The sequence below is a fragment of the Anoplopoma fimbria genome, chromosome 13, assembly GCF_027596085.1.
Source record: "Anoplopoma fimbria isolate UVic2021 breed Golden Eagle Sablefish chromosome 13, Afim_UVic_2022, whole genome shotgun sequence".
Classification (NCBI taxonomy): domain Eukaryota; kingdom Metazoa; phylum Chordata; class Actinopteri; order Perciformes; family Anoplopomatidae; genus Anoplopoma; species Anoplopoma fimbria.
This window is the reverse complement of record NC_072461.1, coordinates 20,295,264-20,366,377: the sequence shown is the minus strand read 5'-3', so window position 1 is coordinate 20,366,377 and position 71,114 is coordinate 20,295,264. Positions and strand designations below refer to the sequence as shown.

Genomic DNA, 71,114 nt, shown 5'->3' with positions numbered 1-71,114 from the left:
AGGTGGTACAGGAATTTTAATTAAAGACCCTCACAATCCAATTAAAATACTTATCAATCCTTTAAAGATGCATGGGAAATGCACTCCCACTAGGGTTGTAAAAGTATGTGATTTCCATGGTTATATCACAGTTTAACAGTGTTATTATCATTAGTGGTAGTAGAAGTAGTAGTAGTATTATCTCCACCAGGAAGATCATTCTGCTGCAGAACGCAAGATTAGATTAGATTAGTTTGCTGTGTGTTTGGCTAACAGAACTGCAGTACACACTGCTACGTCACTCTCAGACGCTGCCCTGTGGCTCACTTTTATCGTTTTTGGAAGGTGTGCTTGGATAACTTCCTGGTGGAGATCTGCACTCTACCGAGTGTACCTTTCTAGGTATTTTTATTATTAGTTAAGATGAACCTTAAAGGAATGATGACAGAATTGTAGTAATAACCAGAATCATAAACCTTATTAAAAAGTAACATTTAACTATAATATGTTATACAACTGAAACATTTTGGTTAACCAGCTAGCAGCACTATAGTATATTAAATTAACTACAAAATGAGAACTAACATGAACTTCGGGCTTTAGAAATAATGCCCTATGATAATTAACAAAGCAAATGCACATTGTATGATAACCCTTAATGTTTAATACAGAAGAATACTGTGAGACCGTTACAACCTCAACACCCACACGTTTGTTCTGATGTGACACAACCTTGGCATATGTTGTTGGAAGGAATTATTCTGGACATGATGTTACCACACTCAGAATAATTAAAGGTGTTAGATGCCCCAACTAAACAGTATTAATATATCATATGTCAATCAAGCCTGCTCTGTACACGCCCACACAGTTTAATGTGAAAGGATCTGTTTCTGTTGTTTGCAGGGAGAGCGAGAAGACAAAACTGCTGATCTCCCAACAGACACAGAAGGTTGTGGAGAAGGAGGCAGAAACAGAAAGGATCAAAGCTGTGATAGGTGAGAAGGAAAGGGGGAAAAAAAGCAATCAGGAAGAAGTTAATTTCAAACACACAAGTTAATTTAAAACACACAAGTTAATTTAAAACACAAGTTCATTTAAAACACGAGTTAATTTAAAACACAAGTTCATTTAAAACACAAGTTCATTTAAAACACACGGGTTAACAATTGAAATAAGCCTCTTATTTATTTTTTATAGAGGCTGAGAAAGTGGCACAGGTGTCAGAGATCAAGTTTGGACAGAAAGTCATGGAGAAGGAAACAGAAAAAAGGATCTCTGAAATCGAAGGTTTGTATCCAGCTATGGAAGAAATACTCAAATCCTTTGCTGATGTACAAGTACCAGTACAACAATGTCAAAATACTCTCATAACAAGAGAAAGTGCTGAATTCAAATTTTACATTAAGATTGTAGTTCTGGTTGATTATGCGACACCGTATTTTCTGGTGGTAACAGAACATTAGGTTTAATACTACAGGTCGCAGAATGCTGGGAGCGGCAAAACAAACAGGCAATAATTGGCCTTTTTCCATCTGTTCTGATTTCCATGCTGCACACGGCAGGAGTCTGCACACAGCCAAAGTCATTTGTTACCTTGCTGAGAAGTTGAAGGTGTGCAGCTTGTTGCCTGCAGCTCTTCATCTGTAGCTCACTGTGGCTGCTCCTGCTTGTTCCTATACTCCCTCTAATATTCCAAACTGATCCACTCTATAATTAGGACTAAAATTACAGTTGTTTGTTTTGTAGACGAATTTTTGATAAACGATAGTTGGCAGTGTCATGCTCACTGACAAACACATTGCACTTCCTGTGACTGTGGGACTTATAAAGTATTATCTTATCTTGTAAAAGTAAATCCATGTTTGGCCTGTTAAATGTTTTTAATGTGAAGCCACAGCAGTAGGAAATGTTTGGTTTTCATTAGCATTGACTTAATACTAGGGTTGACCCCTCTTGATTTGTTTTTTTTTATGCTTTTATCAAGGCCGAATTACTCATTTCCTAGAAACGTATCAGCCGATCTCTGGGAAACACAATATTTAAGGTGGTGCTTTTGTGTGATTCTTTGTGGAGAAACTCAGTATGACAGATCTGTCGAATACATAAAAGTATCCAGTAGTTTACAAAGTGGTTTGAGTGTGAGTCAACTATTTGGCCATGTGCCGTGTCACACTATTGCAAATTTCCCCGCTGCGGGACTAATAAAGGATTATCTTATCTTATCTTATTGTGTTACCTCTGTGGCGATAGATAGTGACTTAACATATATTAATTAAAATGAAAATCTTTAAGAATATTTTCTTAAAATACTCCTTTACTTTTTCTTTTATCAAATGAAAATGCCCCCTTTAATTTAAATATTATTATACATCACATTATTAGTTTCTTAAAACTGATGGCAACTAAGGAGAGAGGGTGTACAGAATAATGTAAACATAACTTGATACAGTGGGTACAGAAAGTATTCAGACCCCTTTAAATTTTTCACTCTTTGTTTCATTGCAGCCATTTGCTAAAATCGAAAAAGTTCATTTTTTTCCGCATTAATGTACACTCAGCAACCCATCTTGACAGAAAAAAACAGAAATGTAGAAATTTTTGCAAATTTATTAAAAAAGAAAAACTGAAATATCACATGGTCATAAGTATTCAGACCCTTTGCTCAGTATTGAGTAGAAGCACCCTTTTGAGCTAGTACAGCCATGAGTCTTCTTGGGAATGATGCAACAAGTTTCTCACACCTGGATTTGGGGATCCTCTGCCATTCTTCCTTGCAGATCCTCTCCAGTTCTGTCAGGTTGGATGGTGAACGTTGGTGGACAGCCATTTTCAGGTCTCTCCAGAGATGCTCAATTGGGTTTAGGTCAGGGCTCTGGCTGGGCCAGTCAAGAATGGTCACAGACTTGTTCCGAAGCCACTCCTTTGTTATTTTAGCTGTGTGCTTCGGGTCATTGTCTTGTTGGAAGGTGAACCTTCGGCCCAGTCTGAGGTCCTGAGCACTCTGGAGGAGGTTTTCTTCCAGGATATCTCTGTACTTGGCGCATTCATCTTTCCTTCAATTGCAACCAGTCGTCCTGTCCCTGCAGCTGAAAAACACCCCCATAGCATGATGCTGCCACCACCATGTTTCACTGTTGGGATTGTATTGGGCAGGTGATGAGCAGTGCCTGGTTTTCTCCACACATACCGCTTAGAATTAATGCCAAAAAGTTCAATCTTGGTCTCATCAGACCAGAGAATCTTATTTCTCATAGTTTGGGAGTCCTCCATGTGTTTTTTGGCAAACTCTATGCGGGCTTTCATATGTCTTGCACTGAGGAGAGGCTTCCGTCGGGCCACTCTGCCATAAAGCCCCGACTGGTGGAGGGCTGCAGTGATAGTTGACTTTGTGGAACTTTCTCCCATCTCCCTACTGCATCTCTGGAGCTCAGCCACAGTGATCTTTGGGTTCTTCTTTACCTCTCTCACCAAGGCTCTTCTCCCACGAAAGGGTCTGAATACTTATGACCATGTGATATTTCAGTTTTTCTTTTTTAATAAATTTGCAAAAATTTCTACATTTCTGTTTTTTTCTGTCAAGATGGGTTGCTGAGTGTACATTAATGCGAAAAAAAATGAACTTTTTCGATTTTAGCAAATGGCTGCAATGAAACAAAGAGTGAAAAATTTAAAGGGGTCTGAATACTTTCCGTACCCACTGTATAGGGGTTAATTTGAAGTCAGTCAGTGCCCCAACAAGACACTGTTTTTTTTATTTTCGGGGTCACAAACCAACAAGGTTTGGAACCAATGGTTTAATGTTAACAATACATTGTGTTGTATAAACTTTTATGTAAAATCTTAATTTGAAAAGTAACTAGTATGATTAGAGCGCTGCAAGGATGACTTATTTTTGTATAAGTGTTAAGCGTCATAAATTGGAAAACAGTACCTCAATATTCTGCGGTACTTACAAAAAGTACTTGTGTGAGTAGATGTGTGTAATCTCTTCCCACCACTGTTTATATCCTACACAGGCTCTGACTAAACATGTAATAACATGAATTATTGCAGCATGGTGTGCTAATTCTGCAGCCCTCTAGTTGTGTCTGTTGAGGTCACAGCATTCTGAAACGGCTTTTATAACTGATTATGTGTGCTTTTCCTGGGAAAGTCTAAATGTTTGATTCCTTGTTCGAAAGAAGCTATAACAAAGCGGAGATCTGAAGAAGTGCTTTAGAATGATAATGAGTAGATCACTATTTGGTCTCAGCAGCTGTGCCGTGTGCAATCAGAACTGCTTATTTCTGAACATGTTTGTTTTGAGTACTGGTGTGCTTGTTTTTCAGTCATGGAACCAGTGGTTTATACATACTCATGTTTGTGGATCACAGTATTTACGCCAGCTTCCTACTTTCTGAGCAGTAAAGCAGCTTTGACTTGTTATCAAACCGACTGGCTGACTTGTTTACTCTGGCTGTTTCTGATTCACAGACAGCGGTTTCCTGGCTCGACAGAAAGCCCAGGCAGATGCAGAGTTTTATACATCACAGAGAACTGCCGAGGCCAATAAGGTAAAGAGATGACACACACACAGTTCCTGCTTAAACCAGGACAAATACAGACTGGAAAGTCCAGACTGCTCGTTTGTATTTTTAATGCTTTTGTCCCTCTTGCAGCTGAAGTTAACACCAGAGTACCTGCAGCTAATGAAGTACAAGGCCATCGCAGCCAACAGCAAGATCTACTTTGGGAATGAGATACCCCAGATGTTTATTGACTCTGGCTCTTCGATCAAGGCCTCTGCGGCCATGGACATCGTTGCTGAGCAGGTCCTGGACCTGGATTAGTAAGGGACCACCCAGACTGAATGGAAGGACTGCCTGCTGGAGGACAGGCCCCCGGCCCACAGGCTGGCTGGCAACTTCTCCCTCTGACTCGGAGAAGCTCCGCTGAGGGGTCTGTATTTCTCAAGCACCTCAGAATAACTGGTAGAAATTCCACTGTAAGTATGACTAGGATGTATTATTTTCCAACCTCAGACCAGACGACTCGAGTTAGTTAATTTCAGAGGCTCCCTATGCGTCTACTCTGTTCTGATATAGAGTTAGTCTGTCTAGACAGACAACTAGACAACACAGAACACTAAATACAATAGCATTACCCGTGGGTGTATAATTATATATAATTCTTTAAAACTGTCATTTAGCCTGATCATCTCCGTGTTTCAAGTGTGCCCAGTCCATTTGGCCACAACATCAAGTATCACAAATCTATTACTACTTATGTGTGAATACTATGTAAGCCTGTGTTCTCATTGAGCATTTGAAGCAGTGATATTTGTCATAATTAAGCTTTTAGGTGCAATGAAGTTATTGTTACATTAATTGTTAAATCGGCCGTTTGCTAACCCCAGTCCGCTAGTAATTGTTGCTTTTTTAAACAATGATAACAATGGCATAATGAAAATCAATACTTTCTGAATGATGGGAAGTCCATCTTACTTTTAAATGTTTCCAGCTTACTCATGTTAAAACAAGAATATTGTAGGAGGGGTCTTAAATATTCACTTAATGGCTAAATATCGTGCTAAAAGTCTGAGGCTAATCCCCCTTATCAGTTTATGATTCATTTAGAAGACATAAAGTTTGTCGGGAACAGGCTTCTTTTTTTTCCTGTAACCTCACAAAGTAATGTAGTTGTTCTGTGCTATGCTAATTATTTGCCTCGCCAGTTATACTACTGTAGTAAACAAGTTAGCTGGATATGCTAACAATTGCAGCTTAAGTTAATACAGATAAACACAAAGATAAATCCATTTCTTGTGTTTTTGGTTTTGAAAAGGGGATGCAAAAATTTTATCAACCTTTTTAAAACAAGCACATCACTCTTTCTGCAACCCAAAGCCATTACTAAAGGACAATGGCTGTTTTATGGCTGGATTTTGCAAACGGTCAATTGCAACAACGTTTTGTGAATGAAGCTGTTGCATCCCATGTGTCTTGGGCGGGACATTTCTGCAGCTCCGCTAAAAGATCAAGGAGTGACTTGAAGAGATCAAGAAAGGTATTTAAATACTGCTGAAAAATAAGGACCAAATATGTGTCGCTCTGAGGACGTTAGACTGTGATTTCTTATTCTGAGTGCTTGAAAAATACCGGCCCCGACTGTAGACAAAACACAGGGATGATGAATGTACTGTGTGGTAACTGCTGCCTGTCGGATTTAATAAATTTGTTTGTTTTATGTTTCTGTAAAAAAAAATCAAAAAAAAATCTTATGAGCACAGGAGACCTGTTGAATGGTAATTGAATTTTCTGCAGCTGTTGTTGAAGTTGTACCACATGTGCTGTACATGTATGTTGCATTTATTTTTTTCACTGTACATTCAGTTGAGAGGCTATATTTGTGCAACTGTTCATTTGACTCTTAATGTCTTTAGTGCAGTAGGAGTGTTATTCCAAACAGGGCCCACTTTGAAAGGTTTATGTTGGGTTATGACACCAAAAACTTTTTTAATACAGTATACAGCAATTTTCAGCTATTTTTGATGATTTAATATAACCACTTCATGGATGGTAACAGAATATGTACAGTAGTGAATTTAATTTGAGCCTTTGACAGCATGACCCATTGCCCTGAATGAGTAAGTAAGATAAGAGATGAGATAATCCTTTATTAGTCCCGCAGTGGGGAAATTTAAGTAGTCATAAGAACTGAAATATGCAGATTGACACTGAGAGACTCGCTATAGAAATACTACCAACCTTATGTCACCTTTGTCAAAGCATTTTTTATCCTGACTTAAACAGGACCACAAACCAAACTTGACGTAACGTTTGATCTCCTGTGTTCTCTGTCTGAGACGACTAAAGAAATTCTTTGTCTAAATGCTAACGTTGTTTCCCATGCATTTTTTGTGGGATTGTTTCAACAGAGAGATGAGTATGAGTTAAATGATGTGTTTTCCACCAAAATTGACTCATTTCATTATGTGGCTGTGGGGTAAGGGGACTGTTGAGGTGTGCAGACTTGGAACTTGGCATGTTTTTCTTTCTTATTTGACGAGCAGGTGCTGATGCAGTGAGAAAATATTTCTGAAGATAAATGACTTGTCCTGAACTCACTGTTACCCAATACAACTTTTCATTCATCCTTTCTTGTGCAAACAGTGACTATATGATGCGTTATTGTTGTTTAAAGTTGGTCCAGTTTGTCCTAAAAATGACTTCCAGTTGTCATTTTATTACAACTTTCTCTGATTGATCGAGACTTACACTGACTTGAAAGGCAAATGTTTTTGCACTGACTTCAATATGAATATGCAATGAAGATTTTGTCATTTGACAATAAAGTACTGTGGGTTGTTATTTGAGTAATCAATCGCATTAATACGTTTTTATTTACATTGCATAGTCCAATGTGATGTATAGAGGATGTCTATAGTTAATAAAAGTGGTTTAAACACAAACATTTAGTATCTTAACAACTGTTGCATATCAGATTATTTAAAAGTTATATAAAAGTACTTTTGAGTAATGATTATACAGGAATGAAAGCTTCTTTACTGTTTGTATTTTCCATCACAAATTAATTAACAAATTAGATTTTTTGCCATAAATATAATTCATTCCTTTATACAGATTGTAAAGGGGAGCTCGACACTGTGAAGTAATTTAATCACACGTATTACATACATTTAAAAAAAATGACACCTTGATATCATGAGGGCGTAACATGATGGGGTGACACAGAGGGCACAGACTCAGCTAATGCTTTATTCTACAGGTCCGTACAGCTTTCTTGGAATCCTGGATCAATGGGTTTACATTCTCTTTGCACTGCACATGTTACTCAGAAATAATGATGGAATACTGGGGAAGAGACTGAAACTACAATTTAAATGAATCCTGAAATGTTTCGATTTCATCTTCTTGACTCTTTCTTTATGAGTCACCTCTGACATTCTCCATACCAGCTGCTGAACCCCTTATTCTTGAGCAAACTGGGAAGTTCCTTTTAAACCCCCATTACTTCATCATCTCACCATTACTTCCACTTTTGTTCCAGTTTTACCCTAGTCTGTGTTCTTAAATGTTGAACCGCATGCTTTCCTAAAGACTTTTATCCATAGATGTTTGGGTAACTGTTACCTGTAATTATGGTCAAATGGGGATATTCCAGGAAACTTTCAGGATGTCAAAAAGAAATAAAAGAATTAGTACAATACAGCATTGACCGCTATGAGAGAGATAAGAGTGACCCACAAATTTAACAATAAGCTGAAACTCACTTTAAAGCTCCATGAAGCTTAGAGGAGCTGCAGATTTAAATAATATTTGTCTGTAGGTTCATGACTACGAGCAACCCCTTTCATATTTTCTCATTGTTTTCTCATTGTCAGTTGATACATTATTGATTATAGAAGCTTTAAGTCTTAAACCACATTTTGACACATGATCCCTCTACAGGAGAGAGGGGATTAGGGAATCATGAAGGATCAGCTTTGGTTGACATTGTACTTTGTGGTACAGATTCAGGCTGCACGGTGGTGTAGTGGTTAGCACTGTCGCCTCACAGCAAGAGGGGCCTGGGTTCAATTCCCGGGCCAGTTTGCATGTTCTCCCCGTGTCAGCGTGGGTTCTCTCCGGGTTCTCCGGCTTCCTCCTACAGTCCAAAGACATGCAGCTTAGGTTAATTGATGACTCTGAAGGTGTGAATGTGAGTGTGAGTGGTTGTCTGTCTCTATATGTCTGCCCTGTGATAGGCTGGCGACCTGTCCAGGGTGAACCCTGCCTTCGCCCATTGGCAGCTGGGATCGGCTCCAGCACCCCCGCGACCCTTAACTGGATAAGCAGGTTACGGAAGATGGATGGATGGATGGTACAGATTCAATCCCACACAAAGGCACAACTAATTATGTACAGACAAATGACTCAGAGGGAATGTTTGGCTTTGGGGTTCTGGGGCATACGCCTACGACCGTCTGTTAATGCAGCCCTGATTGAAATGATGACTGGAGATAATTTCCTGTGTAATATGAATAATTTAGCTTGGAATATACTGTCATTGATTTGGATGGCTCAGTAATTCAGTAAGGAATCGCAGACATTTTAAATGATTCATTTGATTTCACAGCTGCATAGTCGGTTTCCGTAAGCATAAAAAGAAAATCAATGACACGTAATGTTTGGTTTTCCTCCTTTTTAATCTTTTATTTTGTTCATAATGTGCCAGTTTGAAAACTGATCTGTTCTGGCTGAGGATGTCGTCTTTTACTGGAAAATATCCAACGGAGCAAAACATTCTTTAAATCTAAGTGAGCACATTACTGGTGTAATCAGTATCTGTGTCGAATTATCGTACCTAGTTCAGTGAAAAAAACATCTTTCTAATGTTACGCTACTCTCTAAGAAACCCCCTGCATTCCCACGGTCTGCTTTATGCGGCCAGGTCTGCTGCGTAAAACTGAAAGTTGGTTAAGATCCAGTTACCACTTACGTAAACAAAGAGGAATTATTCGATCCTAGGCTCCTCTTCCTCCTCCTCCTCCTCCTCCTCCTCCTCCTCCTCCTCCTCCTCCTCCTCCTCCTCTACTATGTGGAGAGAAAACTTATCCAGCAGCATGAAGCTATGACTCGCAACCAGTGAGAAGTGAGGCAACAGCCTGGCTCCATCCTGCTGGCAGCTCTTTGTGGAAGGATGTTTGCTCCTTTTTGACACGTTCTTCTTCATATGGCACGTCACCATGCACAAGTGATCATTGATGATGAATTGCCCTTTGATTGTCTATCTTTTTACCATGGTGTAGGCTCAGACCAGTAGGCTATTTATCATTGCTCTGGGTTTCCTTGGAGAGTTTAAGTTCCCCCATGAAGTTTTTTCCTTCTTGCCAAGAATATAAAACATTAAAGAGCCTTTATACTTGAGCAACATATCAGCTGTTGGCAGCTTCAGTCCAAAAACATTTATTGCCCCCATCTGTATATCATATTGTGATCAGTGGTCACAAGTAAGTATATTTTTACTCTAATACTGCACTTAAAGCCAGAGTAGGTAATCTGGATAAACTAGCAAAAGGATGCTATATTAAAAAAAAAAAGATCCAACCAAATGCCCAGTTTGTCATGATAAAAGTCCTGGAGCATGTCATAGTAATGTATGTCATAAAAAATGTCTTAAAAAATGACAGTATAATTTGTCGTAGAAAATGTACTAAATTTGTTGTAGTATAGTATGTCACATTAAAAGTTATAAAAACAATGTCATAGTTTGGTATTTCATGAAAAAAAGTTCTTGAGAATGTCATTGTATAGTTTGATGTAGAAAATTTCCTAAAAAATGTCATAGTATATTATGTCAAGGTAATATCATAAAACAATGTCAGTTTAATGGAAGATATTTCCCATGAATATATAATAATACAATTTGTCACGATAACAGTCCTTAAAACAGGTCATAGTTTAGTATATTATAATATAAGTCATTATAAAATGTCAAAGATTAGCAAATCATGAAAACAGTCATAAAAGATGTAATAGTATAGTATATCAGGAAAAAGTGATTAAAAATATCATAATAGAGTTTGTCATGAAAAATGGTATAGATAATTTCATAGTATAGTATGTCTCAATAAAGTATAGTATAGTACTGTGACTTGTGATTTTTTTCATAACATGCTATACTATGACATTTACTAGGACTTTTTCACAACATATTGTAGTAGTGTATTTTTTTTAGGATTTTTATCATGATAACTATTCCATGACATGTTTTAGGACTTTTTTCATGACATACTATATTAGGATATTTTTTCAAGATTCCTATCATGAGGGGAGATTTTCATGACATAGTGTACTAAGACGTTTTAGGACATTTTTATCAGGACATACTATATTATGACATGTTTTAGGACATTTGTCATGACATTTTTTTATGACTTTCTTCATGACACGCTATACTATGACATGTTCTAGGACTTTTTTATAACATACTGTAGTATTACATTTTTTAAGGTTCTATATCGTGAAATACTATGCTATGACATTTTTAATGCTTTTTTTTGTAACATACTATTTAATGGTATTTCTTTCTGTCTTTTTCATGGCACACTATACCATGACTTTTTCATGACCCTTGTATGACAAACTATACATACTATGACAATTGTTATACATTTTTATAAGACAAACTATACCAGACATGTTTATGGTATTTCTATACTATAATATGACATGTTTCAGGAAATTTATCGTGATAAATAATATTATTACATCTTCATAGGACTTTTGTCATGACATACCACACTATGACATTTTTATAACTTTTTACGTGAAATACTATACTATGACATTTTCTAGGTCTTGTTTAATTACAACGCCTACAATTTCCCCACTGCGGGACTAATAAAGGATTATCTTATCTAAAAGGTCTTGGTGACCTTTGATTATCAGCTAATATATAGAGTGTGATTATGAGTTACTCATTAACTTATGATTCATTATATCCTCTTCTCATTTGTTCCCTGATAAATACAGTGGGTACGGAAAGTATTCAGACCCCTTTAAATTTTTCACCCTTTGTTTCATTGCAGCCATTTGCTAAAATCGAAAAAGTTCATTTTTTTTCGCATTAATGTACACTCAGCAACCCATCTTGACAGAAAAAAACAGAAATGTAGAAATTTTTGCAAATTTATTAAAAAAGAAAAACTGAAATATCACATGGTCATAAGTATTCAGACCCTTTGCTCAGTATTGAGTAGAAGCACCCTTTTGAGCTAGTACAGCCATGAGTCTTCTTGGGAATGATGCAACAAGTTTCTCACACCTGGATTTGGGGATCCTCTGCCATTCTTCCTTGCAGATCCTCTCCAGTTCTGTCAGGTTGGATGGTGAACGTTGGTGGACAGCCATTTTCAGGTCTCTCCAGAGATGCTCAATTGGGTTTAGGTCAGGGCTCTGGCTGGGCCAGTCAAGAATGGTCACAGACTTGTTCCGAAGCCACTCCTTTGTTATTTTAGCTGTGTGCTTCGGGTCATTGTCTTGTTGGAAGGTGAACCTTCGGCCCAGTCTGAGGTCCTGAGCACTCTGGAGGAGGTTTTCTTCCAGGATATCTCTGTACTTGGCCGCATTCATCTTTCCTTCAATTGCAACCAGTCGTCCTGTCCCTGCAGCTGAAAAACACCCCCATAGCATGATGCTGCCACCACCATGTTTCACTGTTGGGATTGTATTGGGCAGGTGATGAGCAGTGCCTGGTTTTCTCCACACATACCGCTTAGAATTAACGCCAAAAGTTCAATCTTGGTCTCATCAGACCAGAGAATCTTATTTCTCATAGTTTGGGAGTCCTCCATGTGTTTTTTGGCAAACTCTATGCGGGCTTTCATACGTCTTGCACTGAGGAGAGGCTTCCGTCGGGCCACTCTGCCATAAAGCCCCGACTGGTGGAGGGCTGCAGTGATAGTTGACTTTGTGGAACTGTCTCCCATCTCCCTACTGCATCTCTGGAGCTCAGCCACAGTGATCTTTGGGTTCTTCTTTACCTCTCTCACCAAGGCTCTTCTCCCACAATTGCTCAGTTTGGCTGGACGGCCAGGTCTAGGAAGAGTTCTGGTCATCCCATACAATAATAATTAAGCCTTTATTAGTCCCACAATCGGGAAATTATTTCTCTGCATTTAACCCATCCCGGAGGAGTAGTGGGCTGCTGCAATGAAGCGCCCGGGGAGCAACTTGGGGTTAGGTGTCTTGCTCAAGGACACCTCGGCATGTTGCCGGTAGAGGGGTTTGAACCACCAACCTTGTGGTTACGGGACAAGCGCTCTACCTCATGTGCCACAGCCGCCCCAATACTTCTTCCATTTAAGGATTATGGAGGCCACTGTGCTCTTAGGAACCTTGAGTGCTGCAGAAATTCTTTTGTAACCTTGGCCAGATCTGTGCCTTGCCACAATTCTGTCTCTGAGCTCCTTGGGCAGTTCCTTCGACCTCATGATTCTCATTTGTTCTGACATGCACTGTGAGCTGTAAGGTCTTATATAGACAGGTGTGTGCCTTTCCTAATCAAGTCCAATCAGTTTAATTAAACACAGCTGGACTCCAATGAAGGAGTAGAACCATCTCAAGGAGGATCAGAAGAAATGGACAGCATGTGAGTTAAATGAGTGTCACAGCGAAGGGTCTGAATACTTATGACCATGTGATATTTCAGTTTTTCTTTTTCTGTCAAGATGGGTTGCTGAGTGTACATTAATGCGAAAAAAAAATGAACTTTTTCGATTTTAGCAAATGACTGCAATGACACAAAGAGTGAAAAATTTAAAAGGGTCTGAATACTTTCCGTACCCACTGTACTTAATATGTTGCGTCACTTATTGCTAAGTGCACCGAGAGTTTCATTGCAAGTCCCATGTGATGTTTAGGATGTCTGTCATTAATAGAAGTGTTTAAAATTCAAACATTTTATCTAAACAATTCTTGCATATCAGATTAAGTAAAAGTTAAAAAAAAGTACTTTTAAGTACAGAATTAAAGCATCCTCACTGTTTGCATTTCCCATTAAACATGAATTACCAAACTTAATTTAGGCCTTTAATATGATTAGTTCTTTCATCCAGGTTGTAAAAGTGACTTACAAGAAGTGTAGCGACTTACAAGAAGTAATGTATCCATGCATCATGGTTGCATAACATTTTTGTGGCACAGACTTTGATAATGTTTTATTTTGCAGGTCTGTAAAGCTTTCCTGGGACATGAATCAGTGACCTTACATGCACAGGTTAATCAGAAAAAGCAATAGTCAGTTCCTGGTGAAGAGAAAAAACAATATTGATGAATCATTGTAGTGAATACACGCAAAATGAATTTGATGCAACAATGATTCACACTCCTTGGCAATGACTCAATAATGACTCCTTAAAAAAACCATAAAAGAAATAGGGGATCTTGGGCTCCTCCTCCTCCTCCAATACTTTATGGAGAGAAAACTTCTACAGCAGCATGAGACACGTCCAGGAAGGAATTTACACACACATATATATATACACATACATGCAAGAGAGTTTATCTAGGACTTTTCCTTCTGCAGTGATTCAAAGTGGATACATGTAATATATATGAGGATAGCTTTAAAAGGATAAAACATTTTTTTTTTTTAGCTGCAAGCTACTCTTTTGGAGAATTTCTCCCTGAAATAAGATGCAGGGGATGGATGCCGGGATGAATGTGCTCCCCATAGAGCACGGGGAGGCATGTGCGCCTCTCCTTCAGGGACTGTGGGAGTCAGTGAGGTCGGAGCAGCAGGAGATCCTGCTCTCCCCTTACCTGCCTGCGTCCTTCGCCTTCCTCACACATGTCCTGCTCTGCGCACCTTTCCTGGTGCTGGACGCGCTGGGGAGCGTCTGTCAGCGGGTCCATTCGTGGAGGATCTCTGCGGGCTCGGGTCATCCGCCGTCCCTCCGATGCTGGTTGAACTGTTTTTGGAGGGTGTTGTACGGATACCTGACCTGCATCCTCCCGGCCACCGCGCTGTTTCACTGGCTGAGGAGCCCCGCGTTGCCGCAGATGGCTCCATCCTGCTGGCAGCTCTTCGTGGAAGTCTTCGCATGTTTGCTGCTGTTTGACACGCTGTTCTTCATATTGCACGTCACCATGCACTGGTGAGCAGTCTGCACACATGTCGTGTTAGTTGTGTGCTTTTGTCAAGCACAATAGGGTGAAATAAGATGCAGAAGTTTACCAAATAACTATCTTAGAACAAATACATAGAAAATAGAAGAAAATAGCAGACACCGCCACCTACAGGAGGCTATGACTCCAGTGTTCATGTTCTTTAAAGTCGGGGAAATAGCTGCATTGGTTTCCAAGATAGTCAACCAAAATCAGTTAATTATTTAGTTTATACATATATTTATTTATTTATTTATTTATTTATACTAATATTATAAAACGACTCTGTGTAAATTAAACAGTGTTCTTAATAAATGTGTTTTTGTAGGTCGATAAAAAGTTAATGAGGAAGCCTAAATTAAATAAGTCCCATTAAGGGGGATATCTAAAAGTCCAATTTAAAAGAGGGGGGGGTCCCTCTGGGCACCATCGCCATCTTGTTCCCCGGGGATTGGCTCATCAGAATGCCTTACACATGTGGGTGAAGGTGATTAAGGGTGCATGTTGAAAGTGCATGAGTCAGAGGACAGAGTGAGCCCTACTACGTGGGCTTCACCTAGTTTGCAAATTGTAAAACAAGTTCAAACACAATCAAAATCATTCAAAAAAAAAAAAAAAAAAAAAAAAAACCAGTCAAACCGGTAATGTGCACCTTTATGACATCAGATGTGTTCAATTCCAATGTTGACAGTGCTTTATTATTCTACTGCTGTGCTTGAAATGTGGAAACATTAAAGCACCTGCATACTAAAAATCAGCAGCTTCAGTCCAAAAGTGTTAATATTCTCTTCAACTTTAAATTACCAGGTGACCACAGGTGCCCTGACAGTTACAATAAAACATTATTAGTAATAGATACTATTGTGCAGCGGTAGTTGTTGGACTGTTGGAAAAGTGCTGCCAGTAGAAGTAGCAGTCAACCAAAGACACACTAACATTATGCCATTCTGGGAAAGTTGTTGTGATTATCCATAATAGTAAAAGTCTAAGCAGAGACAACTGTTTTGTGTGTTTCTCATCAGGGTGCCCTGGCTCTATCGTAACACCCACCAGCTGCACCACCAGCACCACACACCTTTCGCTCTGGCGGCTCAGGACAGCGGCTCTCTGGAGCTTCTGTCTCTGCTGCTGCTGGCTCTGAGCAGCGCCTGGGTGGTGGGCTGCCACCCTCTGAGCGAAGCCTTCTTCCACCTCATCAACAGCTGGCTGGCGGTGGAGGACCACTGTGGCTACGATCTGCCCTGGGCTCTGCACAGACTGCTGCCCTGTCTGGGAGGAGCCCCCCACCACCAGGCCCACCATACTCTCTACAGTGTCAACTACGCCCCCTACTTCATCCACTGGGATGTCCTTTTCGGCACATACCGTGCACCAGTGCAGAAATCACGTCCAAAGTGACAAAACTGTTGCAGGTATCAAACTGAGGATTGCAAATCTGCCAAGATGCAATGAAGGATATATTTTTGCATATTTTGATGATTAAAATCTGTATAATTAGCTAAGAAGACAAAATTCTCAATGTTTATTTGTCAATGATCTCAGAACTTCATGGACAAACATCCTGTTCAAGTGGAGTATTTACAATGTGAAGACCTCATATCTACAGCTGTTCTGTATCAGGCAGCACGAGATGGGGAGAGAGCGGAGAAGACACAATAAAGAAAGACAATGGAACAATGAACAAATGTATAGCTGATGTTGCCTCGTGAGTGGGTGTTTTTGGATGGATGCATGCTTTCATTTTGTAAAGTAGATATAAAGCAAATAATGCATGAAAGATCATATGTAAATGTGTAAAGAGAAAATCACAAATCTGAGTAAATGTTTGCTGTTGGTCAGTCATGCACGGTCACTTTACAAACTGATAAAAGGAGAAAGAAGTTGGGTGCCACTCTTAAGTTGGTACAGTACAATTGGAAGTAACAACCAGCAGCCAGTCAGCTTAGCTTAGCACTAAGACTGTGAATGATAAAACAGCTAGCCGGCCTCAGCGGGAGGTCAAGAAATTGTCCGGCACGTAACAAACCGTAACAGCAGACAGATTAAACAATCAAGGTGAGGTTAAGGTCCTGGTACATTGATCTTTTCCCCCTAGTTTCCAGGCTTTATGCTAAGCTATAAGCAAAACTGGCTGCTGATTAACATTTACCATTCATACATCTTCTAACCTGGCAGGAAAGCAAATATATTGTATTTCCCAAAATGTATTTTAATACCAATAGATAATTTGATATCTTAGCCCAAAGGTGTTGTATAATTTGTAAAATATTTCTTGATGAGTATGTATTGTAAAGATTCTGTTCACCAACGGTTGACTAATCATATAAAAGCAGGACACATGTTTTGGGTTTTGTTGGTCACTTCATGTTGAGGTTTCTGTTGTGCTGCTGCGGTTGGTGCTTTTTTATGCTCTGGGCCTCTGAGCTGTCTACTCTCTGTAAACGGACACCATGTGGATTTTATTGAGTGATCGAAACCACATGTTTTTAGAGATGAGAATACTTTTTAGTCACTTTTTGCAGTTGTTACCTTTGTAATTTGTTTCACAAGAGAGGCATCATCAATAACTTTAAAATCCAACAATGCCCTGAGGACAGGGTTTATTTTTTAACAGAATGCAGCTGGAGTCAGGCAGATGACTTGTTGCTACCTCTCCTTTGGCACTCATGCCGTGTTCACATGAAAGAAGGAAAAGCAAAGAGGTGCAGCTTCTTAAACCTAATTACATTAAGATATGAGGGTTTAACACTTAATGAATCCACAGGGAGCCAACGTTTTTGTAGACAGATAACAAGTTTATATATGAATTCTTTACTTCAGCAATGATGTCTTTTCTCACTAACAACCTGTAATATATTTTTGAGGGTCTCTGGTGAGTGACAGTCCTCACTGTTAATGAAGAAGTACAGTTGATTTCAAGGAAAACAATGAAAGCAGTCTAGTCATATATACCACACTGAACATCTGTTTTTTATTTTGGTCTCTTCCAATGGTTTTTTTTTGCAATTTCGCAACATCAGCGTCAAATGCAAATTGTTAAAAGATGTTTGAACATTTGGAGGTACTTTTGCATCATCAAGTAATCAAGTAAGTCGGGAAAAGTGCTCTTTTCATGGGAACAAAAAGAGATGAGAGGGCAGAGGGAGAGATGAGTGCTGGGTGGTGGTATTGCCAAGAGATAGAATGATAAGCATATGACCCAAAAACGGAAACAATCAGGCCCCATTACAGACCCCACGTCAGAGTCTGGGCGAGTCATGCAGCTTTGGATGACACACACCAAAACACACGTTCACAGCGAGACATACGTGGACGTCGATGACAGAAACTGGGGCATTAGGGGATTTTGAAGCACTTTGACCCGTCTGTACATTTTGAAACGTTCAGTTTGTTTACTTGTTGATAGGTGTGCTCCTAAATTAATCATGTAGACCGAATACTTCACAAACTCCAGAAGAGAGATTATTTAGTTATTTAGACAGAAGGAGTCTTGTCAAAACAAGAGAGAGGAAAAAGCCCAGAGCGTTCCTCACCAGTCCTTATCAACGGAGCAAACACTAAAGACTTCCCATTTCATCATATTTCCTGAAAGTTTACCATTCAGTGACAAAGGCCAGATTCATATTTCTTCCACCATTCTGTAAATATTCAATTAGTGAGCTTCACATAGCTTAGACCCGCTGTCGTCACAGTAACTGGTCGAGGTTCTTGCCCTCTGGTCTGTAACCATTTTTAGACGACCTCAGCTCTCATCTTACACGAGAGGTCAGTCAGTGACTTGTTTGTTTTCTGAAACATCTCAGTGCACTTGTCAGTAGTGGGCTGTTGCCAAAGGCTTATTTTGATGGGGCTTTAAACAGACAGCATCCCTGTAACATGTTTCTAGGACTACAACTCCTGTTACGACACACACAGTTAGATGGGAGATCAGTGTATGTACATTGAATGCAGTAGCATACTAGAATTTCACTGCATGGTGATCCACAAAACAAGACACTAGGAGGTAGCAGAAGCATTGCGTAATCATTACATTGTAATAATGTAGCGATGGTGTTATGATTGCATAGGTGAGATTTACCCCAATCATGCCTCTAACCTGCTCTTTAGTTAACTGTTACTAAATAAGTAACTATAATGACTGCATTAGAATTGGTAATGTTGCAGTAATCTCTTAGAGGAAGTCTGCGTATTTGCTTTCTTGACGAGAATTAGATGAAAATATTAATGCCAAACTCATATTTGTTTGTTAAGTATGAAGCTACAGCTGGGAAATAGTTAGCTTAGCTTTGCATAAAGGGTGGAAATGGGGTAAACAGTTAGCCTAGCTCTGTCCAATGGTTAAATAGTCCAACTATTTAGCTCAATAATTCTCCGCCAACTGCATGACAACCTCACAGTGACCACAAGAATCTAGAAAGTCACTGCAACCTAAAACAGTCCAGCAAATAATCCCCCATAAAAGCCTAAATTGTTGTTTTTTCATTTCGTTTTTCATGCCGATTAATCAAACAATATTTTAATTTTCTTTCAGCAATGCTAGTTAAGCTGTTTCCTCATGCTTCTAGTATTTACTTTAAGCTAAGCTAACTTTCTACAAACTGTAGCTTCATAACTAGCATACAGACATGAGATTGACATACATTTTCTCATCTAACACTTCACCGTCTGTATCTTTGTCTTTGATTTTCATCCTTGACCTCGATTCTGCTACAGCTGTGGATTTCACAGACATCTCACCTTTCAATAGTGTGATACACATACTTAACTACAAAAAAATAGTAGAAACTTTTCCTAGCTTAATGAGATGCTCTTGCAATGTAGTTTAACATTCATAGAAAATTAGTGAGAACAGAAAGAGATACTGGAGTCCAGATCTTTTTTTGTTCACATTTTCTCTTCACAAACAGGTTTTCCATCACAGCTGTCTGCATCTGCTAGCTGTCAGTGTGAGCAGCAGGCCATCCATTTTGTTCATTAGCGGGCCTTCCTCTCAGTTTCCCATGGTTCTATGTTTGTGTGTCATGTATGAACTATGACCTGGGAGCTGATACTGTCGGACTAAATTATCTGAAAGTCTGAAATGCATTGTATCATTGGTACTAACAGCTTCTTCCTGAAATAATGGAAAGGAAAGTTGACGGACGAGATCCTTTGATTGATAATTGTAATGTGGGAAATAGATCATGTACACATCAGCTTGGCATTTCGGCTCCAAATATTTACATTCATCTTGATTTGAGATAAGCCTAAAGACATTTTGATGAGCCGTAAACTTTCTGAAAGAGAAAGGGATCAGTTCAGGAGACTTTTCATGTAGGATTTGCAGAGTAATTTATTGTTTTAGAAATAACCATTTCTCTTCCCAACAGAATTCATTTTGTGCTGCAAATGCATTGTCACGGATACAAAACCTACTCTACACTGAGCAACTTACCAATATACATATAGACACTTATCTACTCTGTTGTAAAAATTAATAAATTAGAACAATAAATAGTATTTTATTTGACATAAGCAGCAGAGGTATCATAAGGCTTTTAAACAAAGAAACTGTATTTCTGTAGCTGTGTTTTCTTTGGGTCGTATCCATAAAAGGAATGTGACAAAGTGCCCCCTTTTCAACTCTAGAGTTTGGCCGTCAGTTGATAACTGTCCAAAAAGGCAGTTTTTATCCTAAAAGTGATAGATGGCTCAACTGAGGAGTTGTAGATATGTCAGTGACACATGGTGCAAGGTCAGTAAGTTGAGCCAGTTAGGATTGTTTGTTGCCTCGGAATGTGGACAACCCCGGCCCCCTTGTCCGGTCCCACTCCCCCATCACACCACATCAAAATATTGCCCAGAATGCCGTCCATTTCTCCGAGCCTGAGTGGTGGCATACATGTTTCTCAGCCCCCCACACCTTGCTATCGCTGTAGCTTGAGGGAGTGGAAGAGAGGCATGTGAAGTGGGAAACAGGATTGGGATAGATAACCCTGCTCTCATAGGACCCCTGTACAGCGCCTATACGTATCAGGAGGCTGCAGGAGGCAGGAGGTGGGCCTGGAGAGTTCATGTCTTGTCAGGTTGCCTCTTGGGGGTCATTTCACTGCGCCAGGACACATGAAGTGCTGATTAGTGTTTGCATCGAGCGGGGAGGCCAGAGATAAGTGGAGAGGAAGACAGATGTCAGATGGGAAGGAGAGGGAGGGGGATAACTGGCCCACTGGTTCCCACCAGGCCGCACACACTGTAGGATGAGCTCCGTTGGGAAGTCTTGTGCCGTTTCCTTCTTGTGGGGTTTGAGGACACACCTTGGCATCACTGTTTTTGAATGTAAATCTGCAGCACACTGTCTTCCCACTGTCTGAATGTTAATCATTTGGAGCGCACATAGTTTCATGAATAGTGAACATGCACTTCCAATCTCACTGAGTAACTTTAACAGAGATTCCAACCTCCTTTTTGCAGCTTACTGTTAGTTATGTGTCTTTCCTCTTATCTTAAGACTTTACGAAGAGTTAAACTCTCTCAAAACATGGACTATCTGCAGCCACACTCTGCCACCACCATGCCTTCAAACTTGTACTTGTAGGTGACCACGCCTGTGTCATCCAAGTACAGCAGGGAGATGGGGTCCAGCTTGGTGGGCACGCAACAAGCTCGTGCCGCCTTCTGAGGACTGTTGATATTGATCAATGTCTGGACAATGGCATGCTTGGTGGGTGTGACATGCTTTGTCAGTGGAAAGGAACAGATACCAGTGCACTCAAAGGCGTCGTAACCGTTGGGCGCCAGGATCCAACTGTCCCATCCAATGTCCTTGAACTCTACGTACAGAGATTGTTTCTTGCAGTGGTTCCCCTTGGCATTGCGACGGATGCGGGACGCTGTGTCGTAGATCAGATTGGAGCGCATTTGGATGAGGTCCTCTTCATCTGGCTCTGCTTCTTCGTCCGACTCATCCCTGTCTCTCCCCAGCTCCCCCCACAGCCCATTCAGGCCCATCCCCAAGTCGTTCTGGAGGACCATGTTGGAGGTTTCGTGGTCGATCATCTCGTTCAGCTCATGCTTGTCATCACGGTGATCGCTACTTTGGTCGTCAGAGAAAACAATCAGCAGAGGTTTGTGTTTCTCCTCAGGGCTGGTGTCAATCTTCATGTCTCCTTCAGGGGGGTTCCTGTCTTTGTTGTCCTCTGTCATACCTTGAAAATTGTCTTCATTAGCCATGCTGGCAATGTGCACTTCCAACCGGTGCGTGGTGCCGTGGTCCGATTTGCGCCAGCGTTGAACAGCAGCAGAGAGGTCAAAGGCCTCCCAGCCGTTATCGGTGTCGTAGACCTGGCGTGAAGCCAACTCCACAAGCTCTAACCGCTCTCCTCCTCCTCTGAATCCATCGCCTCTCACGGTGTTCTCATCAGTCATGTTGTCATCTCCGACATACGATTCCAGTTCGTAGATAGTGACCTTGCGGTCGACCCCAGCATAGAGGTGGCGGTCAATCTGGACAAGTGTGTAGAGGCGAAGCTCAGCCGCTGTGATGCGTTCATGATTGGGGACTGACACGTTGAAGAGGAGTGGGTAAAGCCTTACTCCTCCAACACCCACAACACGGGGAGATGAATCTGGGGTGGAATAAATTCAAAGTGGAAATTCTGTATGTTTTGTATAATAAGTCTTGCAATATATACTAACCCTATCATATCCTAACCCTAATGAGGATTACATCTTAAATTTCATCCTTAATTGGAGAACATTTGTCTATTATCTTAATTGTATTGCAAGCTGTTCCATCTCAAAACAAGAATAAGATTTTGATATGAACATTGCCTTGAACCGTAACAAGAAACAGTGCCATGACTAAGGCTTGGATTTAAACAGCTATTATGGTATATATATATATATATATATATATATATATATATATATATATATATATATGGTCACTAATACAATAAAGATGATAGTCAAATGTTTTCTAATTACGGATGAAATTGAGGATGTTATCCTCATCAGGGTTAGAATAGGATAGGCTTAGTATACAAACAAGGGTGAAGTATATACAAGCACAACCGTGTCCTCATTTTCACTCCTTATATGCTTTGGCCTTGCAGACTAATGATGACCATGTGATGAAGGAAATACAAACTATATTTAAATCAAATATGTCATAAAAAAATCCAATAAACATGGCAGCAACTAAAAGAAAAAAGGTTTTCTTTTTTTTTAATAAATCTATATTATTAACAGGGCATAATCATATAGAGCAGAGGATCCTTACCTTCATTTTTGAAGCTGCGGATGATGTTGGCGGTGGGCATGGCAGTATGGTCATTAGCGAATCGGTTGTAGAGCTCCATCATGTACTCAGGTGGCTCTTCTCGTGTGCCCCCAGGAGGCAGCGGAGGAGGACCCAAGCCAGACAGGTTGAAAGTCCGCAGAAACTGCTCCTTCAGGCTCTCCAGCAAGCTCTGCATGTTCATGTGGTTGTCCTGCTCCAGCAGTGAGGGATCCACCACCCCTCCATGCCCGTCCCCCAGCCCCGGAGCGGGCCGATACCTCTGATGGGTGTTGGAGATCGGGCTGCTCTGTCCACAGAGCCCCTGGAGCAGTAGTATGGAACACAACAAGAGCAAAGTGCTGGAGGTGCAGATGGTTCCCAGTGGAACGACCCAAATTCTCGCCATGGGGAAAAACAATGCAGCTTTCTATTTTATGCCTTCTGGGGTTCTCTATTAATGAGCTGATGCAACAGTAAGACACAATGTTTGTGATCTCTGAACGTCTTAATCCAAAGGTTAATTGAAATTGTGGTCAGTTAATCTGTACACAAAGAAAAATCTGGATCCAGTAGACAAACGTGTTGTTGACCCCTGCACTGACTGGTGTGAGCCTCTGCAGGAGTTTGTGCTCCTGCTGCTTTCCTCCAGATCTCACAGCATTTATTCTCATGCACACCTTTTGATGTCCTTTGTGACAGGGCTGCGGTTCCGGTGTCAGGGTGGCCAAGGCTTGGCTTTGTCCGAACGAGTCATCTCTGTTGTGTCCTCTCTTCTTGTCAGTCCCTCTCTGTGCGTTTTGCTCTCTTCCTTCCAGCTCTTTCTTTCTGTCCCTTATCTATAACATGGTGGGCTCTGCATTGCTCAGTGCTTTTGGTCTCTTTGCTTTGTGTGTGTGCGTACGTGCCTTCAACTTTGTGTGATGCACATGAGCGTGTGTTATCTCACAACTTCCTTAATGAGGATTTTGTAAACACGGTCCTGTAGCCTCTTCCTTGTGGAAGCGCTATTTTGTTTGGGTGGGTGCTCCGGGGTTGATATTCTTAATTTGTTTATTTGCTTTGTAAATGGTGGAGTTCTACGAGCTGCCGCCTAGGCTCCATTGACCATTTATTTTTGACAAAATACACGGAGGCTCTGTTGACATCGTTGAATGTAACAGGATACATCTAGAAGACACTTGGCCAAATGAAAATTGAAATGCAATGAGGTGTGAGGCCTTAATGATCAACGATGAAAGATCCTGGGCTGAAAGTGAGACTGGAGGACATTGCAAGTAGCTCATGAGGACAACAGAGTTGTGCAAGAGTAATCATGTCATGTTCATTCAAAAAAGTATAAATCAACCCCCTTGTGCTTGCTAAAATGTTCAGTGTGTTCCTCTTCTGGTTAATTGGCACTGGGGCTGAAATGATCTGGGAACAAGAGGATCCTTCAAAAAATGCAAGTGCAAGGATGCAGAATAAGGGAAGAATAGATTTTTTTTAGGCCTACATAGAGCGTTATGTGTATAAACATGGAGGAGCAGACTGGCAACATGGAGTCAAAAGGCTGGTCCGATTTTTTTCTGATCAGATTATTAATGACTCACACTAGCTCCTCTGCAGATTTAAATAACTTCTCTGTTCGTCACCTGAACCCCTCATCCCACTACACAACTGTCCTTCATTCCTGAGCTTCTTTGTGTGACCTACAGATACACTCCAGATTGCAGCGCGTCACAGAGATGGGAAGGAATGAGCTTTTTCCTGCCTCTACCACTCATCTGCCAGGCTGACGGTTGACAGACGTGCTGTTATCTGTCACTCTGTTAAACTGCTGGCGCACATCTTCCTGATGGCCGTAAGAAGGCTTGATAATGGCAATGTCCTTTCGCACACACACAGGCGCACACACACACACACACACACACACACACACACACACACACACACACACACACACACACACACACACACACACACACACACACACACACACACACACACACACACAGTCGTTCCCATCCATATGGTCTGTGTATGGGTGTAACAAATGTGGATTTATGAAGGGGTAGGTTGCTATTTTGGGACTGAACCTTCAACCCGACAATATTTTGTGTAGGAATCGAAGATAAAAATGTAATGATTTTCATCTCCGTTTCCCCACAATGGTATGTTCTTAATGATCCACTCCCAAAAAAATACCGACATCCCCATTCAGTTCAAGAGGTTGTTTTCGGACACCAATGTACTACTGATCAGTCAAAACTGTGTATTTTTGAAGCAGCATTAAGTGACTGCATTGGGACTACACTGACATATTACCACCATACAAAGTCATTATGATGAATGTGTAACCAAACATTGCCTTTTTCATGTGCAGCAGACAATGTTAGCATTCCTTTGGAGCCGTGTTTCTGCCTGCCCAACACATTTACGACTACTATTCACACTCCTGAGGGGAAAAATCTAATTTGTCAATCTGCTGTTTGTTGGTCAGGCATCGCACTTATTTATTTTGCTGAAAAGACTCTGTTGAGAGAGAACTAAAATAGTAAAGTTACAGGCTGTAAAACAGAAAAACACAATAGGCTAAACAACATTGATGCTCTGTTGCTCTGATCCAAGGGGCTCTACTGTGCTGGATGGTGATTTTTAGTGGGGTTGTCACTGCGAGCGAGCCTTCACCAGAAACAGATATATTTCAGCCTTTGTTAATATAAAAAAGATTGATTTGTGCTGCTTCAAAGAAACAATTTGAATTCTCTGAGGTGAATTAAAGTGATGCTTTGACACGTTGAAGAGGAGTGGGTAAAGCCTTACTCCTCCAACACCCACAACACGGGGAGATGAATCTGGGGTGGAATAAATTCAAAGTGGAAATTCTGTATATTTTGTATAATAAGTCTTGCAATATATACTAACCCTATCATATCCTAACCCTAATGAGGATTACATCTTAAATTTCATCCTTAATTGGAGAACATTTGTCTATTATCTTAATTGTATTGCAAGCTGTTCCATCTCAAAATAAGAATAACATTTTGATATGAACATTGCCTTGAACCGTAACAAGAAACAGTGCCATGACTAAGGCTTGGATTTAAACAGCTATTATGGTATGTATATATATGGAAGCATTATGTTGTTCAGTCGGTCTGTTGGACCAGACTTAAATACATCAATAACTATGACATGGACTGCCACAACAGTTTGATATTTATGGTCAATTTTAATAATGTCCCCATTTTTCTCTTTCAACAAACATCTGGCAACGCTGCTTTCAGCCATTATGCTCAGAGCAGCTGGAACGGCCTTCCAGAGGATCTGAGGATCTTTTAAAACGTCAACATAAACCCATCTTTTTAGTCTGGCTCTCATGCTGTGTTTTATTGTCTTTGATGATTTATTATTTGTGCTAATTTTATTATCAATATATATCTTATTATCATTATTAATTATTTTTTGTTGTGTTCATATTTTAGTACTTTAAACATATCAAGTTTTGTCAATGGCTTGTAAAGCTCTTTGAAGTGCATTTGATTTGTTTGAAAGGTGTATGTAAATAAAGTTTGATTTATTAATATCCAATAATTAAATGTACGACCAAATGCCTGCAAAACTGCTGATGTTCCCATCTGCACTTTGTGTTTCGTGCTACCGAGCAAATTATGTTGTAAAATGTTGGGGTAATATGGGGTTTAAAACATTTTTATACATCAACAAAAATCCCTTTAATGTGTGCTGTTTTATTAATTTATCACTGAAATGAAACATCAAATAATGGACTAGTCAACCCACATATGACACATAGTATTTCTAATGTCCACCATTAAGATTTATTCAGTCCAGTTGACCTTGGATCAAAGGATTCAGTCTAAAGCTGATGTTTCTCCATGGACACACCAGATCAAGGCAGTTCATTGTAGGGAGGAACAAATGTGTGATATTAATGGTTTTAATATGAAAAGTGATTTTAAAAGCTATTTAGATCTCTTCTTAACAGACCTTCCTCACAGGCACAAATAAAATGAGGCAATAATTTATATTGAGGACCAAACAGCTCAAATGGAAACAAACTAATGTCATCCCACTGAAGGACAAAAGTGTTTTCCACAACCAGTTCATGTGAAATTAGCTCTGTTTAGGAGTCATAAATCCAAATACTAGTGAGTCTGAAAATGACTTCAGGCAGGAGCTTATGTCGTTTTGGTGAGGAATTGCTGAATTTCCCTTTGCAGCTCCTGGTTGCGTGTCTGGGCCTCGTCTCGGCTGCGCTCTGCGTTTCTCAGGCAGACCTCCAGAGCGGCCACCTGGCGGCGATCTTCCTCCAGGGCAGACTGGAGCTCTGCCACTGTGGCCTTCAGCTCCTTGTTCTCCTGCTGCAGACTGCAAGAGGCAGTGAAAGACACAGAGGGATCAGATATACACTGAAAAAGTCCTAAAAGCAACTCTATCCAAACTGGAAACTATCCATGTCAAATTGTTTCCTGAGTTCAAAAAGATGTCTGTAGCTGTCTTATATTGAGTTCTAAAACTTCATTTTCTGAAGCAAAATTACAACATCTGTTTTCAATGTCAATCAACTTGTTTCAAGAGTTTCCTGAAAGTACGTGTAGTTTTCTTGATTCTAGTCCAGTGATCTGCTTTGTAGTCTCATTTCCGCCCTCATTCAGCAGGGAATAAAAAACCTGAATATAATTATCCTTTTAACGTTCTGTTTTACTTCAATCTTGGGGTTTGAATTGAATGACTATATTCTCCTCTTTGGGTTGCATAAGTGTTGTATAAAACCCCTTTGCAATAACCAAATCCTGAAGCTAAAATAGTTTCTGTCAAGATAATTTTTTCATCACGTTTCCACCTGACGGTATTGAAATGTTTCATCGATGACATTACCTCAAAACTTAAAAAGTGTGTACCACATGTAACGGTTGTTGAGGATCTGTCTGCAGTGCAGCCAGTTGGTTGTGATTCCTCAGCTGAGCTCACCTGTCTACAATCTGCTTGCTGTCTTTCTTCTGCTCTGACTGGCTGTTGACCTGCCGGCCTGACCCTGTCAGGTTCCCCACACTCTTTTGATGAAGCAGCACCTGGGCAGGCCGGGCCTCGCTTTCAGGTTTTTGGGGGCTGGCAGTAGAAGAACCTGTGTTGTCACTTCCTCTTCGGTCTGTTAATAACTTATCCTCTCCCTCCTTGTTGCTCATCTGAGAACCCCCGAACAATGAACTCCGGAGATCCAGGATCTTAAAAATGTCCTCTGACAATGTCCCGCTCTTCTCCTCCACGCTCTCTTGGATGTGACTCCACCGGTTGAGGGCGTCGGCCTTGGCCGCCATCCCGGTGAGGGGGCAGTTGAAGGTGGGAAGGGTCTGAGTGCGTTTGCGGGGGCTTCCCGTCCAGTCGTCTGTGGAAGGGGAGCGAGGATGATGCATGCTCGGGGGGCTGCGTTTCCTCTGCCTGGACCTGGACTGTCGATGTCCTCCTCTTCTTCTGGAGACTCAGACAGCGACGCATCAGCCATCTGAGACAAACACATCACTCAAAATGAATTACAAATATTAATATTTTATGTGCAAATGTTATTTTAGAAATGGAGGAAGAAATAAACTTCAACTGAGGAACAACCATTTCCTGAACCAAGGAAGTTTTGAAAAAATGAATGGCACAAACGGGATGACAATTATATATGTTTTGGGCCTTTTATTGTGTTTGTTGAGAGTATTATCTAATTTCCCCGCTGTGGGACTAATAAAGGATTATCTTATTAGCAAGGAAGTGAATACGAGTATTACATTATTTAAGTGCTGTTTGAAAACGTAATCACCAAATGTAATTGTTTCTGAATGTGAGGGTGTTTAATCTGTAGATTTGATCAACTAATTGAAACATGTGATAGCCAACTTTCACATACGATACATGGAAACTTCTTCCTACTAACACAAATAATTTTGTATATTCTGTGTAATTTATTTTCTATTGCTCACTGTCTTGTCCTGTTTTGCCCTAAAAACAGGACATTGAAAACATCACAGAGGCTTAATGTGTGGTCAACAGCTGGTACCTCTGCAGACTCCCAGCCCACAAAGCTTCTGGGAGTGTTCTTCTGGCTCTCAGCCTTTTTTGAGGGAGGGGATGGAAGCACGTCTTTAGAGAGAGGAAACAGAGACTCATGCTGTCTGATCATCACTGTCATCAGCTTCTGGATCTGAGGCGTCGCTGCGAAGAAAAACAAGCACAAACGTGAAAAGATTAGCATCAAAAAGTCTTATGCAAATTCTAAATTCACTTTCTTCAATCTTTTGAAAAATACCTGGGAATTTAAATGATTCAAGCCCTCCTAACTTGTGAGGTCGTTTTAGAAATACAAAAAAAAATGTGTCTAAAAAGAGATGGATGTAGTCATGGTGCAGTTTTACCAGATATAATTGCATAACACATAACACACTGCAACACTCGAATTTCCCCCATGGGATCAATAAAGGAATATAGTAATGATGTAACAGGATGTTTTCCAGATGCTGAGCAAGACAGTTTTCCCAGGCAATACAGAGAAATTCATTATTTAATGAGCCTGATTAGGACCAGATTTTCGAACACATGCACACATTTCAACATCAGCAGCGCGTTCTTACCCTTCATCACAGTAATGGGGTCTTCTATCTGAGGTTTGAGCAGGTTGATCCCCATCACTGTAGCAAGGTTCTCCACATTCATCTTATTCACCTTGGCATGCAGCTGCACCTCAAACAAAAACCTGCAAAGCAAAAAGACACGATCAGCATTAATAACGGATACAAGTTTGTATGTGTTGGAGGATGGAAACTGATCTCAGAGCAGCAGGCTCAGTTGATGTTTTTAACCAGATGTCACTGAAAACATATTTTTCAATTATGTGATGCACTCTCTAATCACAAATGTTATGTTTTTTTTATTGGAATGTCCCAGAATGCTTCAGGCCAGAGATTCTACTCACCGGCAAACATAACTGAGAAGGTTGTAGTTGATTCTGGGGAGAAGAGCGATTTGTTTCTCCAACTTTTCCCAACCCTAAGAGGACACATGAGCGAGAGATTGAAGGACACACATACTCAAACTACCACAGGACCTCTCCTGCATGTACACACACAATTTACAGTATGGATACACATGTTGTAGCCTTCTTTTAGACAATCGCACCTCTTTGCTGCTGGAGTCCATCAGGTTGGTGCAATCCAGGAAGTCTTGGTACTGAGTCCAGGGCACCACAGGCTCAGGAAGCTCCCGGAGGTACAGCTTGAGCAGTGACGCCACCGTGTGGACATCAGTGTCACTGTGGGCAATGAAGCATATCATCCAATGAACATCCACTTACAGTATAACTGACATTCAAACCTCAAAGGGACAGTTTACCTTAACTGGAACCAGCCCACATAGACATGCAGCCTTTGACCTAACTTAAAGAGACAGTTCACCCCAAACCCTAAAATACATAAGTTAACTGCTATTTATCAATCGAGATTGTTTTGGTGTGAGTTGCTTAGTTTTGCATTTATCGGCTGTAAATATGTTTTCAATAAAATGGAACTAGATGTCACTCAGCTTGTTGTGCCCAAAGCGCCAAAAATATACATTTTGAAAAATCAGCAATATTTCTCTTTTCAGAAATCATGAACCAGTTACTCCAAAAAATCCACAGACCTTGTTTTGAGCAGTTGTATCAAATATTTTTTTGCCGCTTTGAGCACCACGAGCTGGGTACCATATAGGCCCATTATACTTAAGAGAAGGCAGATGTCTCTCCAGGCTGATACAGAGGGAAAATATGTATGTATGATTTTGGGGAGAACACTCACATAAAACATAGAACACAATGTTAGACATGTGTATGATGGCTCCAGTAGGCCTTCATTAGTGGGCATGTATTTTATAAAAAATGAAAGCTGCCCACATAGTTGTACAGTTTGCTCAATTACATCCTATTATGGCAATTATGACATGGCTTAAAGGGACAGTTCACCCTAAAATCTGAAATTCATATTTTCCCCCCTTACTTGTAAAACTATTTATCAATCTAGATTGTTTTTGTTGTGAGTTGCTGAGTGACGGAGATATATCTCTGTAATCTTCTGTGTCATATATTGGAACTAGATGGCACTCGGCTTGTGGTGCTCAAAGCGCCAGTTTCCTGTAGGAATTATTTTCTATCTACCAAACTACACACGCCAATCATATCACCATAAACATTAATTGCGTTCTTCTTGGCTGAATTGTAAGGTTTACTAGCTCAGAAGGTGCTTGGTGAGCTAGCAGTATGGTTTAAATATAAACTACAGTATGAACAGGAGACTCTGGTCCACGAGTAGACAGACGCTTTCCTTCTGCTCGCTGATCGGTTGGCTGGTGTAACTCTTAAGAAAATAGCTTGTACATTAAACTGCTCACAACAAGGTCTGTGGATTATCCAGGTAATGTAACCGGGTCATGTTTTCTGAAAAGAGCCATTTCTGTTGAGTTTTTCAAAAAAGAAAATCTTGCCGCTTTGAGCACCACAAGCCAACAAAACATCTCTACGGCTGATATCTCCAAAACAAGGCAAAAAATGCTAAAACAAGATTGATGAATAGAACTAAAGGTGAAAGGGGAAATGTATATTTTAGATTTTGAGGCAAACTGTTCCTTTAAATCTAATTCAATGTGTTCACTGGATTCCCCTTAAAATACATAAATACATTGCTGTTTTAGTTTTAATATTATGTATTTTGTATTTATTGTTAACTCAAAGAGCATTTCCACCTTGAGCAGATCCATTCATAGTATTGACTTTGGTTGTACCATAAATAAGGTCTTTACAAAATACGCTAGGATTTTGTTGTTGTCCTGGGACTAGTTTTATATATTTAGCTAGTGCAGCAGGCTTGGATTCAGTTTTATTGTTTGGACTCTGCCAAGGGAACACTTCAAGGGAAAAACAATAAAACCTGTGTTCATCGTTTCATTTTCATAAAACATATTTTTGTAGCCCTGGCTGTTCCTCGATTTTTCTCACATTAGATTTCTCACAACAAGTTAAGTTAAATTAAATTATCAACAGTGCTCTGTCAGAGGAGCCTGTGATGTTGAGTAATACAGGCTTCCTCCTGTGCGCCTGTCAGAACAGGATGTGGTTACGCCTTCAGCTCTGAGAAGACAGAAATCTATCAGATGCGCTGCATCTCTCTCATTTCTCCTTGGTTTCTCAGAAACAGACTAAGCTGATGCTGATTGATGTAAGGATTCTTGTCTCCTTTTATAGACCTTCTTAAAGTCCTACCCCATTCATACCAACTGGGTTTAAAGAGGGCTTAAAAGGATTTCCAAGGAAATGTTTGCCCTATTAAGCTTCTTTTTTTTTTTTAAATGTGTGACTCTGATGCCTTGTAACCAACAATACTCAGTATTGCCTGTGCATTCTAATAACAATAAACCCCTTTTTAATAGACAGTATCGCACATAAATGAGCACTATATTACAACTAAGTCTGAAACATACTTGTGTGGAATCAGATCAAAATGTTTTGGAGTCAGTTCATGTTAGAGGCGTCCAATAAACAATAATAATATTAATAAAGTAATCAAAGCGTTTTCATAAACTGGTACATATGGCTCCAGTCTATACCGAGGAAAACATGAGTGCCTCACCTGGGGAAGGAGGGCCTCTCCCCTGCATCGAAAGCGTCTCTGAACTGTCTGACGGCGTTGTCCTGACCCGGGAGACGGAAGATGCCCTCTTCATCCAGGCCGTGCTCTTTGATGAACTCCACACACTTCTGCACCAGGATTGGCACCATGTGATGCCCAAACCGTTGCTCATATGTTACTGTGTCCATGAGACCCTTTCCAAACACTGCAGACGGACAGAAAAGTAAGATATGACATATTGGACCAGTAATGTCAAGTCAGTATTATCAGAAAACATTTTACACCCTCAAAGGAGCAACATTATGTAGTTTCTACATGGTCTTTAAAGCAACTGTAGGATCGTGCCTTTTAAAGCCTTTTATTGTTGGAGTGAAGATATTCTTATTTATTTACTTTATTAGAAGTTTGACAGTAGGTTTCATACAGTTACAGTCAGCAGCCTGTTGGCTTACAGTAGTTTAGCATAAAGACAGGAAACTTTTTGCAACAAGTAGTGACTTCCTGTCTGCTTTCTTTTACCTTGAGCTAAGCTAACCAGCTGCTGGCATTAGAGGGACTGTAATGCATATTTATCTATCTATTTTTTATTTTTTTGGGAGAGAGCCAGGCTAGCTTTTACCCAGTTCCCAGGCTTTGTGCTAAGCTAACCTTACTTGCTGCTGGCTCCAGCTACAGATTCAGTATACAGACGTGAGAGTGGTATCTATCTTCTCATCTAATTCTCAGCAAGAAAGTGAATAAATGCAATTCCCTAAAAAGTCCAAATATATTTGTAACTTCTAGAAAAGTCTTGTCAAATTTGGTAGATGCAGCGCCACACATAATCTCAGTTTCCATAACAATGTAAGGTTTTACTGAACCTCCACTTGTTGGTACTCCAATGACCCTGCGCAGAGTGCGGACCCACTCCTCCATGTCACTCTGGGAGTTTGCCATGAACACATAGGGACATCGCTCTCTGTCTCTAGTTGTACCTGTGAAATGATGGGTATTGAATGGAAAAATTAATCTTGGTACAGAAAAACCTTTAATAGGACAGATAAGCCAGTCAGAGCAAGTGAAATCTATATAAATGGTTCCAATGAAGATTGAGATTGCCATCAGTTTGTGGTAGTTTCCGATTCAGTGTTCTATCTTTTCAGTTCGCAGGTAAGTGGTGACTCATACAGACTGATACCACAAAAGGGACATGTAAGCTGATTCAAAAGTAGTAATTAGTAGCACACAAAAAATGTCAAAGGAGTTTTTTTTACTTTAACTTCTGAAGAAGACAAAGTTGACCCAATGCAATGAAGTGCGGCCCCACCATAGACAGTACTGACGTATCACTGTTGCAAATAAAACTACCTTTAGGTGCCAAAAATAGACAATATATAGGAAGGGGACTTAGTCACTGTAATTACACTGGAGGGTTTGTAAACTACAGTTTTGAATCCTCAAGTTTGACATTTTGGCCATCACCATCTTGTTTTTTTGCAACCAGAACAAGACACTTCTATGTGACCAAAAAGGTAACAATTAACTTTCATGGACTTACCAAATATATTTGTCTTATAACTAGTCAAAATATCTTATAACTAGTCAAAATATCTTTTAACGCTTGACTCATAGCTAACAGTCCTAACAGTGCAAACAATGGCAACATGCTGGCAGAGCTTACAGGGTTTAACTGGGACGCTGTTATCAGCTATAACTGCCTTAAAGGCACAGTGCAGAGCGGCAGCCGTGAGCTAAACAGTGGGTCACGCTCACATGCACTCACATGCACTAAAAGGCACTATAATGTACTAAAATGCACGCTAGGCCGGCCAGCTATGTCAACAAATCAAGGAGGAGCTTGGCTAACAACACACGCAAAAGGAAATCAACTTCATTCTCTGCTCTGGTAAACCATTACTCTACTATATCTTTACATAGATAATAGTTGTTTGCTTCCGTATATTGTACTTTGATATAAGACACAATCACATAACATTTTATATATTAGGTGATATATTCTTATTTGAAGTTCATTAGTATAAAACCCATTGCATTCGTTGTTTGTTTGATTTTTTTAAACTTATTTTTAGGTGGCCTTTTTTCAGGGTAAAGTCAGTTTTTCTCCCTTTTAAGTGTCGATTACATGCTTACGTGGTATGATCTCAAAGAGGTACTTCCCGGGGTCATCTGAGTTTTGAGGGAGTTCATTAACTTTACTGAACCGCAGCTGGATGACTCCCTGCAGACCAGAAAAAGGAAAAATAGGAGCACATTCATAATCAGAAAAATGCCCGTTAATGTCATGTCGAAACTAGAAGTCAAGAACCAACCACTGATATTTATTCTAATGTTTACATTAATTCCCAGAACACCATATGCTACACTAATATTTACTGTTCACTATTTAGATTTACCAGAGAGTCCATGTAGTCTATGTCTTGTTAAGGTCTCAGCATGTATTTCCTCTGCAGGTCTTGCACCATTTATTTTATTGTAGCCACATTGTATCACAAGGGCCTTTGCAGATGTACACATGAACACAGCTGTTATCATTTCACAAGGGTCTTCTCATGTTCTATGAGTTCACTGTTTACATTACAATGTATACAGTACAGCCCAGTATATTCCCCAGTTCACTTTATATGCAGCCTACTTCCTCTATCTCTACCCACTGTCCCACTCCTTTATTTCTGTATTAAAGGGAAATTATTCTTTGGCAAAATTCCTTATAAGATATAAGATGAGATTACATTTTTTGCACAATACCAAAGAAAAAAGCAGAAAAACAACTAAAGAGAAGAAGCAAACTTGCTTCTTTTCTTTTTAGTAAAAGCAACTATAAAATAAGCAACACAAATCAAGCAGAAACATGTAAATAAGAAGAATTATGTGCCTGCATTTGTTCATTGTTTCTAAATGGTATTAAGGTATTTCACATTTTCATGAGTGCCCTTCCTGTTTCACCATCGCTCATTTCGACACGAGAAGTAAATCGGAAGGAAGGGAGAAAAAACAACACATGTAAAAGTAGGGGTGAACACAAATTAAATAGTTTTTTTTAATGTTTAATTGTTTTAAATATTTCACAAACTATTAATATGCTCTACATTTTTGACCACGCTCCCTGCATAGATGGTGTCAGAGCAGTAAGGGGTTTTGTGGAGCCAACCCCTGAAATTAGAGCAAGTAATGAGACAGTGGGAGTGTCATGTTGTGTCCACACTGCAATTTTGAAAGTTTGTCCACACTTTGCACAACATATAAGGAGAGAATGAATATTTTGCGAAAAGACAGTTCTAAAGCATCATTACAAAGACTGTGGGGTTTTGGTTGGATGGTTGTTCAAGAGCGAAAACCAGTTGATTAGATAACAGTTTAACAAAAAAAGATTTTCAATAGCATGCTTCTCTTGCAAGGCTTCAAGCACCATTTGTTTTGTTTACAGGAAGTGGGCAAAGTTAGCCACACAGCTAGAGTGTTTGTGGTCTTGATTGGAAAAATCTAAATGACACTTCTTGTCAACCTTTGAATAAATCCATCAACATACGCAAGGTTTAGTACAAAAAAATGCTAATTTAAAATTACTAAATGTTATAGTTATATAATTCTGGTTTGCTTTTATTGCTTAACGTCACTAGATATAAAAGAAGTAAGCAACATGTAATAAAGATATAAAAATGATTCTGATGACAGTCCTATCCTTCATATCAGTTATTGCATGTGCCAAATTCAAGAAGTTATTTTAGCATTTATATGCATAATGGTAATATGTTATTTTTGAATGAATTGCGTTGGAAATAATGTGCAAATGTGTTTTATGCCAACAAAGAACAAGAAGAGGACAACAAATGACATCATAATTAAGATAATGCTATTAGTACAGGCTAAAATAAACTCATTTCTCACCTGGACAGTGGTCTCCTTGTCATCTTTGTGGTAGGTCAGTGTGCTCCCTCTCAGCACAAAGTAACGCTGCTGCCAGTTCTTGACTAAAGACCTCTGTTGTTTCTTGAGCCAGCCGGCCTTCAGCGGCCTCTCCATTGACCTCGGGGAGCCTGGTGAGCCCGGGCCGGGGCCTGCCTCTCCAGGTATCACACTCCTGGATCGCGCTGCCAGACACCACAAGAAAGCAGTCGGTGAAAGTGTTGTGAACAACAAAATACGCCGACTCACTGTGTCACAGCCGGAGCTGTGAAACATTACCAAAACATCAGCGCTCGACTGAGCCGGAGGACAGCACTTCCTCTTTTTGATATGAATATGCATCAGCCTATCAGGTTTGAGAGACCTGCTCACTGTAGTTTATTTTTGTTCCCCACAGTTGCAGGCTGAGAGGAAAACTGTTGGTCTGAACTGACCTTGTTTCCAATGGAAGGTAGACATATGCAGCTGTGATTGTTCTACATAAATAACAGAGTTGTTTTCAAGAGTCCGGCCATCAAACAATTAGCTATAAGACATTACGATTTGTGTTGACTAAATGGCTACTGGCACCAAAATCTTATTTTCAGTTGTTTTAATAATGTCACTGTGAGGGGGCATGAGGTGATAGTTTAATGGAGTGATGAAAGAACAGAGGCAGAGGTCTACGTGGCCCAGAGAAGACAGAGTCAGATGGAGACGGACCGAGTAACACGCAGGACTGTGGACAGCAGAGATAGATTGATTGAGATTGAGCCCACATGCTCAGTTGTTCTTAAATTCCCCGTGTCTTGTTAAGCAAGATGACAGCAGAGAAGAGAAGAAGCAGGGCCATTCTGGGGTAAACAGGAAGCTGCCACATCATCGCCGGAGGGCCGGCAACACTTTGAAGGTCTCCACCTAGAGGTTTGAGAGTCCTTTGGTCTATTTTAATAGCATCACGCTCTCTTGATTAGTTGAAAGTTAAAGTCCTGAGCCCACACACAGAGGAAGATGTCACACCACACCCACAGCAGACAAACACACGGCTACTTCAAACTGGCTTCATTTCATGATCCCACAGCACCACAAAGACACATTCAGTGACCGCGATAAGAAGATTAGTTTAAGTACAAGATTTTACATCAAGATGGGTACAAGGGAGAATGACATTCAGAGTTTACTACTAACTCTGGGGAGATACATTTTAAATTAGAGAGCAGTTAGAGATCACAGAATTATTATTCACAGCAAATTTTGAATGAAATTTGACATTTAAAGAATTAAATTTATTTTCTTTCTTGCTGAGCCTTTAGAAGACCAATACAACTCTCATGTCTGTCTGTTATCTGGTTAGCGTAATATCTAGTGCACATGCACGAGAGTGAGATCAATCTACTCATCTTATTCTTGACAATAAAGCAAAGTATTTTTTAAATCCTGAGTGAAACAGCAGATTTTTGGAGTTATATGCATGGGGAACAGTGAGGTCAGTTAATGTAAATCAACACACGGACTGTTTTTTGGTTGTCCTTTCCAAATCTCTCTGAAAGGCCAGATGCAGTATGACTTTGTACAAACATACATTGCACACACGTCTCTCTCTCTCTCTCTCACACACACACACACACACACACACACACACACACACACACACACACACACGCGCACACTCACACACGTCAGCCCAGTTACACACAGACAGCTACAAAGTCAGAGCTATTCAGAAACTCTTGCATCAGTTTCCTGTTGAAAACCTGTGTCAGTCTAATTCATGGTTATGAAATCAGTCACAGTCATGGTCCATAAAACATCTCAAGGTAAAGGAAGCATGAGGGGGTCACCAACTTTTAGGAAGTTATGCTTTCATACTAAAGGAGGAGCGTGACAGTAATACCGGCTGATATTTAGTCAACATGAAGCAGATGAAATAACTGTGCAACGGGCAGCTACTTCCTTCCACTGTGCTGAACAACCAGTATCACTGATTGTGAAAATGATAAAAGCTGGAGAGAAAATGGTGCATGCTGTGAACAATGGCAGAGAATATCTCCAATCACTGCTTGTGTGCGATCCTCTTATATTTGAATGTTGCAACTGTTGAGCCATCTGAGCCTGAGGCATGGCATGAGACACGGCACAAGGCATGTTATTGCACCTATACGCCCTGTGAAAACTGTGGTAAGCACCGTATTAGTCTAGACAGCTGTACAGTCACTTTAAAACACTGCACATAGTTTTGCATGCAGTTGGTCAAAGCAATATTGTAACTTAAAGGGGAGCATCACCAACAATAAAAATGTAAATATGTTATTTCCAAGGTCTAAGAAAGTTCAGTCCATATTTGGGAACATGAGCTACTCTCTTCTCAAAGACAGAAACCAGAGAAGTCTCAAACACCTGACGTGATAAAATAAAACGTCTGGAGCGGCTCCACAGAAAATTAATGTTTTCTTTTAAAAACCCTAAATGAGCTTTGTTCTATTTTATTCATAGAAATAAAATAAAAAAGCAGTAGAACTGACATTTCCATCCAATTCAACGTTGCAGGATGGTGAGTGCGACTCACTGAGGTGAGGTTTTGAAGCAACGACTCAAACAAGCAGTGGAGTTCTAACGTTATGAAGAGAGGAGAGCCTGAGTAAATGAGTAAAATTGAACAACTTCATGCTTCATCCACACAGTCGGGTCACTGCAAATGAAAGCACAGTGCTATCGTCAAATGAATGTCAACTTTGTTTGGCTTTTTTTGTGTAGCCAGTGTAGCATTTAAGTATGGTGGAATTAGCAAGCTAAGTAGTGGACAGCTGGCTAGTTAGCTAGCTAGCTAGCTTGCTAATTCTGCAAAGGTTTAATGCTACTCTGGTTACAGAAAATGAGCTGTACAGTGGACATTTGTCCCTCTACCTCAGTCCTCACTGTACGGAGATGACACTTTACAGCTCCATTGAAGTGTGTTTTCACCATAATAACTAACAACAATCACCATTATCTTGTGTCCCACTGAAATCAACACGAGAACAGTTCAGTTTCTGTTGTACTCCTATTCTATTTCTATATTTTTACTGCATGGCTTTGTTAAATACTCAATTCAGATTCGACAATTACGACACTCTATCATTCATCTCTTTCACTACAGCAGACCGTTGCTATTGACACGTACACAGCTAGCAGAATATTTTTTGGGGCAGAAGCAATAAATCATTCTTAAAACAATGAATTTGTTGTCAAAATATTACATATTGTTTTTACTGCTGAAACACAAAACGTTCAATATACAAATTTCCTAGGGTGCTCTGTGTCAACATCTTTCCCAATGCTTTGTCTATGAAGAAGCATCAGACTTTATAGGCCCACATGAGATAGTTCATGTTTACCTATATTTTTGCATTGTCAAAGGCAAAATAAATAATATGTATGTATTTTGAGATTGGGCGTACTTCCCTTTTAGGAAGAACACTTTTAAGTTTTGAACCTCAAGCCATGTTTTAATATAGTAACATTATATACAAGTATACATTCTGTATGAGATGACAGTGATTTGTATAAGGAAAAATTGTCGAATAACACACTGGTTACCATCACCACATAGCAAGCGACCACCAACATGCTCAAAATGGACACTGCTAAAAACAGAGCACAGATTCTGCCCCCTATTCAGTCCAGCAATATGATGGTACCTAAAATATGCTCCCATGAATTTATATGCAAAAAACAATAGTAATATTCTAAAAAAATAAGGAGAAACACAATTTTTTAAAAGTGCATTGTGCTAGGTGAATATATATCTTTTTACTCTGGATTGACAGCAAATAATAGCTAAAGGAGCAGTGAAATGTGACTGTAAAGTGCTCAATATAAGAAGAAGTATAGAAGTGCAGCATCCACTCTGCTGACAGTGAATGCAGCACGGCCAACAGCTTACCTATGCGAGCTGTCTCAGTCTTGAAGGTGCTGAAGTCCCAGTTGCGAGGTAGTTTCAGAGACATTGTCCTCAACTCATACCAGAGGTCAGAGTCTGGTTTTACACATACAGCCCACCGGAGCACATACACACACACAAATTGTAACACACTCAAACAACACAATCACACAAACCGAAGATATCGCAGATCACACTTCCTACTTCCTGTGTGTTAATCTTTCTTCTTCTTCTTTTTTTTTTTTTAAGCCCTTCTAAACTCGTTCCCTCATGTTGCCTTTACTTCCATGTTCATACGTGTTCTGATAGAGATCTGCATAAATAGCTTCCAGGCTAGATTCACTAAAAGGTGCAGGGCTCCAGGGCTTTATGTAACACTACTAGGGACTTTTCAAATGACTGTTCACTGGTGTCAGAAGAGAAAAACCACGGGTGTGTTGTAAAGGAAATGGTTTTCAGTCCTCCAGTGTGGCTTCACAGCTCAGGGTGCCATGTGACTGCAGCAGAGAGGGAGAACTTACAAAAGTACATCTTAAGGTCAAAGTTTAAGTATCATCTACTGACCTTTGAATACAGTGGTTGCAATGTTTCCCTTTCTTTAAAGACATACACTACTATAACAAAACTGGTCAGATTGATGCTAACAGATTGACTGTATATCAATTTCAAATGGGGAAGAAGACCAAGAGGGAAGGAACCAGTCACACACAGCCATTTTCTTTTTTTATACCTTTAATTTTTCTTTGAACAAAGGCAAAAGCACATTTCAGCATCAAAGAGTACAACTTTTCTCTAGACAAGTGTACAACTCAACACAAAACCATTGCACAGTTTAAGAACAATATACTGAAATCATACAGCTTCATAAGAGAATCTATAACCACAAAATAAAATGTCCACAAAGGGGAGCCTACAGCGTGTGGGACAGTCACAACTCCCATACATTCCTTTTAGAGGGTCCTGGCTGGGCAGGATTCACAACGGCAAAGTGGCACTGTGTTGATTAAAAATGGCACGGAGGTGTTCCCTTGGTGCCTTGAAACATAAACAATCTCTTCTTTTCTAATAGTGGTATGTTTGTCTCGAATATTTCTGCCTCTCTGTGAGCAAATCTAAGGGGAACTGGAATGTATCAAACAGCAAAGGATCAAACCTTTCTGCTCAGATGCAGCATCAGTGTTAGACTGGATCATCCGACACCAGGAGCTCCAGCTCTCTCTAGTGGCCGACTTTAACACCAGACGGAGAAATGGCAGTACAGAGCTGCAGGGCTTAAAACCTCGAACGTCAAACCGCCACAGCAGGCGGTGACACCAGAGGAATATAAGATATATCTACGAACGCTGAGACACCCGTCCCTTGTGTTACTTTGTGGAGACTTCCTGTCTACTCAAAAAGGAGACGATGCAACACAGCACTACAAGTGTCTGCGTTGCTTCAACTTGCACCGTGACAAAGCAGTTGACACACGACAGCTACCAGGGAAGAGTCTAGAAAACACCCAACTGCACTGAAAAATCACAGCAAGACAGGGAGAAAATACTTTTTTTGCTATCTCAATACTCTCTCCTATATGGCAATAATACTTTAAATATTCCTCTAAACAAAAATACTAAAGAAGAACTAGACATTTGTTCGAAACATCTTATTAAATGTACAATATAGTGACTTTGAAAAGGTTTTCTTACAGTAAATAAAATAAATACTTTAAGAAGTTAAGCATAAGACAGGTCAAGGTCAAACCAAACACATGTAAATCAATAAAAATATGAATGAAGCGACATTCAAATAGGGGGCGAAAACATAAATGCATACTTGGTTTATACCGTTCTTTTTATCTGAATCTTGATTTGGCTATTTGAAGAAAAAGCGAATGTTGGGTTAAAAAAACATTTGCATCTTTTCTTAAAAATATATAGAGGTTTTGGACAGAATCTGATGAGAGAAAATTTAAGGTAGCAAACTTTTTTTCCAAAATGACCCTGATTGAGAGAAGCAGTCATTTAGTGGACACAGGTATTAGCTGTTTTATATGATTACCATTTAGGGACACCTTGGTATTGATCGGCACATCCCTGCTACACTGATTACTGTATGGTTGTTCATATTGCGGTAACATTGAGCACAGAAGTAGTTCTGTACGGGTTACATCAACACCTATAACACTACATTAAACCTCCATAGTTATTTGGCTTTCAATGACGAGGATTAATCATTTTTTTTCTATGATTGGATAAAAAAAACTAATTGATGAATGAGCACAAACATGATGGACAGCCTGAGGTGATTGGTTGAGGAGTGCGGTTAATCTTTGTTGGACCCACATACACTGAAGACACCGTTGTGTTTGCTGCTCCCCTTTAGCACCACCATTTCTACAAAACAACCAGCAAACGTGCAAACAATAATGGCCATTTATTTAAATTTAATTAATCATCACTTTTAACAAATTAAACATTTTGGAATCTTTCGGAAAGTTCAACGAGCCAAATTTACTAAACCTTTTTCTAAACAATATCGGCGAAAAAGTCTAACAGATTTTCTCCAATCTTAATGCAAATGAATCGGTTTTCTGCCAGTTGCATTTAAGCTATAAATAACTTATAAGATATAAAAAAACGTAGTCAGTCTGAGTTTAAATCAATTCAATGGCTCAGTCAGACTTCAAATAAAATTAAATATTTTCCATATATAACTTATTCATCTCTATAAATGTTACAGAACAGATAGTGTTGGCAGTTTTAAAGGAGCACTCCAGCAATTTAATGTCTTACTGAAGCCCCAAACAGAAGAATCTGGTGCAAAAAAGTGATGCACCAAAGGCTGAGACTTCCTGACTTTTTTAGTCCTCAGTATGGGTATAACATTCTCCTATATTTCCCATAATGCAACACAAGCACATCTTTCATAAGATCATCCCTGAAATGTTCATGTTTATCGTAACGCAGGCCTTCTGTTAAAATTCTCCATGGGCAATCTAAGATAACCCCAATGACATCACTATGACATCATCACGACTTCTTTCTATTTCCTCAGAAAACAGCAGGGTAGAGTTCTGCTCTGAAGCTGTGAACATGATTTTGGCAGCGGCGAAACCATTATTGTGCCTTACTTGTTTGGTCCAAACGCAACTATGTCTCACACAGAAGCCATTACGCAGCAATACCACCACCTTACGGATCATTAAACCTAAACCAGCCCCTTGTTAGAGATAAAATAAGCATTAACGAGTGTCAACAAAAAAGAAATATAAAATGATTTGTGCTCCATCTCTGAGAGTCTTTCTGCTTTAGAATATAAAATGGCAATCAGGTGAGGGGAGATTGTATCTGTCGCAGTGGCCTTCATAATAAACATTACGTATGGAGCGTCGCTCACTGCGCCTTAAAGCACAAAACCAACAAACCATTCCTGTCCTGTCAAACACTTCAGGGTAATGTAGCCATTCATCATAGGACATTACTGTTTGATAATAAGTAATATTATGATGTCGACGGTTTGTCTGAGCCAGATAGGCCTTTTTTTTTTTTTTTTTTTTTTTTTTTTTTTTAAATGTTGAATGGCAGCAAAAAAAAAAAAAAAAAAAAGATAAAAGACACATAAATGCAAGTGACAGATGGCAATGGTGAATTCAGTCTAAAACAGACACAACATCAAGATATAATAGAACATCCCACATATAAAAAAATGTCTATGTATAAATAGAAACAATCACAAAAAAGAAAATTGAAAATTAAATTGGGGAGGGGGTGCAGCTGGGGTGACAAAACAGTGAGTAACGGGGTTGAGAGCAGTGCATTAAAACAAAAACCAAAAAAATCCAGAGTACAATAAAATGTGAACACACATTAATAGGTATATAGAGGACATCCTGTATACAGGTAGAAATGTACAGCTGACCAACATTTTGTTCAACAGTGTGAATAGATACGAGCTGGCGATAACGGAAATGTTTAACAGTACAGTAATTCACTAACTCAACCTGAAAACACTGAAACATGATTCACAGACTGCCGAACACAAACGCACTCGACTCTCATACCCAAAAGAAATGGAATGACCCAAGACGGTAGTTTTTTTTCTAGGTTTCTTTTTCTTTTTTTTTTTTTCTCTCACACAAAGCACTGCCAATCTCTCAGAGCTCCGGGGCTGCACGTGGGGTCCCTCGGGTGCTTCCCTCCTCTCTGTGGTTTCCCTCTCAGGGCGAGCTGGGGTGGGTTTCGGGGTGGCTCTAGGCGACGACATCCTCCAGCGCTGGCAGCAGGCCCCTCTCTGTCAGGTGACTCTTCAGGGAATTGAAGATGTGGAGCTGCTGATCGATACGGAGGGCCAGGAGCTGCTGGATCACCTTACTTGGGTTTGGGCCCCTGAGAGGAGGGAGAAGATAATCGTACAACCTCTATACACAATGATCTTTTAAAGAACTGAACTTTTATTAAATCCCTTCTTCCGAAAGATGGATTGACCAATCATAGCTTAGCAACCCAGCTACGCTTAAAGGGAGTGGATTAAAGAGTGTATTTGTCTGCTCTAACATCAGCTGCAATCGTTAGCATGCATTACGTAAAAAAACACTTTCAAAAGGCGCTCTACACACCGCTAAAAGTGTCCTCACCACAAAAGTGTATCAGCGCACGTCTCTCGTAACCGATACACTGCCAATTCAATCTATGCAGCTGTCTGTACCCACTCCGTGCAGGAGCTCATGTAACCATGACCTGCAGCGTGAAGTTTCAGGTCTATTATTTTCAGAATACACGCATAAATGTGAGGGCACTGAATACATACAGTACCAGTCAAAAGTTTGGACACACCTTCTCATTCAACTACTTTGAAGAATCTAAAATATAAAACATATTCAGGTTTTTTGAGCATTTGTTTGTTTACCATATAATTCCATATGTGTTCCTTCATAGATTGGATGTCTTCAATATTAATCTACAATGTAGGAAAAAAAAAAAAAAAAAAAAAAAAAACCATTGAATGAGAAGGTGTGTCCAAACTTTTGACTGGTACTGTATGTCTATCTAAATGTTGCTAATAGGTGGAGCAGAGAGTGTGGTCTCTGCTATTGTATGTAATCCCATAGTTTCTCCCTTCACTTTTGCACAGCAGCAGTGATCATTGACTGGCCCAAAAAATCATGATCAGAGCACCCTTAATTGGTACATCTTCTTTGTCCTGGATGCTACTATATCAGAGTTTAAGCCAAAGTTAGCGGAGAGGTACTGCTCCTGTTGATTTAAACGATTCGGGGGGAAGTTTAGACTGAAACATACTGTTGGAAAGTAGAAACAATTAAACATAAAACTGACTATCCAGTTGCTCGTCCACTACAGTGTGGCTCGGGACTGCGTCATTCTGTCCGAACACGACCAGAGTGGAAAAAGGAGTAACCAAGCCCTACCTGAACACATCAGGAATTCTTTTTTTTTTTTTTTTTTTTTTTGTCCGGACTGACCCAAGACCCCTGATTGGCAGGGCTGACTCTGGGCACTCTGTCAGAGCACCAAGCAAAACTAAGCGCTTTGTGATGAACATCATCAGTAAATAACCACACTCTATTGTCCACATGTGTTCTTCTGTAGCAAGCATCCAAACATGGTTATGCAAGAACAAATTTAAAGTCCGGCTGTACTTTTTGAGTACTGCAGGACTGAGGCCGACTAGCTACCCTGAAATACCTGGGACCTGTAAGTTTTAGCTGCATCATTAAAAAGGCACTGGTTCAGCATATCATGTGTGTAGCAGTCAAACGCATATTTAAATCCCCTGTGCAGGGATCTCACTTTCAGAGTCAGCCGGAGACATTCAAAACTTAACAAGACACTGAGTAAACTCACTGAGTTAATCACACAGTTAGGATTTCAACCGCCAAAAACAATCGTAGCTGGCAAGAAATGAGAAGCTGGTTTTGTCTATTCGTCTGAAATCAAGGACCGGTTGTTTTGATGATAAAATCCTCCCATATTACTTCCATAAACTGCATATGCAACAAATTAACATATTCAAGTGTCAAGTGTCATTTCATGTAGATGTGCATTTACCTGATGAAGCTTGCAATGTAGACATTAACGAATGTGGCCATGAGGTACTGGCAGTCGAATCTGTCCATAATGCCTCCATGACCTGGGATAGTGTTGGCGAAATCCTGAAAGGACAAAGTATAAAATATATCAAACATTAAAACATTGAAATAAATAAATAATATAAACAAATCCCATTTATTAAGTTTTGCAAATACAGTATAAAACATTTCATATAGCTAATTTCACACAATGCACAGAATACTGAAATCTAAAACCATCTACAGTTTACCTGATAGACGGGGCAACACCAAGTAGGCTACGCAAATATATTTTTGAACAAGACAATCAATACTGTCAGCAGACTGCAGGTAGAGGTACAGGGGTCCGTCATTCCTACCTTGATCTTAAAAGCTCTTTTGAAGCCGCTGGCAAAGAAGCCACCGAAAGGTCCCATAATGGAGGCAAAGGAGGAGAGAGCGATGCTGTGGATCTGGAACGGATACAGACGCACTGTGCTCTGTGGAGACAAGGAGGAGGAAGTGTTGGACCAAAACAGATAAAAGCAGTTATAGACCTTCAACCAGTGATTGAACTCATAAAGGGCAACTCATCTTTTACTCATTCATTCCCTTTATTAGTTCTGCATTTCTCAACTGGATTTTGGAAGTTTGTCGTCTATATGTGAGCTAAAACTACCAGCTAGATTACGACAGATTACAGTATATTTATTCACACCTTTATAGAGATGCTGTATTATATCAGTCTGGAATTGTACACCTGTGAATTGTTGGTTAGGATGCTGCAAAAAGACACTATGCTATAGTAGACTCCTCTTCTGCTTTGGCATATTTTCACAACTTACAGTTTTTTTGCAAGATGTTTATTTCATCCTTGAATATTCACATTAGTTTGTATGCGATTTGCAAAAAGACACATTAAAAGCAAAAAAGATGGCAGAGAGTAGAGGAGGAGTGCAGGTGAGCCTTACCCATCCAGTGAAAGACGCCAGGATGTCGGGCAGAGAGTAGTCCTGGAGCTGGAAAAGCTCCGATGGCTCACAGTCCACCTGGAACTTATTGGAGTCGTTGTTGAATTCAACCGGGCAAACGAAGTAGCGCCAGCCGGCCATCACATAGGAGAGCTGGGAGGAGAACAAGCTTCAGTTACTCTGCAGTCACATCACTGGCCTGCTCGCTCTTATTTCAGTCAGACAATGAAAGTCTGCAACACTGCAATGTTTGTTGAGTTTTTGCTATTCTAATATCCAGAGGTAGTGAGTTCCACAGTTTGAGAGCATACAAACAGAAGAGACTCATACCGGTACTTACATGGGACACACAAAGAAAAGCAGGGCTCAACAGTATGCCGTTGGTGCATTTACTGGTGTGTACACCTTTTTTTAAACATAACGGTGAAGTAAATTAAGTTGTTTGACTGCAGGGTGAAAAGTTTGACTAACCCGTACACGATTTGTGTAAATGAAAATCATTAAAAGTTTAATAAACAAGTAAAAGATCTTTCAAATGAACTCTAAACAACACAGGCAGCCAGTGCAGTGTGTAAAATATGAACTAGCTTTAGTTTTCCTCTTCCATTTGCTGCTGTAACACTGAACATTTGCTGTTGTGGGACTAATAAGAGATTTTTTTCTTTAGCTAGTAATAAAATGTAAATGATTATTTCAGCATCTTTCTGAGCTAAAAAAGGATTGACTTTCCAAATAAAAAAACGGATGGTTTAATGACCTTGTTAAAAAGAGTATTAAAATTTAAGTCTAAAACTATTGTGAGTTTTTGAAGATAGTTTTAATTTGTTTGGTATGGCAAACAACAGAGCAGTTTTTGCTGCTTTTGGTCTAAATAAAGAAGGTTTTTTTTGTCTTTCAAACTTCTAAAAAATGTCAACGCTATGGTGGGAATCAAAACAGACAAAATGTAGAATTGTCTACAAAGACATGAAATAAAAATCAATCTTACCATAATGCCGAACACAATCGTGGAGAACAATCCACCGATGAATCCCTCCCATGTCTTCTTAGGGGAGAGCTGCAGAGAACACAGTCAAGGTGTTGATACCAGGTTAATATATCATCATGAACAGCACAATACTTTTTATTTGTCCATGACATAAGTCAATACTCAGACCTCTTAAACGCTGATTATGTTTGACCTACCCTGGCATTACAACAAAACTTGGGAGGAGAATACACTGCAAATATATGGGTATTAATTTACTACAAAATGGCTGAATTTGATTGGTTAGAAACCATCTGCAAATCTGCTGCTTGCATTTATGCATTCTAAAGCAAGGCATAACAGTGATAATACCAACCTTGATGAGAGGGGTTCGGCCAAAGAAGAAACCAAACATGTAGGCCATGATGTCATTACAGATCACGCAGGAAATTGGCACAATGAACCTGTTTAGATGAGAAGAGTTAACATTAGATGCATATATGAGACTAACTGAAAATGGGTTTTATGAAAATTGGGCTGTTTTCTTACCAGATCATCCCCTCAAACAGGTTGTGGATGATGAGGTGAGACTGAGTCACCACAATCAGCAGAGTCACATGGGTCCAACCAAACTGTGGGCACAATATAAAAAAGATTAGTATGTTTACAGTAGGATAAGTTTAAACTTAAGTTTACATTACAGTCATTTAGCAGACGCTTTTATCCAAAGTGACTTACAATCAGTAGTATATTACATATCAATCACCCATTCACACACTGATGACAGGCTACCATGCAAGGTGCCACCATCAGACTCTAACTAACATTCATGCAACATCCAGTCCACACCGATGGCAAGCCTTCGGGAGCAACTTGGGGTTAAGTATCTTGCCCAAGGACACATCGACTGCCAAAGCCGGGTATCGAACCACCGACCCTCTGATTGGAGAACTACCTTGCTCTCCACTACGCCACAGCCGCCCCTTTAAAATTAAAGCCTTACTATTCATGACATTTTGTCTATATTCTAAATATCTATTTTGACAGACTGGACATATAGTAAGAACCCGTGATTTCCTGGTAAAACACCGGCCAAAGATTACTGTGAACAGTGACTGCACAGAGGTGTAGTTAAACATGACCGGATTGAATCAATAATGTGGTTGGAAAATGTGGGTGGAGGCAATGTCTCCTCATGCCATTAAGAATGAGCAGCACTGCTCACTTACAGAGAGCAAGATATTGTGGTCATACTCAACTGAGGGGTTGAAATGTTTGCGTATGTGTAGCTGTTAATTTGCCATTTGCTCTGCAAACAGTCCATAGATCAATAGGTTAGTAACTTCTAAAGGTCGTCTTTCAGTATTTGAACAAAAACACTTTTTTTTTTTCTGACTGGATCTGCTTAGTGAGCAAGACCTGACATAGTTATGTGGGGCAGGCTTTCTAAAGAATGGATGTTGTCTCAGATAAATGGATACCAGGCAACAATCTTACGGTACGAAAATGATCTGGTTTGCACATTGAACTGAACAGTTGGAATGACTTTGTGAGAGACAATCCCATTAGATCAATCCCTGGCCCACTTCTCCATACACTTGAGGGGCCCGTATTTTACGGAGCACCATCAATAAACCAGTATCCTCGAGGGCCGGAGACCACGAGGAGGCAGGGTGCCACTTACCATGTAGAACTGGAGGCGGTAGTGCTTCTTCACCAAACTCAGCACAAACATGCAGAAACCTGCAACAACATGACAAATACTGCGTGAAATCCTTAATCGGGGAAAAAACAATCAGGGCTGCAGTGTTTGAAAGAAGAGGGAGATTAATTAAGTCAGAATCCTGGTCATCTTTGGTCAAACTCAACTAAATTTAGTGTGACCTATAAGCAGAGAATGAGTGAGATTAAAAAAGTGCTTATACAGGGAGAAAAGTCAAACCAGACATAGTGTAAAGTTATACAAGGACATTTACTCTTTTCCATGACACCACATCTACAGCATCTAAAAAAACAAATGCCATGTGGTGCCAAAAAGCTGCTGATATGAGCTTTTTCTGGCACTTGAAGGTATGACACCATTATCTTGAAAGCTTCTCTGCTCAGGCGCGTGAGAAAGCCCGGCCATTCAGTTCCACCTTGAATCTAGTAGGCAAGAGAGCAACAGTTAGGGTGCTTCCTTCCTCACCACATCCTGTTTGGCATCAACCAGCAGTTGCAGTAGAACTAAAATCTTGACTAAAAAAGTACAAGAAGAGGGACCTTTCCAGTTTGCATTGTGATGGAAATAACCAACTTTGGAAGTATCTAACCTTATGTACACAAAGTTATTTAGTTTGATATTCTGAATGATAATATTCAACATTTAAAAGAAACAGAAGCAGTTTTGATTTGACATTTATTATATTTCCCTTCTGGGAAGCCTAGATAATCAATCACTGCCGTCTGCTGATACAAGCCTGAGAGATAAGGATAGCATCTTGTCCTTTGTGATCAATTTAATTAGCAGTTGAAAGAATAAGCCTCACTCTCTGTTCTTACTTAAATCTAATGCTTTCATTTGTTAAAACATAAATGCATTATTCCTTTGGTTGGGAAAACATTCACTAACTACTAAATCTCTGGATTAGAACATAACGTTCTGGTAGAAAAGAATCATTAGAAAACCTTTGTGTGGCTTGAGTTTGGTAAAAGTGTGAGGACTGTTAGTGTTTTGTGAGACCCCACATGTTTTTTTCTCCAAAAGAAAAGATAGCTGTGAAAACTCAGTCTCCTTTACATGAAGTTATTCCAGCTCCTATTGTTACAGGCTTTATTCAAAGTTGGGGTCTCAGTGTTTGTACCTGTGAGGTAGAGGGCGAAGGAGATAAATCTGTGGTATTTGCTGAGGATGCGAAGCGGCTCCTCCCTCTGCACCAGAGAGAAGAAGTAGTCTGTAACGGTCTCACCGTAGAAGAAGTAGTTCACACACAGCAGGAAGTACCTGTGGGTTGGAGGGGTGGAGCAAATGTACAAGTCTCACGGCTTTATGGCGGCAACCAAACAGACTCTGCATTCAGTATGCCTGCAGAAAAACCAGTGAGGCCATGTGTATGACAAAAGTCAAACGCTCTGCAAGGTCAAATTACTAACTGCACATGGACAACAGTTTAGATTTTTCAGGTTTATGGCATAATGAATGTCAGGACTCTGCTATCTATCACACTATACTGTACACCACTATTGCTAAAATCAAACAGCTCTGCTGATTCACAATATTTTTGCCATTTCTCTTGATTGGCTTAATAACCTAAAATCTATTCAAAACGTAATCAGGTCAGTAAACAAACCTCAGGAAGTCTGCAACAAAATAAAACATGAAACAACACAATAAGAAAGAAGCAAGTGAGGATATTTCATGCGTTAACAACTCCTCTATAAAATGTGTGATAACGTGTGTGATTGTGTTACGTGTGCGCCCTCACCAGCTCAGCGTCCTGAACCAGGGCAGGTGGTAGGAGTGGTACACGCTGTAGCCGATGGTGATGATTTCCTGGAAGCACTTGATCTGAACAATGAGGACCTGCACAAAGAAACACTGCGTCACCAGGGAGGAAACGACTGGAGCATCTCCAAGAGTGTGTGTGTGTGTGTGTGTGTGTGTGTGTGTGTGTGTGTGTGTGTGTGTGTGTGTGTGTGTGTGTGTGTGTGTGTGTGAATATGTCCTACGTCCTTGTGTCCTAGTGACACAAGATGGGTGGCGTGCCTATTTTTAGGGAATTCCCAGAGGACAGGAGCAGAAATCCTGCTTGATATTAAAGAGCCTGAATCCCATTAATCCATGAGATTACGTTTTTAATTTGCGTAGTGAAGTTCAACTGAACGTGCTGCAGAGAGAAATTACTGTATGAACCCTAATAGGCTGTACAACTCGTGGAGAAAATGAACTTTGCATGTCCATTTCATATGAATGTGTAAAAAATATATGAGATGATTGTGCATCATATTTGTTACATTTTACACTCTTTGTCACCACTCTTTTGAAGTAATCTTCCCGTTGATGTTTCCATTGAAGCAACACATTTTCTGAAAGGTTCCTTAAGAGGTGTCCGAGCTTTTGCACGGCACCATCAGCCTCGTTTGTACTCACAATCATCATAAGCACCATGGGGCCCAGGTAGATGATGAAGAAGAAGAAGGAGATCATGGCTAGTGTGAGGATGCCTCGGACCCACCAGTTCTTCCATCTGAAGGAAACACAGACAGAGAGGCATTACTGCTTTAATTATTCCGTACTTGTATTCAATCCATAACATTACTGTTAACTGGAGATTAAAATCAATATGGCTACTGTAGCCCTTCATCCATCCTAAGCATAAACCTTTCATCAGCACACACACAGAAATGCATGCATCTATTCAGGGAATGTTTACTGAGCATGCTCAAACTCCTCCCTTACAGTCATATTGTCATATAATGTAAAGACAACTTTTACTGCTGCAGACTAAATTCAGTAATATGTGTTCTATCCAACAGTGACGGTACCTTGAGGAGAGTCCAGACAGGGCCTTGTTGAGAACCTCGGGGGTGTCATCAGCAGGGACTGGGACACCTGAGTCCCCCTTGGTCTCGCCATCTGACGCCACATCTTTTTCCACCTTCAGTTCACTGTCTGAACCCTGAAGAACAAACAGACAGAGAGAGGGGCAACTATGCATGAATATGACATACGACTGTATTTACATATTTCTAGCAGTTTAATTTATGTACATAACAGTGTCACAGTGCAAAAGTCAAACTAGAAGTAAATACTGGCCTCTCAAACTAATATGGTATCTAGGTTAGATGGCTCTCTTGGTATTTTTTGTTCTTTACAGCACAAACACACCACACATCGTACATCATCTCCACAGCACTTGATTACAAAAACAGCTTGTGCCTTTCAGTTTGCAAAAAAATTACTGAATTATGGCTGCCGTCCATTAGTCGAATAATAGTCCGCTAAGTTTTCTTTAAATAATTTGTAATTTTTGTGCTTTTTTTCTGCTGAATTGCTTATTTCCAAGAAACTGATGAGCACATCTCTGGTAAACACAAGATTTAAAGTGGCGCTCTTGTGTGATTCTTTGTGGAGAAATTCAGTATGAGAGATCGATTGTCAATTGAATCAACTAATCAATAGTCGAAAAACTTATCTGAGAGTTAGTAGACTAAGAATACATTTAGTTAAAGACAGCCCTAGACTGGTTAACCACTGTTCAGAAGGCCATTTTCTCGAAGTCATGACCCGCACTACACTGGCTCTGACTGCCTAGTATTAGTTGCCTTCTTTAGGGTTTGGGTAAGAATATAAGGGTCATTCACAAAACGTATATATATTCTGTGTTATGTGAATTGATATATACTCAAACAAATAATTGATGTGTCATTGAAAAAACAGCAGCAGCTTCATTATATCAGACTTCAGCAAACAGCAGCTAAAAGGACTGCCAGTGGAGGAGTATGTGTGGGCGGCTTAACGCTGCGCCAAACCATCTCCATCCATATTGTTGGTCTCCCAGAACCATCTGTTCCCTGACGGAGGCCTTTTCAATACACACTGATGTCTGCCTCTCCATGGCAACAGAAACAACCAAAGGATAGATGTCACCAGACTGTAGCAGTTACACACGGTTACAGCTAATCTGAGGAAAACAGTGAGGTCAGTCTGTCCTTTCACTTTTCACCCCCCACAGACGTCTCTGCTGCTGGTGACCAAATTAGGCTCGGAGGTCTCACCTCACATTCACACTGCAGACGGTCTGTTTGCTGTTTTTATGACGACCATCAGACCTGCGCTATATAAATTAGACACCAATATGTGAAAGATGGATCACATAACAATGTTACAATGTAGGATCGATCAATCACCTCACTGTAATGTTTAACACTTTCCCCTACTCATTTTAAGATCCAATGCAATTGTTTTGTCATTCACAGGCCTCCTAAATTGGAGACTGGACCATGTTATAAAAAGGTACTATGATCTGCACTCAACACTAGTTTTACAGTGTGATGTTGCAATGCCATTGTGCATGTCTTTAAAGGATTTACTATCTGCATTGAAGGAGTCCGATCCATTTAAAAAAATAAAAAAATCTGGACCCACAGGTCCTAGCACTTTATATTTGTGTAAGGGCAATTAAATGTTGAAACACTGCTGATAGTTTGACAATAATATTATATATTGGGAGCATTTCCATTGCCTCTCAACGGCTCTCATGATAGTGTCACCTGAGCAGGCGGCTCATAGCTAACAGTGCTAACAGTACAAACCAGTCGATTATGAGCTGTAAACGCCTTATGAACTGTAAACGCCTTGTGAGCACAGCGCAGAGTTGCGGCCCTGAGGAAATAAATTGGGCACGTTCACATGCACAAACATGCACTAAAAGCAACCGGCTATGTCAACAGAACAATTAGAAGCTCTGATAACAACACACACAGAGGGAGAGCGACTTCATTCTCTGCTCAGGAAGACATTACTATACATAGAAAATAGTTGTTTGCTGCTATTTTGATGCTCTGAATGTTGTATATTTCTCTTTAAAGCATTAAAAACTATATAAAAGCATTTTCACCTCTATTCAAACAACAGCTCCATTTTAGAAGTCTACATGTCTGTGATTGGTGTGTTCTGTTTAACAACATTATGTTATCTTTATATATCGCAAACTAAATGTATCCAAAACATTTACTACTCTCACGGCGCGCAGAGCAAAGTTTAAGCGAGCAGGCCAATGGAGAACAGAGACACAGGGAGTCAAATCCAAGGAAGACAGAGTTTAGTTAAAATCACCTTGATATCAGTGTAGCGAAAAGCAAGCGTTGATCACCCCTTTCAATCATCAATATCCGATTGTGTATTGACATAAACCTAATCCAATTTCCACAAGAAACTACTTGCTATAACTACATATCAGATTATTGCTCAAAATCAACATATCAATAATGAAAATATGTTATAATGCGAGAAGGACATCACTAAAACTAGAAATGTTTCTCATTATAAAAGAAAAACTTTTCTTTCTACTGTATTAAAACCCTGACGTACTGATCCATTTGGCTTTTTAGATAGCTTTAATGGTGAAGAATATTTTTGAACAGCTGCAGCAGTCAGTGTGTATTTCCACCTTTGTCACGGTGTCTCTACACAAAACACTGATTCCCTAACTGGATGCTCTTCTCTCTGGATCCACTCAGATAAAAAGACACCAGAACTGTAAATGTTCCAAGTTTAAGAAATTCCATTGGCTTTTTTTCAAATTATAGGACACACTCTTACAAGATACACTGTCAATAGTTTAAACCACAAACCGAATGCAGACGCAGGAACACGAAAAACACACACATACAAACCAATTCTCCGCCTGCTGGTTTCTATGGAAACAATATCCGTCACTCAGGATGCTTGAGTTAAAAATAGGCGCTCATTTCACATAAACGCTCCTCCCCTTTCATGCTTTAAACACTGAGTGTCGGTTTTGTTCATCTCAAATTCATTGGAAAAAAGCTAAATCTGGAGTTGTGAAAGGATGAGCACATTTATGTTTTTTAAGATCATCTTTACTGGGATTTTTAGAAATCTTAACCCAGAGGAGCTAGGGTCCAAAAATAAAGCAAGGAGGAAAAAGAAGAGGTTTGTGACTCACTTTCTCAGCTGTGTTGTGCTGTGAGTTCAAAATGGCACAAATATTTTAGAGCAACTGTTTTGAAATGTTTTGATCAGCTAAAGACCAAACGTGTGTTCAGATGCTCATTTAGAAGGAGACTTCCCGACATCGCTGGAAAGAAAACACAATGTCTGTAATAGGACATGCACACGACCCGATGTTGCTCCACGCACATATCCAGAAATGGTTTGGCAGCTGAATTTCGAGGCCTCTTAAATGTTTACAGATTGACCACAGTGTGAGTCATTCATAAATCTCTTGCGTGATTTTCACTACTAATTTGACTACAACCATTTATGCAAACCATAAGAAAGTGCCTTACCTAACCCACTGCCCCCCTCATTTCATAAACAAATGTCATCTCCCTCTAGAGCTGTTCCTCTTAAGCTGATCCAGACAAAAAGGTCAAAGCAAGGCCAGAATAGATTTAATAGATTTTACTTAGAAACATCACTTTGGGTCCGCCAGAACAGCTGTTTGGCCTACTGAATTTAAATGTATCTTGTGGATTATAGTTGTGATATATTGCATGTGGTCCTCCCTCACTTAAAGCACATCACAATGAACTATCAGCCTGAATTTCCATATACAAATAGGACACTTGTTCCACATAATTGCCATGGTTTCCATATCTGTACTGGCATTTTGCCCAGCTAACCCTACACTACTATTATACTATAAATCTGGACAGTATATCTCCGTTATGCTGTTCATTCTGTACACATGACATCTATTGCATTCTGTCCATCCTGGGAGAAGGATCCCTCCTCTGTCGCTCTCCCAGAGGTTTCTTCCTTTTTTCTCCCTGTTGAAGGTGTTTTTTGGGGGAGTTTTTCCTGTGCCGATGTGAGGGTCTAAGGACAGAGGATGTCACATGTGTACAGATTGTAAAGCCCTCTGAGGCAAATTTGTAATTCTGGGCTATACAAAATAAACTGAATTGAATTCTAGGATGTCATATTTACACAGGTAGCCAGATATCTGCTTTACACTAGTATTAATTCTACATGTAGTAACTAATTTATCTCACAGAAAAAAAAGATCTGTGAGATAAATTAGTTAGGTTACTTCTTACAAATGTAATAAACCAGATCTTACTGAAGATATAAATGGTGTCAGTGTTTCTTTTTTTTTTTTAATCTAAATTATAACTTGAGAAGGATAAAAATCACCTCTTTGAAACTGTAAGAACCTGACCTAAATATTACTTAATGTGTAAAGTAATGAAAGCTTATTTTAAGTGTTCACTGCTGGCCAACAGACAGACAAAGTCATGGCACTCTGTGGACTAAATGTGCTTCACCAGTAAATAACCACCCCCCTGACAGGCCCTTTAGGCTGCTCTTTAATGTGATGGATCCACCACCACGCCCCTTCAGGGCTCCGTCTATTCCCTGGGGAGACACTTGGACATCCAGCAGCAGAACGCCTGAATCAGCTGTTGTTGTTGTTATGGCAGCGGTGTCCGCGAGCCCCGGGCCGTTTGGCGTTCGAATGGCGGGGGCTCTTTCGACGCATCATAGGTATGACGTCACACCGTGTTTGTGGCTAGCTAGCTAGCTGGCTAGCTGCAAAACATCTCCCCACACTTCATTCAAAAATGTCTTTAATTGACAATTCATGTGGAATAAATAAATAAAAAACACACACCAGTTCACACACGACTTGTGCTCTTTCTTTTTTTTGTTGTTTTTTTAAACGTGACTTTTACTCTTGCTGCACGAGCCACAGGACGTTGCTTCAGGGCTTCCCAGTAGCTCGCAGGCTAACTAGCATTAGCATCGATGCTAGGCGGTAGGTGGGACGGAGCCCCGGCGGACGTTACCTTGTCCTCTGACGGCTGCTGCTGTAACGTCGGGTCGGTGTCTTTGGCTCCACGGTGCCTCAGCTCCGCCATCTTATAGCAGAAGGTCCTGTGTGTCTCCGAGACACTGACTCGTTATCTGGACGGACAGTTCTCCTGCTGCACAGCAACACTTTACACCCGATGAACCAAAATCGGTGTCAATTTCGCGGGAATAACAGAAACAGACAACTTCCGGTTTTCAAAATAAAAGTCCACGTTGAATCAGAATCAGTATGCGTTTCTCTAAATGTACTGACTCAGAAATATTAACAGCTACAGGCATGCAAATAGATGTAAATATAAATATTATATGAATATACAGTACCAGTCAAAAGTTTGGACACACCTTCTCATTCAACTACTTAGAAGAATCTAAAATATAAAACATATTCTGTGTTTGTTGAGCATTTGTTTGTTTACCACATAATTCCATATGTGTTCCTTCATAGTTTGGATGTCTTCAATATTAATCTACAATGTAGAAAAAAATAAAAATAAAGAAAATCCATTAAATGAGAAGGTGTGTCCAAACTTTTGACTGGTACTGTATATAAAAAGCAACAATGACCAACATAAAATAAGAAATAAAAAGTATATCTACAAGACAAGTGTTTTGTAAATTGTAAACAATAAAGATAAGATAAGATAAGATAATCCTTTATTAGTCCCGCAGCGGGGAAATTTACAGGATTACAGCAGCATAGATATAGTGCAAACAAGGTACATAGTAAAAAATTAAGTAAATAAAAATAAACAATAATTAAAAAAAATATTATATATACAGACAGAATAATAGTATTGTAGAGTATTTGTATTGCACATATTTTTAGTGTTGTGTTTTGTGGTCTACTGGGATGGCAGACAGAGCTGGTTGTGCAACCAGACAGCAGCAGGAAGGAAGGACCTGCGGTACCTCTCCTTCACACACCGGGGGTGAAGCAGCCGGTGGCTGAAGGAGCTGCACAGAGCTGCACAGAGTGTCCCGCATGGGGTGGGAGAGGTTGTCCATCAGGGATGATAGGGCAAATAAATAAATTCTGAATGAATATAAATCGACTGGATGATTAAGGACAGTATGTACATGTAATGATGTCTACATACTGTATGTACAGTGATTACATAATTGACAAAAGACATTTCAATGATTCATCTTAATGCATCACCTTTCTACCTTTCCACCTTTCTATGTTCTACATCCAGCTTTGCTCTTACAGCTGGACAGTTTATAAACTTAACTTTGCAGCAGAAACACATCTACCTACACTGTGCTGTGTGTGCAATTCATAAATGGATCAGTTGTCAAAAAGTAATAATCAGACAGGGGGTAATGGAGGACTGTTAAACACTGTGTTTCACAGCATTTATAATGTAATGCCCTCACTTTGAAGACTGGTTGAATAAGCTATTAAAGGCATTTCCATTATTTTTCAGGTTGCCTACTCTGGGCTTTCATAAGTTTGTTGTTCTGTATGTATTTCTTCATTTAAATGTTTATTTGTGAGATTTTGAACACACTGATAGGTAAAGAACATACATCCTATTCTTGATTGCTGTGTGCACGTTTGCCAAGTCACAAATGTGTGCTTTTATTCTGAAGGTTTAGCTGCCCTCGTTGCTGTCAGAGCTCTCTATTGTCATGGGAGGTGTGAGCTATATTCAAAACAAATACAGTGTAATGTGTTAGGAGTGTTACAGTTGTAGATGATAGTAAAAACTGTTCAGCATTAGCTTTAACTATGTAAAGCCGTTTCTTTATTATTAAAACATATAATACCAGTTTACCAGTGAAGTTCCAATCCGGTGAGGCTTTCTGAAATGTTACTATTGCTCTTGATACCCACATTTTACATTATGATTTACACTCACACTGTACATATGATGAAAGAGTTTTTAACAGTGACCACTTCACTTTTCCACCAACTCCACCAACTACAATGCAACTTACATTTAAAAAATCTTTAAATAACAAACATGCAAAAGAAAATAGCATCTTAATGTCGTAGGGGTCCATTTATAGACAAGTGTATGGAGCTATCAGTTCAGTGTAGGCTAATGTCAGGATTCTCTGAAGACTATAAATGGTAGTGGGGCTGGATAACGGAGGCTCTCCTGCTTATGAAACTCTCTGTCATTTTCACCTTTAACACCAAGTGGCAGCAAAAGCTCACTATAATTGTTTGCATTTGTGTGTGTGTGTGTGTGTGTGTGTGTGTGTGTGTGTGTGTGTGTGTGTGTGTGTGTGTGTGTGTGTGTGTGTGTGTGTGTGTGTGTGTGTGTGCGCGTGTGTGTGTTCAGCTCTGTGGCCTGACAGCAGCCAGCATTTATAAATACTTAATGCCCTACCGCTGTTGCAGCAGAAGGAAAAGGGGGGTGAGCATTGCAGCCCAAATACAACAGTTCAATAGGGTCTGATCCTGTGGGGTGTTAACTGTCTCTGTAGCCAGTGATGAATGAAATGAACCAGTCTGGATCTCTGGAACAAGCACCAATGAAAGAGAACACTTTTTTGGGGGACAACAGAAACTGAGACTGATATAAATTAGTTATAGAATATTTTATTACATTGCACCACTGCCTGAGTTTCGATAAATTCTGAATATTTTTTATTCTCCAAAATGCATTGCTAATATTACCTGTGAACACAGCTGGGGTAAACTCAATCATGACTCAGCAGGTCTTTGCCGCATCATGGAGAAGAGACTGAATGAACCTGTGCAGGTGATGTTCAACACATTCAAAATTACAGATTAGTGACAAACTACACAGACCAAATAAAGTTGTCAATATACTTATTCTCTTACTTCATCTATGTATTTCTTTGAGCCATTCTTATTTTGCTCTTCTGTTTTAGATTATTCTTTTAATTAGTAGACTAGATCTATCTTTCTTTCAATATTTTTGTTGAGTTAATGCCTTTATATTTCTTCTGTACAACAATTTCAGTATTTTCCCATAGATATTCTACCTTTAACGGAAAGTTTACTTTACAACAATATGATACTTATTCATCAGTACCAATGATTTTCACTTAACATCCTTTAATCTCCAGTTTTCCCACGTTGACCCTGTCATTTGAATGCTGTTTCTGTGATTATTCAGAGAACATAAAGATTTTTCGTCACCATCGCTGTCATTTCTGTAAGTATGTTGTTGCAGGTAATGAATTACTACTGAACGTCGATATTAATGACAGAAAGTCTCCATTGATTTTCCCTCCTATTCTATCAGTATTCAACTCTAAATACTTAAAATGTATCCGTCCCTAACTGACATCTGAAGGATTAATTGCAACCACTTTGCATGACTTTCATCATCATGTGGTTTTGAACGTGTGTTTATTCATTAACCAACCTTAACCTCTAAAGCTTCTGAAATAATGGAGCCATGACTCAGCAGAAAACATGAATAGAAGTACATGAGGAGTTTGTGCAGAAGCATGACAACAAGAGTACGCTCACACACACACACACACACACACACACACACACACACACACACACACACACACACACACACACACACACACACACACACACACACACACACACATACACCCACCCACAGATTATCACTGCAGTGCTTTTGACTCTATTCTGTGGGGGCACTTCATCCTTGCTGCAGTGTGATGCCTCGGACGTTGCTCAGCCGCGTTTACACAGCACGCTGCACATGTACGCCGTGAAGACTCCTGTCACGCTGTACCTGTCCCCATCCTGTGCTGCTCAGTTACTCTGCTGTTTCTGCTTTGGGTGTGTGTCAGGCAGGCAACGTTTTTTGGGCTGGAACTCCTCAGCAGCTCCACCAGAACTGCAGGGCTCTGGGACATCTGCAATGCAGAAGTCTATATATAGCCTTGGAGTTACAGGGAGAGAGAGAGAGAAGAGGGAGAGAGGGAGACAGCGAGACACAGACAGACAAAGAGACATGAGGGTGAAGGGAGACAGAGAGAGGGAGGACAAGACAGAAATAAACAATGAAGGATAAGAGTGAACCTTGAACTGAAAATGAGCTGGAATCTAAAACAAGGCAGACAGAATGCAACTTTATCTATTAGCAAATTCAAACTTTTACATCTTAAACAAAGCCAATTCCTGAGTTGTGCACACTAAAAGCTTTGAAACACTTAATATACTTAAGAAACCCCCAGATCCACCAGGCCGGCCAAGTGTCCACTCATGATGTAAGCACTTGCAATGGCAAGGTCGCAGTGAAGTGAGTTTGCCAGTATCTCTCTGTTTAACTCACTTAAAAGAGGGAAATGGAATTACGACTGGTGGACTCCCAGCAACAGGAACAGGGAAGGGTGGTTATTAAATGCTGAGGTTGAGTATTTATTGCTTAATCTCGAAGGGTCTCAAGAGGGCAGCAGAGGAGGAGAAGGAGGAGGAGGAGAAGGAGGAGAGGAGTTAAATTATGTATGCATCTCCACAACAGCAGAATCTGCTGACAGCAGAGCTCAGCACGCACACAGCAGCGGCCCGGCCAAATCAAGGACGACATACAGTCCGGCCAGCGGCGGGCAGCGGGCCCACGGAGGTGTGGGATTGATCAGACTCTTGAATTCTCAATAAATCCGTCCTCTGACACCCTCCCTGTGTGACTCTTCATCACAGAGGTCCGTGCCGAGTCATAACTCTCCTCGTGTCAAGGCTGAAAGATGGAGCATCAATCATTTTAAGTCCACCATGCAGCACCTCAGGGTCTTTTACACAACATACTTTAAAGTATTTATTAATATTTATAGACCAATTATGAATTCAAATGAAGGATTATTGTTTTAATGTAACCGTGGCAGTATTTTACCATCATAGTTAACAATGTAGAGGCTGATAACGAAGCTGTGTACAGCACAGTGTTTAATTTGAATGATGTATCATTTAAAGGAAACGTTTGACACTTAGAGAAACACGCTTATATGTGTACTTGCAGAGAGTAAGATGAGATTTATCGGACTCTCTCTGAGACATCTTCTCATCAAACTCTCAGCATAAATCATGACCGTTGGATAGAAATACACTAAAAGATGCAAATGTGCAGTCAAACTCAATACAGAGATCCTTATCTCTAATGCATCGTGATGGTGATGTAACGTCTCATTGATTGTTGCACAGCCAGAGAAGCATTTCCTTTACTCTGTTGTATCACGTTGCATTTCCTTTCCCTGAAACTGGATTGTGTTCCTTTTCATTTAATACTTCAGCTAAAAACATTTGTCCTTTCTTCTTACCCCCTGCTTTTCAGACGGATTTATTGATTGTCTGTTAGTGCTGATAATGTTTTTACCGCTGTGCTGATTCTCCCTCCCACACAAGCACACCCACAAACACACACACATACTCACACAGAGGAGTGTTTGAGCAGCTGTGCTGGTGGGCCCGCGTTGGCAACTGCCATCCATCTTAGCCAGCTCCATCTTTCACCTCTGGGTGCCGGCAGGCAGGAGCTGAGATGAGCCGATAGCAACACCCGGCAGACATTATGCAGCTCCACCCATCAACGCAGAGGTGTCCACTTCAGCCTTAAAAGCTGAGGAGGCAGGCAGATTGTGACTGGAGGTAGACAGTTTGTATTACTGTACTTCTGAGTGAGTAAACGTAAATAAGTGGACACCTTTAACTGATCCAGACCTGAATATGTTAGTGATAATTGAAACATCAGTAGGCCTTTTCCAAAGAAGCCTTTTTGACATGTCACAGTAGGAAAAGCACAAATTGTAAAAGTTATGATGAATTTCATTTTGCTGCTTTGGTTTCAAGGTCCTGGTACATTGTGCAAGAATAAAACCTTCAAGGCGACGAGAACCAGAGACGTCTGTTGGCGACTTTTCATTATTCATGCTAGCTTGTCTATTTGGACTGTGGAAGAAGATAAGAAAGAAATGCATAACACAACCGTCCTTGACAAATAAAGGAAAAAGAAATGTGAAGCTGCCACATTTTTTTATCCATTCAAATTATTTGTCCCTGTTTGTTGACTAATAATCAGATTTTTTTCTTGTATAAGGTCCAATGTGCCATGATGGCACAAAGGCATGCTGTGCCATCTACTACTCCAGATTAATACCTTTGCAGGTATGAACATATGTATATAAATATGAAAAAAAAGGTACCAAATCCCAGTGGAAGAATGTTATAATTTATATTTTTCTCCATAAATGTCAGTTTTATCTCACAACATTAAAGAAGCAGAGATGCAGGGAACGTTTGGTTAATAAATGTCTTTATTTGGCTTTGAGTGGAATATCACTGCATGAGATAGCAGCACGTATACAGTCACAGTTGTATAGCAGAGGTCTGGAAAGTGTCAGCACTCCTCAGCCTCTCAGGACACACGTGAGATGGAGGGGAACACATCTTTTATCTTAACTTTCAGTCATGGTTAAGGCAAGTTTTTTTTAATTGAAACACACAACAAGCAAAAAATCAATCCCATCCAGCAGATATTCAAGCTCGAAGAGTCAGGCCATGCATTCATGCCCATTGGTTGATTCATTTGTCAAACTGAAAATCCCAGAGGATGAACTGATGAAATAAAAGAGTTCAGAGCAAAGTGATAGAAGGGGTTACGGTGAAAATAGCCCTTATATGTGACTCCGTACCATTCAGCCATAACTCCTGTGGCTTCTGCACCACCTGCCACTTATAGTCAGAGCTGAGGGCCGTCAGTGTCACCATCAGCTGCCTGACACCGACAGCCACGCTTACCTTCACCTCAAATCCTTCATCCAGCTAAATTAAACAAAAGCACCACTACATTTGTATGGGGAGAAATAAAAAGGGTTGTTGACTTGCAGATCAATATTAAACTCTGAGAGGTATGGTGGCCGTTAAATTCCTTGACAAATGAATCAATCAAAGAATCAAAAATATATATATATATATAGCGGCAATTTAAACTCTACATTTTTTCATTCTTAACAATGCACTTCCTCATGGAGAATCTGCAGCACTCCTCCTTTCCAGCAACTGGAAAAACACCACCCACCCTCCCAACACATTTGTATATACAGTTTCTCTGAGCCCCATTATTGCCATGCTGTGACACTGTAGTGAATTAAAGAGAATGAGAAAGAGGCTTAAATGTTAAGTGGTACCTTTCCGTTTGTCATGGTGGGATGAGATGTAGAACTAGAGAGCCATGGAGAGTTGGGGAAGAAAGAGGGAGTGAAAAGCATTCACCTTCTGTGGGAGATGTGGGGTTTGACTCCAACACAAGCTTTTCTGTGTACCAAGCTGACATTCAGGAATGAGCTGGTCTAAGATAAACTCTCCTTTAACCTACAGTACTCTCCAACTTTTATATGTAAAAATCAAATAGCACCGTAAAAGTTGGACTGGCTGTTAGTCTGTGCGTTTTTTCTTAAAGTCTGTGTGCTGACAATAATGTTACTTTCAAGGTTTTTGATTGCTCTTAACTCTAACTATTGATCATTAATGGCACATTTTTTGTTGCTTCACGTGAGGAATAATCATTTGTGGCATCATGCTAGCTTTCTGCACATCCTTTGATGTGATGTAAAATGATGACAACCTCTGTAGAGTGTGTTTATGACTTAAACTCTTCTCTCATTGTAATACATTCATTTCCTTCTAAAGCTCCTTCTCCACCTAAATACAGTTTAATCACTTCTGAATTACAGAGCAAACAGAGACGGAAAAACACCGACGGTGTGCAGAGATGTGTTTGACAGAGATGATGTGAGCAGAGACCAGATCCATATAGGTGATTGGAATGAGGATGAGGAGCGTGTTTTTGATAATGATGAAGGTGATGTTGACATTAGCAGTTTAGCTCTTGCTGGTCTTGCCGGCGGGGCCCTCCTTCTTCTCATCCTTCTCTTTCTGCTTCTCATCCTCCTCCTCCTCTTCTTCCTCCTGGTCATCTCCCTCACCCTCGCCCTCCTCCTGGTCATCTCCCTCCTCTCCCTCCTCTTCGTTCTCCTCTCCCTCCTCCTCTTCCTCTTCCACCTCGCCTTCGGCCTCTTCCTCCTCCTCCTCTTCGGGCTTGGCCTCAGGCTTCCTGTAGGCTCCGAGGTTGTAGCTGCGGGCCGACATGTAGGAGAAGCCCTGGTAGCTGGACTGGACCGCGGCCCCGCCAACGGAGCTGAGGCGGCACTCCTCGCCTTCCAGCAGCTTCCTGCTCGGACAGAAAGAGAGGCAGACAAGAGATGACGCCAACTATAGTCTGATTTTCTTACTAAAATTATCTCAGTGTTTCTCTGCAGAGGGATCGAATGTCTCTGGAGTATCAGTGGCAGCACCTCTGCTCTGTTTTTGGTATTTTGTCCCAGAACATTACCACAAATGCTGAGTTAGATTATTGTAAGGTTTCACTTTGTATCACTTCCATTTATCTATTTTATTACACTGGGAGAAGAACAGAGAGGGACTATCAGATTAACATTGCAAACATTTCAAATGGGGGGCAGTTTACTATTGAGATAAACAAGGATTGTGGGTAGAAAGAGAGGGGTATATATATACAGTTGTACACTATGCATCTTAAAAACCAGACATCCAGACACTGCAGGACAGTTTAATTCTAAAAATGCTTAAAATAAATTCTGGAGTGGAAGTGAAACTCATTGTAGTATTGACTGCATTTTTTTAGGACACTTGTAAAGATTATATCATCTGAAAACTTGTCTTTGAAATCATAAACAATTCAATCTGTCAACAGAAAGAGAAGAAAAAAAAGTTTTCATTTGCCCTGACTAGTTGACCTGTGAGCCAAAGTTGCAAAAAAATAAATTGCAAAATACAATAAATACATTTTTCTTCTTTGTATGAATATTTAAAATAAGCAAGCTGGGGGAACAAGGTATTGCACAATGTAAAAGCAATCTCCCAAACTGATTATGGTGGTATTGTTTGTAATGTAGCTCACCTGTAGGCGGCGATTTCAATATCCAGCGCCATCTTGACGTTCAGCAGGTCCTGGTATTCACGCAGGTGACGGGACATTTCTCCTTTGGTGCTACGCAGAGCTGCCTCCAGCTGCTGAATGGTATCCTACACACACACATACACATAATCATATCATGAAATACTAATAGTTCATGCTTTCAAGTGAATCATAAAAGACACATAACCAGGTTGTGTCCTTCATCAGGATCCACTGTGTCCTTGAGACTTAACTGGATGAGTCTCTGGCAGAATTCAGGACTGTTGTTAATTCTTTGGAAAAATGACCCAATTGTTAATTATTTCTGTTGTAACCTACTTTTACCTTTATGAGGAACATGATATTTGCCTGATTTTTGCTTGCTTTGTTTAGTCTGCAAACTTTTATGATGTGATCTCGTCCATGCAGGTCTCCATTTACCAAACGTCTCCCTTACCTGCTTAAATAAAGTTAAATGAAATATTAACATGCATAAAAACATCTGTCTACCATGGGTTATTGTCGTACCTGCATGTCTCCCATTTCGTTGCTGTGTCTATCCTCCATCTCGGCAATCTGCCTCTCCAGGGCCTCGTTGTGGCCCCTGAGGGCCTCGATCTCCAGGGTGCGGGCCTGCACCTGCCTGCGGTACTCGCCCAGCTCCTCCTTTGAGTGCTTGACGGCGTCCTGGTTGCGCGCAGCGGCCTCGTTCACGCTGTTGAACTTGGAGCGGTACCAGTCTTCGGCCTGGGCCTGGTTCCTGGCCGACAGGTTCTCGTACTGAGCCCGGATGTCCCTCAGGGCCGCAGTCAGGTCCGGTTTGCTCATGTCCATCTCCACGGACACCTGGATGTAGGAGAGGGGGTAAACGGAGAGCACACCGTACATTTTAATACAAGTACTTGTTGGTAGTAGTTTTAAACATAGTAACATCTGTGAAATAATGCAGCACCAAATAAAACTTTAATATTCAATAAGCCATATATTTTCTAGAATACACACTATGTATGTGAGTATTCATTAAGTAAACTGCACAATTGTTTACATTCTGTTTAAACTCTTTAGTGTACTGTTTTTGCTTGATGTTTATACATTATATTAAGTTGATAAAACCGATTATTGGTGACTGCTCTTTGAAAAGCAGGGACTGTAATTTGAAGATAGTGTAACACACCGGTTTGCTAAACTTATTGAATTTAAAGAGAGATGACAAAAACACCTGTAACTAACGAACTGACCAGTCTGACTAAAACAGTGAACTTGGAAATGTGCTTTTTATACTATTCAAACTCAGACACAAATGTATAATCTAACTGTTTTAAATAATGTAATGCATAAATGTGATGTATTGATATGTAATAAAGCATAAGCTGCCTATAGATAAATTACATTTCCTCTGACGGTTCCAGCTGTGTTCAGTGCACACCCTCCTACAGTTAGACTGTATCTCTTCTGGTGACACGTATATGTATAGTGTGTTGATGCGCTGCTGCAGGACTGATGAATCAACTGCTGACTCGGACTTCTCTGCTGCCATGTAAGCTGTGCTGTCAATAGCTTACATGGCAATACTATTCCCTGCAGGGAAGAGGGGAGACCCTGGAGAAATCTACCCAGCAACCATAACTCCACCGCATGATTTAACAGTTACTTATACCTCACATTCAATAAATTGATTTATTCTCAATAAATCAGTGCTGCTGACCTCATAAACCATATACCTCACATACCAAAACTTATTTTTTTGTCACATCAATGCAAGTATTTTCACTGTTGCTCTGCCGTTAAAAACAGTTTAGCTTGTAAACTACACAAATAACTGCTTGCTAGTGTAGTTCATGGGGTTTGTCTGGCAATTTGCCCCTTTGGGACGACCACACCCCTGGATTATGCGCTATTTCTCCGCATCTTTCTCCCCCCCCCCCCCTTCTCCCCTCTGCCACCTTCTCTCGCCTCCTTTAATGAAACATGTCGCCATTACACACAAACATTTTAGCCAGTTAGTCTAATAGACTAAAGTTTAGAGTATTTATATTTGAAGTGTAAAATGAAAACCACTTAATATTACCACAGAGAACTCAGATTTACGGAATACTTTGTAGCCTAGAAATCATCTTAAAGTTGGAGAAGGGGGCGTGGCGGAGCAGGGACCCTCGAAAAACTCAGATTTATGAGAGGAAGAGGAGGAGGAGGAGGAGGAGGAGGAGGGACTGCAGGGAAACGGAACTGCAGTGCCATTAAATGCGCAATGTTACATTTGAGGGGGACGCAGTTTGTCTTGCACAGAAAAAAAAAAAGAAACTGTGGGAAACTTGCTCATATAGAAACAGTAGCCTAAACAAACAGGTGTAGTGGAGCTGAGTCTTTCAGTATTATTACCTGTGAATTGGTCATTTCTAGGAATAATTTGATCTGGTGAATGTTAAAGTCTATTGACGTCATTAGGTAATGCAGGTGATAACCTCCCATCAAGTTTGATATGGTCACTGTAAAGTCAGTCCACAAGCCATAAAGCAATATATCAAAGTATATCAATATAGCAAAGTTCCATAAAGCAATATATCATTCATGTTGGCTTATGGTAAAACATGTGTGGATGTGATATTTAAGACAAACTAGAGGACATAGAAAAGGTGTGTCCAAACACTCGACTACTGTATATGCTTATATTTGAATTCTTGTGTTGTGATCTTTAATGAAACTCATTTTCTTATAGGTATTAATAAAGATCTATCTCATTTTATGTGATTTAGGAGTCTTTGAATTATATATTGGGCTCATATTAAAAACAATATGAATATGTTCAATTGAGTCAAATCCAGAAGTGAAGAAGTTTATAACAGTAAACTGTTTCGGTGTTTACCTGAGTGGCCTGCAGAGACGCCTGCATCTCCTGCAGCTCCTCCTCATGGACCTTCCTGAGGAACGCGATCTCGTCCAGCAGCGATTCCACCTTCTTCTCCAGCTCCAGACGCGACAGGGTGGCGTCGTCCACGTCCTTCCTGTAGCCCTTCAGGGTGTTCTCCGCCTCCTCTCGCAGCTTGCTCTCCTCGTCCAGCTTCTCCCTCACCCGCTCCAGCGTGTCGTTCATCTGCACGCAGTCCATGTGCATCTGGCTCCTCTCGTGGGTCAGCTCCTCGACGCGCGCCCGCAGCTCCCTGATCTCCTGCTCGTACAGCTCGTGCAGGCGGGACGGCTCGTTGTTGCGCTGCCGCAGCATGGTCACCTCCGCCTCCAGCACCTTGTTCTGCTGCTCCAGGTTGTGCACCTTCTCGATGAAGGACACGAAGCGGTCGTTGAGGCCCTGCAGCTGCTCCTTCTCGTTGGTGCGGATGATCTTCAGCTCGTTGGTGACCGCGGTGGACTGCGTCAGGTCCATGGAGGAGTCCTGCATGGAGGAGAAGACGCGTCCGGACGCCGCCGACCTGCGGTAGTTGGTGGAGGAGGAGGAGGGCATCCCGGAGGGGGACCCGTAGGTGCGGTGGCTGCTGCTGCTGCTGCGGTATCCGGCAGTGTGAGGCCGGGACGGGCTGCTGCTGCTGCCCATCCCCGTGCGTCCGGACCGGGGGGCATCTCCGAAGATCTTCCGATAGGAGCTGCTGCTGTAAATGTCGCTGGAGTAACTCATGGTTCCTTTACCCGGAGAGAGAGAGAGAGAGAGAGAGAGAGAGTGAGTGGAGTTCAGAAGTGTGTGAGGGTGAGAGAGGGAGTGAGATGCGAGTGATGTCTGGCCCGGACAGGTGCTTTTATAGTGAAGGCGCCGGCGCATCATTTGACGCAGGGACAATAGAAGATGAGGGGAAACCTGCAAGCTGTAGCAGAAAGCCTCCACCCTCTGGGGAGACACGAGTCACTCATGCAGCTCCTCTTTGCTGCCTTGTGGCTCAGCCATCAACACACAGTAACTAGATGAGGAACATGTTTTGTTTATGGGCTTTATTGAGACCTTAGTGAAGCTCACTTTCATTAAGTTATTAAGTCGCTCTTTCCTTCCATGTTCTTAATGACATTCAAATACAATCACATCATAATAGAATCACGTTTAATCTCATTTTTTTTCCCCTCAGTACATGTGCCATCCCACAGGACTCTCTCATGTTACCTTCGCCCACACTGTCCACTGTCATTGCAGTTTTTTTTTTCCCTTTGCTGTCCCAGCAGAATGGCGAATGGGATCGATGCGGGGAGCTGTGCGCCAGAGTCTGTGTGTGTGTGTGTGTGTGTGTGTGTGTGTGTGTGTGTGTGTGTGTGTGTGTGTGTGTGTGTGTGTGTGTGTGTGTGTGTGTGTGTTTTGATGCTGCAGTCTGCATTCAGCCGCCCACATCCCATCCCATACCCCCCCCCCCCATCCCCCCATCCCCCACCCCACCGACCTCCG

The 71,114-nt window shown here is 40.5% G+C and overlaps 6 protein-coding genes across 8 annotated transcripts in view; 2 read left to right on the top strand and 4 right to left on the bottom strand.

Annotated features, from left to right (window-relative positions):
* The window catches only part of erlin2 (ER lipid raft associated 2), a 15,705-nt gene extending 8,292 nt beyond the window's left edge, over nt 1-7,413 (top strand). The window contains exons 9-12 of the mRNA XM_054610531.1: nt 886-977; nt 1,180-1,269; nt 4,456-4,535; nt 4,641-7,413. Coding sequence (XP_054466506.1) covers nt 886-977; nt 1,180-1,269; nt 4,456-4,535; nt 4,641-4,811 — 433 coding nt within the window. The 3' untranslated portion in view covers nt 4,812-7,413. The remainder of the gene's footprint in view (nt 1-885; nt 978-1,179; nt 1,270-4,455; nt 4,536-4,640) is intronic.
* A 5,570-nt stretch (nt 7,414-12,983) lies between these two features.
* Nucleotides 12,984-16,975, top strand: ch25hl3 (cholesterol 25-hydroxylase like 3). 2 transcript variants are annotated; one of them, XM_054610533.1, is made up of 3 exons: nt 12,984-13,116; nt 14,123-14,623; nt 15,656-16,975. In XM_054610533.1, the coding sequence occupies exons 2-3, from the start codon at nt 14,163-14,165 to the stop codon at nt 16,029-16,031; spliced, it is 837 nt and encodes a 278-aa protein (XP_054466508.1). In that variant the 5' UTR covers nt 12,984-13,116; nt 14,123-14,162; the 3' UTR covers nt 16,032-16,975. The 2 variants fall into 2 exon arrangements, with proteins under 2 accessions (XP_054466508.1, XP_054466507.1); XM_054610532.1 differs by having other exon boundaries at nt 13,696-14,623.
* A 3,063-nt stretch (nt 16,976-20,038) lies between these two features.
* Nucleotides 20,039-23,666, bottom strand: bmp10 (bone morphogenetic protein 10). Its single transcript, XM_054610528.1, has 2 exons — nt 22,894-23,666; nt 20,039-22,237 (listed from the first exon to the last, which is right to left on the bottom strand). Exons 1-2 carry the CDS (start codon nt 23,297-23,299, stop codon nt 21,156-21,158), a joined length of 1,488 nt encoding a protein of 495 aa, XP_054466503.1. The 5' UTR covers nt 23,300-23,666; the 3' UTR covers nt 20,039-21,155.
* A 2,370-nt stretch (nt 23,667-26,036) lies between these two features.
* arhgap25 (Rho GTPase activating protein 25) lies at nt 26,037-40,664 on the bottom strand. Its single transcript, XM_054610524.1, is given in 12 exon segments — nt 26,037-27,261; nt 27,865-28,309; nt 28,312-28,396; nt 28,937-29,091; nt 29,508-29,629; nt 29,849-29,922; nt 30,052-30,184; nt 32,532-32,736; nt 33,392-33,505; nt 34,662-34,749; nt 36,417-36,619; nt 40,336-40,664. Coding segments are annotated over 12 exon segments (1,878 nt in total). The 5' UTR covers nt 40,400-40,664; the 3' UTR covers nt 26,037-27,071.
* Nucleotides 40,665-41,069: 405 nt separating this feature from the next.
* cds2 (CDP-diacylglycerol synthase (phosphatidate cytidylyltransferase) 2) lies at nt 41,070-58,043 on the bottom strand. Its single transcript, XM_054610530.1, has 13 exons — nt 57,833-58,043; nt 52,841-52,974; nt 52,446-52,542; nt 51,781-51,878; nt 51,160-51,299; nt 50,001-50,059; nt 48,866-48,948; nt 48,693-48,780; nt 48,338-48,406; nt 47,350-47,502; nt 46,759-46,878; nt 46,380-46,483; nt 41,070-44,699 (listed from the first exon to the last, which is right to left on the bottom strand). The coding sequence occupies exons 1-13, from the start codon at nt 57,902-57,904 to the stop codon at nt 44,564-44,566; spliced, it is 1,353 nt and encodes a 450-aa protein (XP_054466505.1). The 5' UTR covers nt 57,905-58,043; the 3' UTR covers nt 41,070-44,563.
* A 6,042-nt stretch (nt 58,044-64,085) lies between these two features.
* Nucleotides 64,086-70,415, bottom strand: zgc:65851 (uncharacterized protein LOC321113 homolog). 2 transcript variants are annotated; one of them, XM_054610527.1, is made up of 4 exons: nt 69,585-70,415; nt 67,265-67,570; nt 66,740-66,864; nt 64,086-65,989 (listed from the first exon to the last, which is right to left on the bottom strand). In XM_054610527.1, exons 1-4 carry the CDS (start codon nt 70,362-70,364, stop codon nt 65,641-65,643), a joined length of 1,560 nt encoding a protein of 519 aa, XP_054466502.1. In that variant the 5' UTR covers nt 70,365-70,415; the 3' UTR covers nt 64,086-65,640. The 2 variants fall into 2 exon arrangements, with proteins under 2 accessions (XP_054466502.1, XP_054466501.1); XM_054610526.1 differs by having other exon boundaries at nt 67,265-67,582; nt 69,600-70,415.
* Nucleotides 70,416-71,114: the final 699 nt, after the last annotated feature.

Bases quoted from the DNA above. Each gene is read 5' to 3' on its own strand.
- cds2 (XM_054610530.1), bottom strand. From the start codon at position 57,904: ATGGCGGAGCTGAGGCACCGTGGAGCCAAAGACACCGACCCGACGTTA. The intron at 52,543-52,840 runs GTACCGTCACTG...TGTTTCCTTCAG, and splicing joins CTGTCTGGACTCTCCTCAAG to ATGGAAGAACTGGTGGGTCC. The intron at 51,300-51,780 runs GTGAGGGCGCAC...TCCAACCCACAG, and splicing joins TGGTTCAGGACGCTGAGCTG to GTACTTCCTGCTGTGTGTGA.
- bmp10 (XM_054610528.1), bottom strand. From the start codon at position 23,299: ATGGCGAGAATTTGGGTCGTTCCACTGGGAACCATCTGCACCTCCAGC. The intron at 22,238-22,893 runs GTAAGGATCCTC...ATTCCACCCCAG, and splicing joins CCGCAGCTTCAAAAATGAAG to ATTCATCTCCCCGTGTTGTG.
- zgc:65851 (XM_054610527.1), bottom strand. From the start codon at position 70,364: ATGAGTTACTCCAGCGACATTTACAGCAGCAGCTCCTATCGGAAGATC. The intron at 67,571-69,584 runs GTTTACTGTTAT...GTGTCCGTGGAG, and splicing joins CTCAGGTAAACACCGAAACA to ATGGACATGAGCAAACCGGA. The intron at 65,990-66,739 runs GTGAGCTACATT...CTGTCCGAGCAG, and splicing joins ATTGAAATCGCCGCCTACAG to GAAGCTGCTGGAAGGCGAGG.
- ch25hl3 (XM_054610533.1), top strand. From the start codon at position 14,163: ATGCAGGGGATGGATGCCGGGATGAATGTGCTCCCCATAGAGCACGGG. The intron at 14,624-15,655 runs GTGAGCAGTCTG...GTTTCTCATCAG, and splicing joins TTGCACGTCACCATGCACTG to GGTGCCCTGGCTCTATCGTA.